Here is a 72,089-nt window from a genome sequence, read left to right on the forward strand (position 1 = left end):
CCACTTAACCATCTGGAAACTGTTGGTCACACAGACATCTGGCAAAAACAAAATAGCATTACATAAAATTATGTGGCATACACATAACATTTCTTTACTGAAAAAAAGCAATTCAAAGCCCGTTTCCTACTGGTGATAGGTCTTAGGGTCATTGTTGAATCCTAAGAGTAGTATTACTTTTACAATTGTGTGGTCTAGACTAGTATTCTCAACCTGAATTAGTAATAGAGGCCAGGTGAGCTAAGTTCAATATTTCAAAAAGCCTAATAAAAGGGTACCCCAGATAAGACTCCCAAGAATATAACCAAAAAAAATATTTTTTCTAAAATTGCTGTTATGATGTTGGGTTTATTGGTTACACATTTTATATATATATATATATATATATATATATATATATATAAAAGGTCCCTATCTTACATGGCACAAAAAAATAAATTCCATGAAAACTACAATATCTAAAGATAAAAAACAAAACTCTAACTGTAGAAAATGACAGAGGCAGATATATTTATAATCTTTGAGGACAGGAAGTTTTTCTAAATAAGAAACAAAATAAAGAACCCATGAAAGTTTAGTTCTGCCTAAGTAAAAATGTAGAACTCATCTAGTATGCTGAAAGATGCCTTCAGCACAGAAGAAAATGGCAGCCTTAGAAGAAAAGTATTTGTTAACATTCATAAAAAATAAAGTCTAGTATGGACTGAATTGTGTCCCCCCTCAAAATTCATGTGTTTAAGCCCTATTCTCAGTGTGATGGTATTTGAAGATGGGGCCTTTGGGAAGTAACTAGGTTTAATGATGTCATGAGGGCTGGGATCTTCATGATGGGATTTGTGCCTTTGGGACAAGGGTTTTCTCTCTCTTTCTCTTTCTCTCTCTCTCTCTCTCTCAGTCTCTCCTTTCCCTTCTATCTTCTCTCCCTCCCCTACACTCCCATCCCCTATCTCTCTCTCCACCATGTGAGGAAACAGCAAGAAGATGGCTACAAAGAGAGCTTTCACCAGGTGTCTAATTGGCTGGCACCTTGATCTTGGACTTCTGAACCTCTAGAACTTTGAAGCATTAATTCCTCTTGTTTAAGCACCCAGTCCATGGTATTTTGTGATAGCAGCTCAAGCTGACTAAGACAATATCCTTAATATACACAGTCTTCCTGAAAGTCAGTAAGAAAAAAATTAACATTAAAAATAGATAAAGGTCAGGAACAGAAAATTTACAGAGGAAGTGGAAATGACTAATAAAGGTATGAAAAGATGCTCAGCCTCATTAGCAATGGGAAATACAAGTAACATAACAAAGCTAATATTAAATATGATTTATTTTTGCCAATCACATGGGTGACAATAAAAAGATTGCTGAAATAAACAGTAGGTGGTATCAGGAATAGGGCCTTTTCTTGGGAAGAGAAGGAGAGTACACACGTCACAATGGGGCGGTTTCTATGGATATTGAAAATGTGCGTGCCCTTAACCCAGCAACCCCACAGAACACAAGAAAGGATAAGGATGTGCATATTGAAATAGTGTAATTGGAAAGAGGGAAATGACTGAAAACAAAAACAGCTCTCCTTCAATGGGAAAACTGTTATTTATAGTACACTTCTCTTATGTAAGAGTATTAAGTTGTTAAAAAGAATACTCTGCATGTACCAACATGGGTTATTGAAAAACAAAAGTTTTACAACACAACAGTATGTCTAGTAGAATCTCATTTTTTTAAACTAAAATTATTTAGGTGTATACTAGTATAGGATTGCCTTATTGAACATGGGAAAGTTAGCACTACAACAGAGGCATTTTGTTAATTTGAGGTTTTACCAATCAGATATTAAAAAAGAACTCAAATGTTATTAAATACAAAACTCTAAGAGTTTATATGCTTGTATAAGTGGAAATGTAAAGCACACTTTAAATCTAAAATACAGTTCCTCTAGATTTCAGTAATTCTGCCTCTACTTTGGTATGAATAAGGATATATATAAAATGGTATTTTCAGGGCACCTGGGTGGCACAGTCGGTTAAGCATCCAACTCTTAGTTTCGGCTCAGGTCATGATCTCAGGGTTGTGAGATCGAGTGCCCCCATGTCGGGCTCGGTGCCGGGCTCTGCTTGGGATTCCCTCCCTTTGCCCCTCCCCCTGCTCTTGTGTGCACATGCTCTCTCGCTCTCTCTCTCAAATTAAAAACAAACAAACAAAACCAAAAAAAGTGTTTTCACTTCTTATTCCATATTGATCTTTTAACTTCTAAAATTCCTATTAATTGCAAACAGCATATGTGGCATTCATTCTGCCTTATCTTTATATTTTACAAGCTACTTAGAAGAATGAATCCTATATGCTTTCATTCCATGACTTTCTTAAATAAATAAAAACTTTAAAATAAACAATTCTAGTTTGAATTATATTAGAAGGGCAAGAATGAAAATATTTGACCTAATATAGAAATCATTTGTGCTGTCCACCAATTATTTTCAGTTCGCCTCCAAGGCATATCATAGTATTGCACTAACCTGCTTCCTTGAAGGAGGTAGGCCATCAACTGCTTTGGCCAGAGATGTGTGAGCAAAAGGAATACGTCTTACCTCTAGGTGGAAGCTCTAGGAGCCAGTTCATGATTCACCATGCTTTTTTCCCTGCAGCACGGCAAACAGCAACCTAGAAGACTGTGGCTGCTTTGTCACCTAAGGTCTCTGAGTGATTACAATAGGCAGAGCTCCCGTTCTGAGGGGACAGGAGCCATGAGTGAGATATAAACCTTTGAAGGTTCATGGCACAAAGACTTGGGCGGCGGTTTGTTATCACAGACATTTCTCTGCTATCCTGACACATCTAGGCCAGTGTGTTTTGGAAATTATCAGATTCCGATCAAAATTTATGACCTGCCTAGGTGAACCCCAACAACAACAACAACAACAACAAAGGAGGCAGGAAACAGATACCAAAGGTAATAAAAGAAAACAAGTTGAGGGACGCCTGGGTGGCTCAGTTGGTTGGGCGACTGCCTTCGGCTCAGGTCATGATCCTGGAGTCTCGGGATCGAGTCCCGCATCGGGCTCCCTGCTCGGCGGGGAGTCTGCTTCTCCCTCTGACCCTCCTCCCTCTCATGCTCTCTGTCTCTCATTCTCTCTCTCTCAAATAAATAAATAAAATCTTTAAAAAAAAAAAAGAAAACAAGTTGAAATTCTTCTAACCAGTAGCAGAGCTTGCAAACCCAGGCCTCGGGTATTTAAAAGCCATGTTTCATTCTACCTCGGACACTGAGGGGTCTTCCAGCTGGGAGCGAAGGGGTTTGTTTTTGAAGCTGTTTTATTTATTTATTTATTTATTTTGAAGAGAGGACAGGGGGGCTGGGGATTCAGTTGTCCTCGTTGTTTGCATGGGCAGGGGGCTCTGTTGGTGCCAGCATCGGAAGAGGGGTTCAAGCAGCGAGAGGGTTAGGGTAGGGAGAAGGTTGACTAGGTGAAGATTCTGTTTGAGAATGGGGGTCTGTCGAAGAGGGGGCTCCCATGAGCAAAAGGATGATCAGCTCGGAGGAGGAGGGCTCAGGCGGCGGGAGGGTTTGGACTGGGAGTTTGAACTGCTGGTTGGAACAGGCGGCGTTCTTCCCACCAAATAGATAAAAATGGAAGTTTAGGTTCAAGAGTTCCAAGCTTTATATGACCTTCCGAAAAATAGCCACTCTTGATAAACACTAGTCCAAGTTTATTGTAAATCATTTGTTTGAAGTTTTAAACTAGTCAAAACACTAAAATTACATGAGTTGCACACTGATACAAGTCACAAAATATACATATCACTGTTTAATCTCATACAGTCCAGCAAGTATGAAGAACACAAAATATATTCACATAACACATTGTATCTACTGTTAAAATACCTCAGTAACAAGTTGAAGTCCAACATTATTTACCACGTGGTAAAATATCTGACACCCAGATGAAGAAGTAAGAAAATGTGCATTCTCATCTTTCATATTCTGACCTTCGTTTATTAATTTGGAGCAATGACGGTGATACAGGCAAAGCTAACAGGAAGTTTCACAAGAAGTTCATCTATGTGTTTAGCAAGTGCTCTTATCTGGGCTGTAAATTTAGATTAGATACAAAACTAAAGTGGGTTTTTCTTTTAAAGACTGAAAATGAGCAAACAAGACCATTTATTGCGTAAGACAGATACATCTGTGTCCGTGCGTGTGTGTGTGTGTATGAGTTGACTTTTAGGTATTTTGCACTTCAGCAATACAAATAATTAAAAGGAACTTTCAGCCTTTAGGAAAAAATGTAGAATATTTCTGTCACTTAGTTAAATCCTCAGTAGAAAGTGTGATACATTGGGATGCACTTACAACTAATTATGAGTCAGCATTATCTTTGTATTCATAATCATAAAAACCCATATGCTGTTGGCTTTTTTTGTCTCAGTTTTTAAATTCACTAACAAAAGAAAAAGCCTGGCATTTGCAAGTCATTTGCCCAGAATAATAAATTTTCCCAGAAGTAATATGATCAAATAGTAAGTGAAGTGGCTTTGATACTACTTTACCCAATGAGAAGGGCAATTCAGTTGCTCTGACAGTCTAATTATAAATTTTAAAACAGAGCTTAAAATTTCAAAATTGGTTAACCTGGTGAACACTATTTGTACTATTTGTTTCCAGTAATCAGAACAAGTGTATTTTCACTTTGAACATTTCTATGAAAGTGGTTGATGGATGCTACACTCTATTATTCAACACACAATAAGATGCTGAACTACACTGAAATATATATAATAACAGAAATAAAATTCTGAAGTCAGATATATGCATATTGTGTTCACTTTATTTCATTTTCCTTAGACAAAAGTCTTAACACAATGTAAATGCATATTCTTTTACTACTTTTTTTTTTTCAATTTTTGGTGTCTACTTCTTGGGTTTAACCTCATTATAAACCAACTTAGTTGCCCTAAGCCTGTGCTCAGATAATAAAGAGAATCCTTCCAGGATATGCAGAGAGTGACTGCCCTGTCATTCCCTAACACCTTACACGCCCATGCATTCCCACGTATGGTAAGGTCACAGTATCTCCTCACTATAGATACAGGTGGCCAGGGTGACATCATGGCAATAGAACAACCATGATGCCATTTACTTAGAAGCCTTGAGGAGAAGAGGCCGGGAGCCCTGAACAAGAGTTTCTCTGCATGTGTCTCCCGGGTCACAATACATGGAAATGTTTGCTACAGCATCCTATCCAGCATGAGGAGGAAGGATGAAGCTGTGGTTCCTTGTGACTCAGCTCCCAGGACACCAACACTCTCTTAAGGAGCTGTGAAATAAATGTCTCCTCTAAGCCATCTCAGTGTTCTAGGCTTTAAGTGCTCTTGAAACACATGAGAACATTCCTGTAATGTAATAGCAATCACAAATTGCAATGGCTTTTTTTTTTAAGTATATACACTGGATATTTAAATATACATATACACACATATATATATCAAAATAACCAATATGTAATTGTCATTTTAAGTAAAAATGCACAAAAACTTTGCAAGTCCATGCCCATTTTGCATCAAAAAAACTCTTGTCTGTAACTCAACTTGGCAAGTATTTTATGAGCAACTACTATGTATTCTATATATGAGAATAACCTAACTTTGTGTGATTCATCATTTACTGGTCTTAAATTAAGAATATCATGTGCCCCTGTGTGTGTGTGTGTGTGTGTGTGTGTGTATTTCCCCTCTTTAAATTCACTGGAAAAAAGTGGTTTCCTTTAAATCTTCAATGAGGTTATTTGCTTAATTTCTTTTCATTTGTTCATAAGAATTTACCAAAATTCACAAAAGTTGACAACAACTTCCAATGTATATTACCAGTCAAAAGCAAAAATTTGTGAATATAATAATTTAAGTCTAGCTGAAACACATAGATTTCCTGGAGAACGTGAAATCAGTCGCACAGAGAAGGTTAATTTTTTAAATGGACCACAAGTAATGAAAGCAATAATTCTTTTACAGAAATACATTCCCTTACTGTGAAGCAGAACTCCTTACCCTATGTTCTGCTAGCCCCAGGACATTTTCAATGATTACTAAAATTTGGGGGGTTGAATTACACAAAGAAGCAAAGAAGTCTGAAGTATTACTGGGAAATTTGAAGAGAGATCATTATCCCCTGATCTCTTGGTTACCCATAATAATGATCACCAAATGCCTGACTAATTGCCAATTTTCCCCTTGACATAGGTAACATAGGCTCTAGAAGATGCCATCTTACAGATTTAATGAACTAGCTTTCAACAGAAATTTTTGATATGCTGTGTGTGTGTGTGTAGAAAGCACAAACACGCTAGCTGCAGATAGCCTTTGAATATTATATATAGATTGTGTTTCTTTTGTTCTCTAATACAGAAATGGCAGTTCAAAGTAGAACTTCTTTGCCAATATGCTTTGTACCTATCCACGGGGTTTTAAGTTCTGTTTGTTTGCATTATCTGTGCCAGAGCTTCGTAGAAACTGCTATAAGGCAAATCACCCAGATAATGTGCTGAAATAGAGCCTTTGTTTCTCAAAAAATTATTTACTGTGCACTAGAACTTTCAGAGGAAAAGGAGATTATGTGAAAACTGGGCAAATCTATGACTCACACAAAAAAACCTTCAAGCAACAATTTACCTTCACAATAATACATGCAAGCAGTCATATTTGTCAACATGACAAGGATAGGCTCGTTCTAAGGAGCCTCACGAGGTCAGGCAACCTGATGGCCACACCTGGTGTCATGAAGGTCACTATAAAAAGCCACCGTGAATCCCATGAGACATGAGCGTACATACATTGATTGAAGCTACATAATGAGGGGTATAACAGACCAGACCCCACAATGAGCATGCTCCACTTCATGAGCCTCGTTTATCAGGAACAGCTGCAGAGCAATGACACCCAAACAGCTATTTCCCTGTGCAAGTCAATAGAAAGATGCTCTTTGACAAATAGGACATGCAAATGCTTTAGGCTTCAACAGAGTCATTCATTCCAAAAGCGTGAATAACACAAATAAGCCAAATTTTTCTTTCATTTTGACTCCCATGGCATCATCGCATCATGTTTACCTCCAGTTGACAAAAACAAGTGAAAAGATGCAATTGTACAGTGAATTTAACAAATTTCAACAGCCGAATCTGACAAAAGTACCCCCAAACTAACTGCTGAGGTCTGAATTTTCCAGTTAGGCTTTCTATCTCTATCCAATTAACTGAAATATTGACAAAACTTGCCTGAAAGTTGCCCTAGATCTACACTGCCTTACTGTCCTATTAAACCAGGCGTTTGCTGATTTATTTTCTCTGCAACTGGGGACTCAGAAATAGCAGCAACCTTTAAGGAATTTTTAATGGAGCTAAGCTCCCACACATGCAAGCTGATGACATGCACTCCACAGCAGCGTCTGGCCAGTTTGTAGAGGTTCTTAAGGACCGCCTTCCGCAGCAGAATGTACACCCAGGGATCTAAGATTTGATTCCATGTTGCCATTCGGAGAGCGAAAAGTGTTGTTTCACAGGTCTCCAGAGAATGATCTCCATTTATTCCAATGTTGGCCATTGTCACCTGCAAAACAAGCAAAATAAAATCCATTGATACAGATATTTTCTCAGTCCTATAGTTGTTTAACTTAACTAGCTAAGCTGCAAGGTATCCATTTCACATTCCACAAAGTGATGTTATTTTGCAAAACACTGACAAAAAGAAATGAACAGTAGCAGGAACATTGACGTAGACATCTGGATCCTTTGAGTTCAAACTGATATTAGAACTACAAAAATGATAACTTATATGGCAAGTCAAATGTGCACAAATAGAACGACCCAAGAGAGGACAAACACTGATATAAGTAACTGACTTTTTCTTACTTTTGCGAATAGTGAAGTTCAAAGCCAACACACACGTGTATGTTTCCATGAAAAAAAAAAACTGAAGTTTATTTATGTAAATAAATTAAAGTACAGATAAACTATAGATAAGAGGTTTTTAGAATGAATTCAGAGCATCTGATACGGGTAGATGGTGACATAAAATATCCATTCATTTGGGCCATGTAATACAATTATACCCATTGTTAAGGTCACCACAATTAATAAATCTGCCAGGCTACTTTACTCATAGATAACAGTTTTATTCTGCAAGTTATTCTATACGGCCTCTACCGCAAGTCTATGTGTATCTGTGGGCCACTTCAGGACTCCAGTGGCTGTTCACATTTAAAAGCAAAGGTAATTTTAAAAATTATGTTTTTGTTCCTCTGAGTAATCATAAAAGTAAATTAATCTAGATCTCACTCATATGTGGAATCTATAACAAACAAACAACAACAACAAGCTAAACTCACAGATACAGAGAACAGATTGGTGCTTGCCACAGGTGAAGGAACTTTGTGGTGACATTACTAGACTTATTGTGGTGATCATTTTGCAATATACACAAATATCAAATCATTATGTTGTGCACCTGAAAGTAACATGATGTTATAGGTCAATTTTATCTCATAAATCAATCTAGCAGTGAGTAGCTTTTGAGTGTTTACTATATCCAGGTATTGTGCTAGATATGAGTGATGCAGAGGTGAATATTTAGAGAAATCCCATCTAACATATGATATATGTTGCTTATTTATCTAGTTTTTATTTCTGTCTCTCATATTAAAATAGAATCTTCTTGAAAACCTATATTTTTCTCTGATTGGCTCTCTGTTGTATCCCCAGCACCTGGTATACAGTAGGGCAGTTAATATTTGTGGGGGAATGAATTAAATGAATGAAGTCCCTATGAGGAGAGCCCAACAAGAACACAAACAGTTAAATGTTGTAGCATAACACAGGCACGTAAAAGATGCCATAGGCAGGGCTATTTACTGACCCATGATCTCAGATGCGGTTATCGAAAATTTTAAGTTTTTGCAATTTTTCTAGTGTATCAAAACTTCAATTATTCAGACTTGACTAATTTTGAATTTATAGTGATTCTGCTGTAGTTTGTCTGAATTTCCCTTGGCACTATTTTTTAAGGAAATTTAAATAAATATATAATCAAAACTATTTCTGGTGGAATGTCCAACTTCTTAGACACCAAACCATTTTCTAGAATTTTATCAACATCTATTTGCACATGAACAATGTCTCTAATAATTATACACGGTTCTCCTCTAGTCACTGAAGTGGATGTTTTCACACATAGTTTCCTTATTCTAAGAAGCAGACTATTCCTTTTCTCCTTTCTGTCAACACAGAACACTAGTTCAGAGACGGTGACTTTGGGGAATGATAGGGTACACAGAAGTACAATCCACTGATCTGCAAGTTACTGTCCCTTATAATATTATCATCCAAACACTGATCTTTGGGTCTGACACTTAAATAACCACAAAGATAGGGACTAGTTGTGAATATGAAGTTACAATCCAAACTTACTGGATGGTGAAAAAGTCCCATCTGGAAGCTTTGCCAAGGGACCATTCCATTCCATCTCCATGTTTGAGAAGTTGAACTTCTGTGTTATTTAGATGACTGGTGACTAAAGAACTAGGTACAAATGATGGATTTTTAAATACCACAGCACCTATGAGTATTTGCAAATGAGAAATTTCTTTTTTTTTTTTTTTAGGATTTTATTTATTCATTTGAGAGAGAGAGCATGAGCAGGGGGTCGGGGGGAGGCAGAGGCAGAAGAAGCAGCCTCCCCGCTGATCAGGGAGCCCGACGCGGGGCTCGATCCCAGGGCCCTGAGATCATGACCTGAGCAAAAGGCAGACACTTCACCAACTGAGCCACCCAGGCGCCCTGAGAAATTTCTTTTTAATTGAATTGCAATGGCAGTTTTGGAAAAGGAACCTTACGTAAATTACTGAATCCATCTCAACTAAACAGGTGACTTTTAGAGTTAAATATATTTGTGGTGATTTAACCATATAGCATTCATGAAATAGAATATTTTATCTCTGCAATAGTGACTGCAAGAAACTTCGGGGGAAAAAATTACTCTTACGCAAATCCAGAAATACAGGTTTAAAAAAAACTGTAAAAAATTGAAATATAGAGGCTCTAAGAGGATACTTCTTTACAACTATGATTTTTTCCATACTTAAATTGTATAAATGTCTACTCCATTAAATATAAAAGGTAACAATATTTCAGTCATTTCCCATTTACTGACTACTCATTAAGAATTTTTAAAATAGTATTTTGAGCATGGTAGATGATTTAGAGATAAGTAAGACAAAAATACTACAATGGGGGGAGGACAAGAGCATATGGTATTTCTTATACCCCAGCATAGAATAGCTGCATAATGTTGCCCATCCCCAAAGTATAGATCAGTGCTGCAAAATACAAACACTTGTACAGAACAACTTTTTATTTTCTACTGGATGTATGTATTGATAGAAGATAAACCAATGACCCAGTTGACAGCACATTCCTGCCTCTGCTGAAAGACTCTCAAAGTTGCAAAGAAATGAGAAAACAGGGCATGCTGTATAGATACAGCCCCCTTTGGAATGGGACAATCCCAACCATCATACTGTATGTGCATATTTGCTCCTTCAGACCAGCTGAAGAAATGATGTATAAAATGAATAATGGGAAAAATTTTAAACCAAACAGTACACAGAGAAGAAAAAATATATACCTGAAAAATCAAAAAGTTCATCAAAATCAAGAAAGTTCATTTGTAGAATCCATGCATTTTCATTTGCTATTCCAGTCTCTTCTCCCAGGCCTGCTTTTTTTTTTTTTTTTTGAGTCTGTTTGGTGGAAAGATTTATGCCAGAATTCCTAGGAATAACTGTCCATATGGTCCTCAGCTACTAGTACCTACAAAATAATGTTTTAACTTCTTTTTCTGACACTTTTTAAAGGAATAAAATATAGTCATTTATCCCAGAATACCAAATATAACAAAATGTAAAATAAATAAAATGTATATATGTTATGTCATATGTGATCCCTTCTTTAAGAAAACCTCCAGAAAATGTAAAATAAGTACAATCAAAAGATATACACTAGAGACCAAATAGAGAATGTACTAAGTTACAATAAAAATAAATTATTCCTAACTGAATGAAAACAAACTATACAGTTAAGAGAACATCCTTATGACAAACGGCAGACCCCTCATAGAAACTGACCACTATGAAAACACAGGCCAGCACGAGTCCGGAAGAACTGGTCATTCTGGCAGTTATGGGATCCTGTATCATGGGAAAGGTGGAAAGTCTCCTGTAAACCAGAATGTGCCACGGAGGAGTGAGAGACATAGCCATGAATACTAACAACAGAAACTAGAGCTGAGTATTTCCCTGTGCTAGGAAGCCTCTTTTTTATATATAGGTCAAATAATCTTCCTAACAACCCTGTGACATTTGCATTATCTGCATCTTACAGATAAGGAAAGTATGGTTCAGCAAGATAAGGGCCAGTCCATGGGAAGCATCAGAGCCTGTCCAGGGCCTGTCCTTCTAATGACTCCACTAGACTGCCTACGGCCCCGGTGTACTTGCTCAATCTTCTTACCGAACGTCACCCAGAGAGAGAGTAGAGAAAGCCTTCTGAGGAGTGGGAGACACTATGGGAAGCACTTGCCTGAAGGAACAGAGACCTCACAGCAAGCACACCTAGGGAAGGACACGGTTAGAATCTGTTTCAGCATCAAGAAAAGGGCATTTGCTGGCCCTGTTCCTGCCACTTCTCCTGCTAACATCCCCACCCACCCTGAGGCTGTGTTGGGGAGGAAGGAGAAAACAGTGCAGAATTGAGGCCCTGTTCCCATCGTAAAAATGCCTGAAGAAGCCTTTCTCTTTCTCCCTTCAGATTAACACAGATACACACACCTTGCCCCTAAAATAGGCCAAGGATGACAAGACAGGGGCAACTAAACAAGATTTAGGATTGATGTCTCCTAGTCAGAGGGATCCAGGGAATTCTGTTCAAATTTCTTAGCGCAAAGCTAGAGATGATATAGAGTAAAAAATTATGTGTTCATGTGATCACTACCACCAAGGTACAAGTCCATACTTCAGAAAGTAAAGCAGGAATGTAACTGAACAGATTCTAAGAACAAAGGGAGACAGAATATGCTTCACTTATAAACACACAGAACTCTATATCGCCTCACATGAGAAGACAGAATCACAAAATCTTAGAGAAAGCAGGAAAGTTTCCTTCTTCCAGTCCCATCCTCTTTATAAAGCAGAAATTCCTTGCAGGTGTCTTTAAGTATCTGGTGGAAAAGACTCAGCACGACTCATGGGAGAATCCCTTCCATTTAAACTATGTGAGTTATTGGGGCACCTGGATGGCCCCATCAGTTAAGCACCCATCTCTTGATTTCGGCTCTGGTCACGATCTCAGGGTCATGATCTCAGGGTCATGAGATCGAGCCCCGAGTCAGGCTCCATGCTCAGCATGGAGCCTGCTTAAGATTCTTTCTCCCCCTCTCCTCTGCCCCTCCTACCATGCTTGTGCACGCTCTCTCTAAAAATAATTTAAAAAAAATAAACTGTGAGTTGTAGAACATTCTCTATCATCATGAGTTGAAATTTACATATTCTAGTTTTTGTCTCCAGAGCATCATGGAATAAATGCTGTCACCTTTTCACATACGTTAATAACATTAACTTCTATCTATTTCTCCATTTCTTCTACTGCTCCTCATACAACATGGCTTGCAAATGCCTGGCTGTCCCCCTCTTATACACTAGTTTCTTGATCTTCCTTTAAAAAAAAAATGCACTGGGCGCCTGGGTGCCTCAGTCGTTAAGCGTCTGCCTTCGGCTCAGGTCATGATCCCAGGGTCCTGGGATCGAGCCCCACATCGGGCTCCCTGCTCCGCAGGAAGCCTGCTTCTCCCTCTCCCACTCCCCCTGCTTGTGTTCCCTCTCTTGCTGTCTCTCTCTCTCTCTGTGTCAAATAAATAAATAAAATCTTTTTAAAAAATAAATAAATAAAAAATTAAAAAATGCACTGGTCAGAAATAAAATTTATGCTCTCTATATAGTTAAACAAGGACAGAGCTCAGTGAAACAATCATTGCTTAAAATCCAGACAAACCACTCCTATCTGTGCCTCCAGGATTATCTCAGCTAGTTTCTCCTTTGAATAGGTCCTAGCTCCCAGTGCATTACAGGAAATAAGCTTCTTACTTATTAGATGTACTCCGAGTGAATATGTGGAACAAGACAACCCTCACATTTCCCTGCTTATTTCCAAATTATTCAGACTTATATGTATGGATGTATAAATATTTAGACATAAATATGCACAGTTACAGTCCCGTACCTGTGACTCTGTCTTAATGGATTTGCTTTGCGGTATAAATATTGAATTCTGGAGCCTCAGATATCAAACCCAGGGCAGGAGCCCTGTACATGCTCTTTGATCCACTCACATGATGTCTCTCAAACCCTCTCAAGTTTGCTGTTTTATCACTTAAAAACCAGACCATTCTATTATGGGCTCCTAACTGGTCCTCCAGACACAATTTACTTATTCACTTATCTTATTTCAATTTGTTCATTGTATTTGTCAAATATTCCATAAGTGCCACAACACATCATTTTCTTGTCCTTCCCTCACCAGGAAGGACATGTCTAAATCCTCCGCCCTTCCCAATCCCATCTTCTCCAGGAAGCCTTCCCTAATCTCTCTGTATCTCATAAACTCTCATTCTGCACTCCCCTCACACTTGCCACCATTCCATTGGCATCAATAGACACCAGATCAGTACCATGTGTAAAATGTATTATATGAGGAAATGTCTGCATAATAGTCCTTCGATTATATCGTGCCTTATGTCTTTAACTTCTTCAAATCTTTCTCCTCTACTTCTGACAGGATAATTGGGAAAAGACTCCCACAGTTGAGATGAGAAAGACAAGAAGAAACAGGTAGTCTCAAATGCAGAATTTTGGAGGATTAAGCAGAAAGCAGGCTAGGCAGCCCCAGATTCAAGAAGTCAAGGATTTACGGTGAAAAACAAGAGAAGTAAATGAAAGCTTATGTAGACCCGTGTTTCAAAGACTGCCTCCGACTCGGAGACCATTCATCTCTAGCCTGTCCGGGTGCCTATGTACTTAAGATTAAAGGAACCTGCTACAATTAAAGTTAGTTTAAAATTTTTAATTTTTTTAAGGTGATAAATCAAACATTTATTTTACTGTTTAGGGAAGGGTCCCTAATCTCTGGTCAAAATCGAGAATCACTGTGGAGGGTAAAGAGCAGAGGCGCAGATGCAGAGATTCCTACCTGGCCAGATCCCAAAAGGGTTTTGAGGACCTAGAAAGGGCAGGGGGGTGGGGATATATTCAAAATGCTACAACAGAGACTTCTCTGTCTTAGAGGTCCTAATCTGGGCTAAAGGGCTTCTGCCATCCCTACACCTCCTGCATAAAATAAGTTGTTAGACTCAACAGCTAACACTGATTAGTGAGATTGATTTAACGCTAGAAAAGCTCTGGCCTACCTACAACTGGCCATTGACTGTTCCTCTCAGTGTGTGGCTGCTCCGGCCACAGGGGAGAGTCAGGAAGACCAGACCAGTCCACTAGGGTGACTTAGGCCCCGTAGGAACGATGGAATTCCTTTGCCCTAACATGTCTTCAAGAAAGGAAAGAAAGGGAAGGGAAAAGTCCTGTTGGCAATTTATATACTTTAACTATTTCATCCTCACAAAATTCTCAGGGATAGTTACTATTTTTCTGATACTGCAGGTAAGAAAACAAAATCACAGAGACATTAACTTGCCCAAGTTCCCACTGCTGGTAAGTGGCAGAGGCAGGATTTAAACCCATCTACCTGCTTCAAAGCTTCTGATCTTTTACTAAACCATTCCCAGTAATGAGACCAATAATTGTGTATTTATGAACAAGATGATAAACCGAAAATAATAACAAACATTTATGAGTACTTACTATGTTCCAGACGCTGTTTTATTTATTTTTTAGAGATTTTATTTATTTATTTGACAGACAGAGAGAGCACAAACAGGGGGAAAGGGAGAGGGAGAAACAGGTTCCCTGCTGAGCAGGGAGCCCCATGCAGGGCTCAATCCCAGGACCCCGAGATCATGACCTGAGCCAAAGGCAAACGCTTAACCAACTAAGCCATCCAGGTGCCCCCAGACACTGTTTTAATATTTTACAACTATTATCATATTTAATCCTGTTAACAACTCTTTGAGGAAAGCAGTATTATCCCTACGTCAAGATGAAGGAGAAAGAAGTTAAGTAATTTGCCCAAGGTCATAGAACTAAAAAGTGATGGGGTCAGGATTTGAAGAGCTGGAGATGGTGAGTGAGGATGCATGTATTTGTCTCCTTGGCATTAGTAGGTCTCATTTTTAACTCACTAGGTTTTTATTTCTTTCTGCCCATATCTGGTGTTCTTTCTAGCTGATTCTAGCACTTTTTCACCCAGTATTTCTATTAATGCACTTTCACTGCTATCTTTTGTTAAAATCAGGAATGTATGCTATTAAATATGTTGCTCCAAATCTCTCGTGCCCATAACAACAGATGTAAGTGACAGGTAGGTCAGTTGGGTCCAGTACCACTCAGCTGAGGTGTCCTTCAGAAGCATGGTTGTCAAAAAGACGCAAGGCCAAAGGAAACCTATCTGTCCTGGAAGGGAAGGATTTTTTTAATTTACTAATAGATATAAAGTGATGCAGACAATAAGACAAAACTCAGCATCCTTTTTTTTTCTTCATATCTACTCCACAATGAACAGCATAATTTTCATTTTAGTATCCTCTTTCATCATTTGACTGGTCTTCAGATGTCCTTTTGGATCCCGTTTATTTATTTTTTTTAATCCACACTTGTAATTGTTACCCTTATTCTATCATTTCTGTTCTTTGACACTGATGAAAATAAAAAATCAATAGGCAAATTTTTTAGATCTTACAAGAAAAACATGTGTATGAGAATATATGTGTTTGTTGTTTGTTTTTATGTCCTGCCTTGTTATAAAAGTAGTCTGAGGCATTTTACTTTGAACTATGCTTTTAACAGCACTGTAAACTCTGGTTCTTTCTAGCTGTAATTATCTACCTCAAACCCATAGTTAAGCTAACAAACATGGATTATGCTTTAAACATTGGCAATGATAGACACAGAAGACATTTTCATCCTAATCAAGAACTTTTTAACTAACATGTCATATCTAAAGTAATTATTAGCAACTCATCTGTGAGTTAGAACAGACCTAGTCGGAAATTAGTCATAATATGGGAGCCACCTGTTTCAGAAACAAAAGACTACTTTGACTGTCGGCAACACTGTTTCAACAGCAAAAGCAGACTGTAGAGAAAGGTGTTTCAGTAAACATCTGCTCTGAAACATACTATGTTTTTCCAAAGAGAAATTTCCAACTGGCAAAATTCCTTTATTATTACAGAAGTTCAGAATTTCTGAAGCATTCTCTAAGTTCTAGGACAATAATTCATTAGTTAATGAGAATTTTTAATGAAATGAGTGTCCCTTTAAAAATAAAAAGATAACCATGATCTATCTTTCAACTGTCTCAGCAGCAGATTCCACAGCTCCATCAACCCCATCAAGACAAAGACCTTGTCTGTCTTGTGGACTCCTTTATCCTCAGTGCCACGCTCCATACTTGGTACATAACAGGTACTCGATAAATACCAACTGAAGAAATAATTGAATAAGAAGAAATTTTAGGGTCCATGGAGGCCACAAACCATGACTATCGTTTTATACTGTGCTGGGCTAATAGTTGGTGCCTAACTATTAATTGGCATACAACCTTCTCTATAATGCACAAAACTATCCCAATTTACTTCAATGGCCACATGGCCATCATAAATGAAGAGCTTTCATCAAGTTTATGATACCATTATGTTCAACATCCAATAGAAGACAGATTTAATGGGTTGTGGGATCTTAAACAGGGTAAGGAGGGGATCTTTTTAAATTCATTTTATTTTACTCATTTACTTATTTATTTTTGGTAAGAGCCTAAGTTATTTAAAGTGGTAAACGTGGGCCTTGAAAGTTTAGTGTAACCATGTCACCGATGTATCTTTCTGGTATGATTTTAGGGATGCAATTATGATGGCATTTTTGCATTCCATTAATCGTTACTTCCCTCAGGCTTCAAAAAGTTAATCATGTACTGCTGTAATCAATGTAATAATAATCATGTAATCAGCATACTAATAATTTTTTAAAAATAATAAATTGCACTAAATTCTTTTGTTAGTTACAGTTAAGACTGAGACCAGCAATCACTGTCTAAAAATCAATTTTACTAAAATATGAAAACTTACTACCTTATGCCATCTAAATTTCTAAATAAAGATTCCCATAGCTTTTTTTTAAAAATCACAAAAATCCAACTTTTAAATAAAAAGAAAATTTTTACAATGCAGAATATATAGTTATTAAGTAGAGCTGATGTTCTTTCTGAAAAAAATTACTAATTGCCAGATTTCTTTTACCTAAGAATTCACAGTTGCTAATATGAATTGTATCTGCTACCACTGTAGCTGAAGTCTAGGGCTTATAGTAAAGCCTAAGAAAACTTTTGAGAATGTGTCAAAGAGGTCTACTAGAAAGGATACATCAGCCATAGTATCATTTACCCTTAACAAGGGGTTCACAGTCCTGCAATATCTGGCTTTTATGAAGCAGACTGAGTCCTCTATTTTATGGATAAGTCGTGGTTATTTTCTACAATGAACACAAGTTCATTCCATCCCTTTTAATGAGTTACTGTAACCCAACCATGAAATGTCCTCTGATTCACTACTGACCCCATACTTTTGCTTCACTGAAGGCACCTCATTCCCATTGCTCTCACAGATCACGATGTTGGTCAGGAGTACTTCCTTGTCATGCTCCTGAGTGAGATATTGCTCACTGCCTCACTCGTAGCTTGCTAAACAGTATGTGGTCATCCCGTTCTTTTCCTTTGTCCAATCTTGAGGATCTCTATTATAAAAAGCCAGTGGTCTGGCTTCATTCCAATAAAATCACTGGTGTTTTTGTCCTGCACCTTGATGTTCAGGAAGATCTGTAGGTGAAACTGTTTGGAACCCTGGATATCTGGGGCAAACGGGGTGTTAGGGCTATATAAGTTATACATGTCAACCAACACCACACATGTCAATCATTCCTGCTGACAAATGACACCAAATAAAGCAAAAGGCAAAAGCACCAGCACATGCCTAGTGGGCTTCAATCATCTCCGGCCAGACTATCTCTAGAAATGAGTCCTGCCTATAGAGGACGTTCAGGAATGCTCCTGCCTCCTGGGATCTCAGTATGGTGTTGAATTTGATGCCACGTTAACCCTATACTTCAGCAGCCTCTCAGAAAAAAGTATCAGTTGTCTTCAATTTTTTGTCACTGAGTAAGATACCACTTTGAAATAAAGGTCTAGCAATAATTTTTCAGTTCCAGTGAGTAAATTAAATTGTGTATAGTTCTTGTTAGTTCTTGCAGTACAGAGCAGGACCTGGGTGGGGTTTTTTTATTCATTTATTTTTGTTTTTTAAAGGCGTATTGTCCATCTGATATAAACAAGTCTTAGTAAGGGGGCACCTGGGTGGCTCAGTCGGTCAAGCGTTGTACTCTGGCTCAGGTCATGATCTCAGGGTTGTGAGATCAAGCCCCACATTAGGTTCCGTGCTACCCACCCCACCCCTCTCTCTCTCTATCCTTAAAAAAAAAAAAAATAGTCTCAGTAACAAACCAATGTCAACTACATTTCTCCTTGGTATAATCATTATGTGAAAAATTATTATATAAGCATAGTACCAATTCCAAAAGACTGCTCCCAATTTATAACTATTGAATTGGAAGAGTTTCTAAGATTTCAAAGCAACAAACAAAATTTTGTTATATGACTTTTAGTGTTGTGGTATAATAAAGAATTTGGCTGGCCGTTGTCCCTGATTCCTGGGAGGGAACGTCTAAAGCATTGGAATTTCCTAAATGATGGGTGTGTCTTTATTACTCATGGTGGGCCCCTGAAATCATGGGTGTTTGTGCTAATGAGGTGATTCCTGGTGAACCCCTAGGTAATTTCAGGATGGGGGCAGGCCATGGTGGAAAGACCACTCATGTAATTACAGATGGTCCCTAACTTATGATGGTTCAACTTAGGATTTTTCCAACTTTATGATAATACAAACCTGTACACATTCAGCAGAAACCATACTTCAAATTTCGAATGTTAATCTTTTCCCAGGCCAGCCATATGCAGTATGTTCCTCTCTTGTGATGCTGGGCAGCAAGTGGCAACAAGCCAAAGCTCCCAATCACCAAGGTAAACAAATGATACACTTATCACTACCCATACAACTGTTCTGCTTTTCACTTTCAGTACAGTATTCAATAAACTACATGAAATATTGAACGCTTTATTATAAAATAGGCTATGTGTTAGATGATTCTACCCAAATGTAGGCTAATGTAAGTGTTCTGAACACGTTTAAGACAGGTTAGACCAAGCTATGATGGTCAGTAAGTTAGATGCATAAAAAGCGTCTTTGACTTACAATATTCTCAACTTACAATGGGTTTATCAGGACATAATCCCATCATGAAGTCGAGGAAAATCTGTGATGGGTTGGGGCTTTGAGCCACAAGCTGTCAGCCTGACCTCCTGGAGATTGACATGGTCAATGGTTCCATCAATCCTGCGTAGGTAATGAAACCCAGTAAAAACTCTGGACATTCAAAGCTCAGGTGAGCTTTCCTGGTTGCTGCTACAGACTGATGTATTGGGAAGATGAGAACATTCTGAAGACATGGAAGCCTGGTGTTGGGGAATCCTCCCAGATCTCATCCCATGGGTCTCTTATTTTGGCTAGCCTGATGGGTATCTTTTACAATAAAGCTGTAATCATGAGTATAGTATTTTCCTGAGTTCTGTGAGTCATTCTAGAGAATTAATAAATCTGAAGAAGTAGTGGGAACTCTTGATTTTGTAGCCAGTTGGTCAGAAAAGCAAGGGGCCCGGGAATCTTCAGGCTTGCAGCTAGTGTCTGGAGTGAGGGCAGTCTTGAGGGAGACAGTGCCCCTAATCTGTGAAATCTGAAATAACTCCAGGCAGTTAGAATCGGAATTGCATTGCAGGTACCTTGTTACAACTTTGAGCATGTCAGAGTGACAAAGGTGAAGTAAGACTGGAAGTATTGCAATAGCCCTGGATTGCTCCAGTTTAGGCATCCTGATATTGATCTTGCATGTTGGGACTGGATACCATTTTCATACCATTAAGAAGATGTTGGGAGGATATACATGAACTTTTCAACTAAGCTGTGATGGTTATCCTAGGTATAACTAGCAGTAAAAAAATTCTCAGCATTTTGTTCAAAGAGCAGAATTTTGAATGGAGTTATAACACAGTCCCCCTCTGATTGACATTTAAGACAAATGTTCTATTATAGAAAAGATTAAAGGTTGGAACTGGAAAGGACCTTAAAAATCATGTGGCCTAATTTGTTCATTTCACAGGGAAGAAAACAACCAAGGCCAAGGAGATCAGTGATTTGCTCAATAGCTATTTAACATCCAAGCTGGGACAAGAGAAGATCTGTAATATCTAAAATCATACTGTGATTCTCATGCTCTTTGTGGTAAGACACTGTTCAGGAACTAAGGCAGATAAATCCTAGTCAGGTTGTCTTGCCACTGAGAGAGACAGAAAAAAATGGCGTGCAGAATATAATCAAATGTCTTCTATTGATCATTGAAGTAGCACTTTTAATGTCTTCTTTACATTTCTGCTGACAAAACATAACAAAAGGGGTAGCCTATGCAGATATTCATCATTCTAGAAGCATTTATAAAGCATCTATTATAAATCAGTACTAGGCATTTAGAGATGTCAAGATGAATTATTAGGCCCCTCTTTTCTAATGGGAAGACCTTCATCCTTCATAAAAACATAAATGCAACTGTGTAAGTCCTGCAATCAAGACCACAAGGGAGCACTGTGAAGAAAGCTGTGAGTATTGTGGAAGGGACTTCTTTGACTAACTAAGGGATTTGGCCCTTGTTCTGCAGACATGTCAGGTCATTAAAAGATTTTAGGCAATGAAAGGAAAACCAAACTTCCCTATTGCATACATGGGACATGACCTTGCCAACTTGCTTGAAGCTCTCGATAGGAAGGCTTATCTTGTTGCTTTCCTCTCTATATGGCTCAGTGCCAACAGTGGCTTTTCCAAAGCTGTAAAGAAGTTACACCTCTCAAAAAAAAAAAAAAAAAGAAAAGAAGTTACACCTCTCTAACTTTGTATTCTTCAGCCCCTATTACAGAAGTCTTGTGACAAAGAATGTAGAATTGATTCCTTGTCTGAACAATGAAAACCCCATTCTATAATTCCTGGCTCAAGTGAGGGGCATGAAGGAACCTGAACCACATAGAGAGAATCAGGCACCCACAGCTGAGATGTAAGCACGTTCGAGGACAACCCCTCACACCTCCAGCCCCTTGAGTGGCCAAGGCACTGTCTGAAGGGAAATGCAAGTAAGAGACTCTGGCTGCAGAAGTCCTTCCAACATGAAGCTCTCCAATTCTATAAGGAACAGCAGAGGGAATGTTGCTGCTTGTACAAATTTTTGCTTCTCAAGATTCCAAGGATTCAAAGTGATACAGTCCATCAAAACATACAAATGTAAACTAATCATACAAAAATAATATATTCATCTAGAAAATACAAGAAATCTTTGTTGAGAGGCCTGGCAGTTGAGAATATCAGTTTTATTATCAGAGAAAGCCAAACTGAGGGGTATCCTACAAAATAATGCAAGAACTTTTCAAAAGTGTCAAGGTCATGACAGACAAGGAAAGACCAAGGAAACATGACAATGAATGCTGTCATGACAATATAATGTTGGATCTTGAATTGGACACTGGAACAGAAAGAAGACATTAGTAGAAAAGCTGTTGATCCAAATAAAGTCTTTACTTAAGTTAATTACATTGTACTAATGTGATTTTCTTCATTTTGACAATTGTACTACGGTAAGGCAAAATGTCAATATGAGAGGAAACTGAGTAAAGGATATGCAGGAACTCTCCATAATAATTCTGCACACTCTTCAGTACATCTAAAACTATTTTTAAAAAATTTTAAAGCTTACACTTTTTTAAAAGAAATATAGATTTTAGAGTCAGAGTCCTGGGTTTAAAACATGGTTCTACCACTTTTTAGCAATGTGACCTTGAGCAAATTCCTTAATCTCGCTGTGCCTTAGTTTCCTCATCAGTAAAAGGGGAATTTAAAACAATTTTATAAGTGAATAAGATTAAGTAAAATAATGTATTTAAACCCTCAGTATTGTGTCAGGTACATAATAAGTTCCTAAAAAATTATATCAAGTATTTGCTTATGAACATGACCATAATTATTATACTTGTCATTACTATCGTTGTTATTATTAGGATTTCCTGGTTCTGGAGTCACTTCAAGAACTAATAAAAGTCCAATACTACTGTAGATAGTATGTATTTATCCTTTTCTTCATTTTGTTAGAGTGGAGTAACCCTGCTCCAATACGTTCTGGGACCAACTAAATCAACCAGTCTTGGGTGTGTGCAGTTGCTGAGTGTGGTGTGAGTCAGGTGGGAGTTGAAAGGGACAAGTACAGCGATAGAAAAATTCTTACTAGCCTCATCAAGCTATATCATTCTCTATTAATGAGCAGGTGATTTTATAGCAGCAGAAAGGCATCACCAACATTAAGCAATGCATATACTGCTTATATGCTGTCAGTTACAACTAGATCTCTGTGTGCCAGAAGTGTTGCTGAGATTTTCTCTTCAGAAATCTGGTGCTGATACTTTTGCTGGATTGCATGCCACTCTTAGATATCCTAGGTATACAGCTCCCAAGAGTTAGGAGTGTACCAGGACAATATGTGAACTAATGAATTACCATGAATGAAATAAATGAAATGAATGGGGCGCATGGGAGGCTCAGTCGTTAAGCATCTGCCTTCGACTCAGGTCATGATCGCAGGGTCCTGGGATTGAGTCCTGCATCAGGTTCCTTGCTCAGCAGGGAGTCGGCTTCTCCATCTACCCCTCCCCCCTGCTCATGATCTCTCTCTCTCTCTCTCAGATAAATAAATAAAATCTTTTAAAAAAATGAAATGAATGAATGAAAACCCTCTGGATCTCTTTTTTAAACAATGACATGCAGACAGTCCCCAACTCATAAACTTTAGAAATATCACTCATTTATAAGTTACCATTTAGAGCTAACAGATTATAGCTCACTGTAACAATGTAGAGTCTACTTATTGTGTAAGCTAATTTAAAATATTGTGCCACTGACACAAAAAAATTAACTGAAGTAAAATTCTGTTGCAATATTAATAATCAAAAGTTTTCTAAATTGAATTTTATGTCACATCTGAATGCTATACAGAGTTCCAACTTCTGGAACACCTATTTCCTTGTTAGTCCAAAGGTACTCACACTTGTCTTTCACGTTCTCCTTTTCCCCAAAACCTGTTCTCCAAATCAGACTTCTAATCACGACCGCTTCCACATGAGCTTTGAATCGAACTATTTCTCCTCCTTCCACTGCTCTAAGGGACTTACCCCTAAGACTCACCCTCTAACAGAATTATTGCATAATTTAAAAAGTAAGTGAAACTTCTGGGAGGGAGTTCAATCTTTTTGCAGGGCAATGTGGTAAAATATATCACAAGTCTTCATCAGGTAGTTCCCCTTGAAAATACCAATTCTATGTCTATGAATACCAATTCTAAGTCTATGAATCTATTCTCATCAAGTAAATAGAAATAGTGTGCAAAAATCCACAGGATGCTCATCTCAGTGCTGTTTATAAAGTAGGAAAATAGAATCAGCCCCTAATAAAATTGGTTACAGTATACCTACACAATGGAATAGCTTGCAGTTATTAAAATGAAGTTGCCTAAGAATGCTTACAGATAAAATATTTATGTTATAGTTTAGAAAATAAAGATGACAAAATAATAGCATTTCAGTTTGACTAATATAATAATTATCACAATAGCTAAAACTTACTATGTGCCTTCTGAGACAAGTACTACCAATATTCCCATTTCGATGATAAAGAAAAAGAGACAAAAGAAAGTTGATTAACTTGCCCAAGGTCAAATCATTAGTAAAGATAATCTGGTTCCCAAAGTCATACTCTTAATACAGTCTCTCTAATACATGTGTATATGCTTTGAGAAAAGCATGGAAGTATATAAACAAAAATGGAACAGTACTTAACAGAGGCTGGGTATGTACTTGTGTAAAAAAAAAAAAGAAAAATCTAAAATGGCTTCCTAAAGATGCCCCAACCCCAGCTGAACCCGCCCGGACTTCTGACCTACAAAACTATGATACTTTTTTTTTAAAGATTTTATTTATTTATTTATTTGACAGACAGAGACACAGCGAGAGAGGGAACACAAGCAGGGGGAGTGGGAGAGGGAGAAGCAGGCTTCCCACTGAGCAGGGAGCCCGATGTGGGGCTCGATCCCAGGACCCTGGGACCATGACCTGAGCCGAAGGCAGACGCTTAACGACTGAGCCACCCAGGCGCCCCAAAACTATGATATTTTAAAGCAGGCGCTGTTTCACACTGCTAAGTTTATTAGAATTTGTTATGTAGTAATAGAAAGTTAACACAGTACTTATGAAGGACTTAAAATTAGGAAATAGCAAAATCTGTATCCAAGAATCTACAACAGCCATTACATTTAATGGAGAAAATATAGATATATTTTAAGATCCGGAACAAGACACGGATACCCATTATTACCAACACTGCTGAACACAGTATAGCAATTCCCGGCTAATGCTTTGAGGAGAAAATGAGGTATATAAGAATTAGAAGAAAAGAAATAAACTTTTTTTATCTAGAAATGATTAGAATCAATAAATGATTAAAACTGATAAAAGAGGGGCGCCTGGGTGGCTCAGTCGGTTAAACGTCTGCCTTTGGCTCAGTTCATGATCCCGGGGTCCTAAGATCGAGTCCCACATCAGGCTCCCTGCTCAGTGGGAAGCCTGCTTCTCCCTCTCCCACTCCCCCTGTTTGTGTTCCCTCTCTCGCTGTGTCTCTCTCTGTCAAATAAATAAATAAAATCTTAAAAAAAAAAAACTGATAAAAGAGTTCAGCAAGTTGCTGAATATATGACCAACTTAGATAAATCAGACACTTCTCTAACTAACATTACCAACAGTAGAATATAATAAAAAATACCATTCTAAATACCATAGAAATTATAAAGGGTCTAGGAATTTACTTAAGAAATAAACAAGACCTTGGGGCGCCTGGGTGGCTCAGTCAGTTAAGCGTCTGCCTTCGGCTCAGGTCATGATCCCAGGGTCCTGAGATTGAGCCCCACATCGGGCTCCCTGCTCAGCCGGAGCCTACTTCTCCCTCTGCCTCTGCCCCCACCTCCCACCCCGCTTGTGATCTCTCTCTCTCTCTCTGTGTCAAATAAATAAATAAAATCTTAAAAAAAAAAAAAGAAATAAACAAGACCTTTAAAGGGGCTTACATTTTTAATTTGTCTTTTTCTGTATTTTTCCAATTTAATATAATAAACATCTACTACTTTGCTAATAAAAATATACCATATCAATGGTGATATTCAAAATATGTAGAACATTGGCACCAATCAATCAGAATGACACAGGCAATAAATAAGCAGTTTAGCCTTGTGCCCTATAATTGTTAAGTGATTATTATATTTCTCACTCTGAATTGGCTGGGAAGACAGACTTCAGGTTTCTACCTTCTCTGAGGTTTTTCTCTTAATTAATTATATTCCCTATAGTAGAAGAAAGGGAAGAGAACACAATTAGATCAAGAAGGCAAGATGGTTTACTGAAAAGATTGCAGGCAGCAAAAAACAGAGCTGGCATGGAAAGGAGAAGGACTTGTCTCTAAGGCTGGAGGATGGAAAAGAAAAGGGAATTAGCCCTCGTGGTCTGCACCTGACCATTCTATCCTGCCTGAGGAGACAGAACAAAAAAGTGAGTGTAGCTCAGATTGCATCTCTCTGCATGAACTCAGTTGTTTCAAGAATGAGAATGCTGGGGACCTTGCCATCACCTGCCTTCAAGTTATGAAATGAGGAGGTTAAATGTCAAAGTTATGACATGACAAGGTTAAAAATCCCTCATGGAGTTTGATTCTCAGACCCCAGGGGTAATCCAAAGATAATGATTAATGCACAACATACTTAATAACTACCTCTACAAAATCCACCAGAGCACTATGCAAATTTAATATAAAAAAACAGCTTAAGAGGTCAAATTAATTTCACTTTATAAACATGATCAAGGGAAGCACTGGAGACACCCTCTGTACACTTTAACCATGATCAACCCCACATTGAAGGCAAATCATCACAGACTGCACGGATGATTCACACACATCACTAAGAAACATCTAAGTAATCCTATGAGTTGGTCTGAAGATGACCACCAAAAGCACCAAGACTGTTCTCCTTCCCTTAGGAGACCATCAGCAAAAGCTCAGAAAACTTCTTCCTTGCATACTATAAAACTGTGGCTCCAATTCCACTCCCTTCTTTCCAGTATAAATTATTTTTTCCATCAAACTACCAAGTTCTGTGCTATTATTTGCAATACCAGAAAGCCAAGTCCTTCCTCCATGGTTGTATAGAAGACATCGTATTCTTATAAGGTTTTCCACATAATACCATGAAAATGACGTCACTTAAAAGAACATGACTTTTCCCAGAAATAAATGAGAAGTAACAAAATATGGAATCAACAAGAAATTAGGCTTTGCATTCAGGTAAGTGATTTGATAAAGAAAATGGGCTTAACTAGCCTTCAGATTTCCCTGGTTTGATTAACCAGTGAAAGACAGAAGGGCCAAGACTGCTCTAGCTCTGAGCATAACGGTCCAAAATCCCAAAAGCGGATCCCATCTTAGAGAAGAACTGACCTTATTAAACACATTCATATTAAGAAGCACATCAGGTAGAGGTATAAACCTAAAATGGCATTTACTACAAGTCTATGGAAAAGAAATCAGTGAGGAAAAGGGTGACGTCATTTAACCCAAGGAAGAAAAGAAAACAGAAAGTTTATAAATCAACAATTAAATCAAAAGACAAGAAATGCATTCCTGGGAGAGAACTCAGTCTCACGACTAGTGGTTAAGAGCCTACTTCACTAAACCCAAAGACTACCAGAGACCACAATGAACCTGAATTCAAGGGGCTTTGGTCAAGAACTCACTACTCTTCGTCTCTTGGTGGAGACTAAACACAGACAAAGCTTCTCAGCAAAGCTGCCCCTTGGGAGGCCATGGGCACCTGCTCACACTAGTTCTTTTATAAGAGAGCTGGTTCTGCTCATGCCTCCCCAAATAAACTACAAAATCCTTTGAAGTTAGGATCCCATTTTACTCATGTTTATACACCCATGTAGCACATGTGCAAATGCCCATGCTAGGCACTCAGTAAATGTTTTTCAAATTGCCACTGGGTTTTACTATGCAACCGAGTGGAATTATGGTCATAACAGTAATAATAACTATCACACAGAACCTTTTACTGGATGCTTACCAGGTATCATGTAGAAAATCATGTTACTTGATTAAATCAGTGATGTAGTCAGTATTATTATTCATATTTTACAGAAGTTAAAATTGAGGCACACAATGATTCTTAGTAATTTCCAAAGGACATGTGGTTAGTCTGTCCAAACTCAGGTAGTGAGAAATGTGTGCATACTACAATAGGCTACAGGAACTCACCTAATTAGAAGTAGAGATTCAAGGGTAGGCTAAAGAGATTCAGTAGAGTCATATGCTGTGGGGTCAATGCTGACGAAGATGCTCATTGGTATAAACAACACAAATTGAGATACCTTTGCATATAATAGGTACCTGCTAAATATCTGATGGGTGAATGTTGCACTGAAGTTGGAAACTGGCTTTCCAAGTTAGTGAATCCTACTGAGGTCCTAATTATGCCGTTCAACGGGGAACGAATACTGATCCTTCCTTCCCAATAACAGAAGGTAGAGAATAGTTAAGCACCTTGACTCAGAAAGCACAGCCTCTTCTCAAGTCAGAATTTGCTAAAGTTTGTTATTTTGGGGCAGCTGTCTTTCTCTTCCCGGAAAGATTCACTTCTGCAGGGTACTCAAGGTTTAAAATATTTTAGGACCCTACAGAAAAGCTCTGCAAAATAAAATTATATGCCTTGTTCATATTTGATATAGTTTAAATGGTGGGAACTGTGGTATTAAAATCAATAGCAAAAAAAAAATGACTTTTATTCCAAAGTCAAACCCTAAATAAACCCTAAACAAGGGATATATAAACTCCTGGTCCATCTGGCATGTAATACACATTTTCTTATAAATGCATGTACATGTGTGTCCTTCATATTATAATAACATATGCAGTGATGACTGAACATTTCTCTTTTGTATTAAAATAATTATTAGGGCATTTCAAAGCTGATTTCTCTAGAGTTAAGAAACAGAAAACCATTTGTAACTAAACATGAATTTACCTATTTTTGTGTGCATGTGTGTGTAATGCTATGCAAAACAAGAACCAAAAAATTAATAATAATAAAAAGAATTAAAAGTGGGCCAAATAACTTCATCTCAAGAGCAAAATGCAGATGGATAACTGCATATTCTCAGCCAAATTAATGCCCATCAAAGTGCCCTTTGCTAAACCAGCAGAGAAGATATATTGAAGTTATTAATCAAGCATAATAGATAAGGTATAATTAAATGTTTCCTTTATAACTATACTTCAAGCCTTAAGGAGAATTACTTTGAAAGTATTTCCTTTGTTATTCACAAGCTAATCTTTATTTAATAGCAATTTATTATTTTCTTTACTTCCCCATATAAATTCTAGAAAAGTAATTCATTCATTACTCATGTGTCAAATGAAATTTCAAACAAACAACTTTCTGCTATAGTTCTTCTCTACTGCAATCCAATCTTTTATATGGCAGCCAAAGTGATCTTTTTAAACCATGGATCAGATCATACCTTTCCCTTGTTAAGAAACTCTCCAAAGGTTTCCCACTGAATTTCAATCCAAAGCCACCATGGCCCATAAGACAATCTGACCCCTGCCTTCCTCTCCATCCTCAAGTCCTACCACCCTCACCGGCGCTCCCTTGCTCCAGGTAATGGCCTTTGTTTTGTCCCTCATTACAACAGTTCAACCCCACTATTGGGTTTTTGTGCTGGCTGTTTCCTCTGCCTGACCACCGTGCCCACATATCTCCCCATAGTTGGCTCCTTTTTGTCACCCAGGGCTAACCTCATAGTGAAGCCTTCCTTGACCATCCAATCTAAGAGTCCTCGCCCCACCTTCAGTGACAGCACTTACCACTATTTGAAATCATCCCATTAATTTATTTACTTATTATCTCTCTCTCTCGCTCTCTCTCTCTCTCTCTCCAAACAGCCCCTAGCCCTTGGCAACCACCACTACAAAAGAATGTAACCTTCATGAGAGAGGGGATATTGCCTGTCTCGTCCAGCACCATAGCTTAACACCCAGAACAGCGTCTGACACTTGGAAGGCACTAAGAAAAATATTTATTGAATAAATGACTGAGCATTTCTAAACATATTATATTTATAGATGTGTTTTAATTGCTTTTTTATAGCAAATTCTCACTAAGGCCATATCTTGGGCTCTCTAAAAATCAAGGACTATGGCATCCTCCAGCTACAAACACGCCTGGGTATGATTGCAAACAGTAGTGTCCTGATACCAAAACCATCAGATTTTGCAAGACATTTGGAATAAACAGGCTGTTCAGTGAAAGACGAACATATTTTCAACATAAAAGTTTGTTTTGTTGTAATCCTCATGGCACCCTCTGGTTTTAATCAAAGCCTCACTGGTCCCTCAAACATTCAGCAAAGACTTCTCTCTCCCGGAAGGGGCTTTACCCTTTCAATGACAGAAGAGAAGAAAAAGAACACTTCTCAAAGGGTAAAAAAATTCTGCCAAAATCTGGGTTATTTTTAATACTCAATATCAACTAACAAAGCTGCCATATTAGTTTTAATTGGAATTTTTAATTTACACAGATAAATTAGGACCCCTTTAGGTTGGGGACAGGGGAAAGTAGGAGACTAAGGACATTGTCAATGCTCTAGAAGAGAGAAAAGCAAAAAAAAAAATTTTTTTTAATTTATTGAAGGCAGCTGTTTTAGCAAATTTGTTCAAAGATTTATTTTAAAATGAGGCCTATGTCAGTACAACAATAAGAGTACAAAAATAATCCTCATTTTAATCATGTTTCTCTTTCTCCACAAATTATAATCAACTCAATGTCTTTGAACTGTCTTCCTATCAGAGCTCTTTCTCATGAATCCTGACTTAAATCTGAAGACATTTTGATTTTAACTAAAATTTCAGTTATAATGCATGACCAAGGTAGTTGTGTAACTGCTCTTGATGTTAAATGCAAGTAACATCAAGTCTTCTATGACTGCACCCTTTGGGTGAACCCACTGCACACACAGAGTCATGACTGAGAAAATATACAAGCGAAAATATAATAAGGATTCCATGAGTTAATATTAGTAGAATGCTGAGAGCATTGTGTCTCCATTGTGTCTGGAGTTATAGATGAAGTTTTTAAATTAATTAATCCTTACAATACAAAACAAAATTTCTAAGCAAGAATGAACTTTATATTTAAAATGATCGTCACAATTAGAGTTTTATAGTTATATTTCCAAAACTTTATTCTTTTTTTAAAAAATAACATTTAAAAAATAAAATCCTATGTGACATTGATATGTATTTAATAAACATAGCTATAAAGATGTTTCATCACTAATTTCATTTGTGATGAAAAAATTCTAAAGATGAGCTGCATTTTCCTTGAGCCTTTCCAAGACATATACCAGACATCACAGGAAACAAAGCAGAAACATGACATTGACTCTGTCACTGAAGAGCTCCCTTTCAGTTAAGAGATTAGACAATCACAAAACAGTGTGAATTTTTTTTTTTAGATTTTTATTTATTATTTATTTGAGAGAGAGAGAATGAGAGAGAGAGCACATGAGAGGGGGGAGGGTCAGAGGGAGAAGCAGACTCCCTGCCAAGCAAGGAGCCCGATGTGGGACTCGATCCCGGGACTCCAGGATCATGACCTGAGCCGAAGGCAGTCGCTTAACCAACTGAGCCACCCAGGCGCCCCAAACAGTGTGAATTTTAAGATTATATAGAATTAGATGCTATATTTTATCCATAGAGAGATAAATGTGGACTAAAATAATCAGAACAGGTTTCATGGAGAAAATTATTACAAATGTAAACAAAACACTGAATTTCAGAATTATAATTCCTCTAATAAAAGGAAAATCAGATTCGAATCAGCGTAATGTGCTATAGTAACATATTCTTACAGAAATGATTTTTAGCCATCAGGCATATACACACTTGACTACACTTCATGCTAAACTATGTAACTTTGGCATCTTATTTATGAAACAGCCTTTCTTCAAGCCAGTTTGAAAGGACAAATACTCAGTTACTCAATCAGCATTTATATATGAACATTCTTTTTTTAAAAGATTTTATTTATTTATTTGACAGAGACAGACACAGCGAGAGAGGGAACACAAGCAGGGGGAGTGGGAGAGGGAGAAGCAGGCTCCCCACCGAGCAGCGAGCCTGATGCGGGGCTCGATCCCAGGACCCTGGGATCATGACCTGAGCCGAAGGCAGACGCTTAACGACTGAGCCACCCAGGTGCCCCTGTATATGAGCATTCTGACTTTAATTATAAAACATTATTTAATGAACAGTATGTACATATTATTAAAGCCACAGCATATTCATCCCTCCCTGCCCCCTTCAGGCTGGGTGGGATAGTAGGTCTGTCACTGGGAAGGAAGGCCTAAGGCTGTGTTTCTCCCTCTACCCACCACTAAGAGTGGCCTTCGGTAGACAGGGAAAATGAAGTTATTTCCAAAATAGAGATCTCCATCTTTCAAGCTAAAACATTTTTTAGTGTTTTGGCCTCACTAGGGAAGAGGATAGGGAAGGGTAACAGAAATTCCTCAGGACTCTTTGGGTCCTGTTATTTTGCTCAGTACTTGAATATACAGGGCATCACTCAGAAATCACTGTGATGCATGATTTTTAATTGATTACTTGGTTGTCTCTTTATACTGTTTAGCAGATAAATAATATCTGGGTGAGTTGAATTGATTTGAACTTGAGATTTCGGCAACCATATAAAACAAACCGAGAAATTCAAAAGAAGGATAGCACCAACACTGTGGCTTACATCTTAATGTCAATTCATACACAAGGGGGGTATTAGAGGCAAGGGCGCCAATATAGGTAAAAGAGGTTATCCATTCATCTTCATGGCCAAATATAAATGGTGTGCTAAATCGACCATGTGGAAATCCACATCAATCTAAAACTATCTAAATAAGCAGAATGACTTTGTATTACTACCATTTAGCTTATACAGATAAACCTAAAGCATGCAATTAGGAGAAGGTCAATAGCACACAGCGGAAACTGTTCCTAGACAGGTTGCTGGATTTGCCACCATCCAGGAGAGCATTTAGCAAACTGGCTTCGGCACCCATATCCATAGATCAACCTGCTATAAGCTTCAAGGGATGAACTAAAAAAATAAAGATCTCTTCTAACTGCCATGCATTTAGAACTGCTTGGTATGTTTTTTTTTTTCTTTTCTTTTTTTTTTTTTTCAGCAATTCTTTATATTCCTTCAAAATAAGAAACAGTCTGCCTTAGTTGTCTTTGGACTTTCAGTAGAGAAAAGAATCACCACACATCCTATAATCATTTCAAAACCCCCTCATGCTATCAAAGTTTATTAAGACTCTGGAATTTTAAAAAAAATTCTTTAGTATGTCAGATAGTTTTTCGATTCAGAAATAATGTACAAGAGAAATACTGAAATTGTCAGTCGTAAAAATATGTAGTTATAGAAGCACATGAAGATTAAACTATATCAGAAACTGATTCTCCATGCACTGCAAGGAACACAAGCAAAATGATAAAGATATCTGTTGCTACTTTTGTGTTGCAATTTGGAAATAAGCTTTCAGGAAATGAGGAGTAAGAAGGCATTCACGCAGTTCTTTCTATATGCAGTTCTATTCCAGCTTTTCTCCAGAAAGCACATTTGTAATATCAACAGACCCAAAGAACGTGCTAGGCTGGAGGAATAGCCTCAGAAGTTTCTTCCTAGTGCACAGGTCTTGGGAAATTCTAAACGAAAACCTCAAGCAGAACTGGATGAAGGATAAGCCAATTACAAGTGCTGATATTCAGGGTTGTCAGGAGCAAATTTCTAGGACTAATCAGAACCAGTTTGCTTTCTAAACTGCAAATTTAACCATGTTCTTCCATTCATTGACTTCCTTTTGATTTAACTTTATACTTCCTAAATCAGCAAAACTAAAGCTGCTATCAGAATACAGGTAGCCAAATAAAAGAAGAAAATGTACTCTCCACATTATTTTTTTTTCAATGTCAGAATTCTGGAGTCCAACCAAGAGATATGGGGGCATGACAGAGAGGGGGAAAAATTTTTACTCGTTTTGTTTGAATGTTATGATGATGCTGTATTCTATTCATAAGAATGGCACTAAAAGTTCCTTAGACTGTATCAATAATAGTAAATGCACAATGAAATCCAGAATATTCAAAAAGTCTATTGCTATTATTGCAATAATAATTGCTTAAGAAAAATAAGAAAATAGGATTCTATAAATAATATTGATTTAGTACCTATATATTGAACTTTATCACTTAAAAAAAGAACACAGATTCTTTCCAAATGCCCAAGAAGCATTTATAAAATCTTATAGTAAGAAGTTAACTAATTTGAAAACAATAAGATTTACAAGTTGGTATAAGAAATTTTTAAACTATTAAACCAGACAACCCTCTGAAAAGCCTAATTTAAAAAGAAAAAATACAAATATTATACAAAATATTGGTAAAATAAACACATATAAATGTCTACATAATTTTATATGTATGATAAATATAAATTAATAGATAAGAATATCTTCAATTATAACAAGATTCTTAGTACAAAAATGTACTAGTAAATTCACACTCTCAATAAAATTGGTTAAATTATACTAAAATACCAGGCGCCTGGGTGGCTCAGTTGGTTAAGCGACTGCCTTCGGCTCAGGTCATGATCCTGGAGTCCCTGGATCGAGTCCCACATCGGGCTCCCTGCTCGGCAGGGAGTCTGCTTCTCCCTCTGACCCTCCCCCCTCTCATGTGCTCTCTCTCTCTCATTCTCTCTGTCTCAAATAAATAAATAAAATCTTTAAAAAAAAAACAACAACAACAAAAAAAAAATTATACTAAAATACCAATGTTGGCTCAAGACAAAATAGAAAACTCAAACCAAAAATCAGAAAAAAACCCTGAGGCACATACACTGTTCATAGCAGCACTATCCACAATAGCCAAAACATGGAAAGAGCCCAAATGCCCATCAACTTATGAATGGATAAAGAAGATGCGGTGTGCATATATATAATGGAATATATAATGGAATATTATTCAGCCATCAAAAAGAATGAAATCTTGCCATTTGCAATGACATGAATGGAACTAAAGTATATATTATGTTAAGCAAAGTAAGTCAGAGAAAGACAAACACCATACGATTTCACTCATTTGTGGAATTTAAGAAACAAAACAGATGAACATAGGGGAAGGAAAAATAAAAAAATAATTAAAAAAATAAAATAAGGGAAGGAAAAATAAAGACAGGGAGGGAGGCAAACCATAAGAGACTCTTAAATATAGGGAACAAACTGGGGGTTGCTGGAGGGGAGGTGGGTGGGGGGATGGGGTAATTGGGTGATGGGTATTAAGGAGGGCACTTGATGGAATGAACACTGGGTGTTATATGCAACTGATGAATCATAAAATTTTACCCCTGAAGCTAATACTACACTATATGTGAACTAACTTGAATTTAAATAAAAGCTTGAAAGAAAGAAAAAAAGAAAAACTCTGAAACTCTATCAAAAAACATTGAAATGATGCCAAGTCATCACAAAACACCTAACATCCAAGTTAGTTAAATTATTCCAGTACATAGAGATAGAATTTCCCCATTGTTTTTTAAACTAGTATAATTCTAGTATTAAAAGCAGAATACAGTAAAAGAAGGAAATTATAGACCCATATAACTTTTTTAAACACAAAAATATGCACAAAAGACTTTTCCCCAAAATACACAAATGCTCAACATCATTAGTCAGAAAGGAAATGCAAACCAAAACTATAATGAACTACCACTGGATATCCACTGAAACAGCCATAATAAAAAAAAATGTTCCAAAAGAAAGTAACAAGTGCTGGCAAAAATGTAGAGATATTGGAACCCTCATACATTGCTGATTGGAAGGTATAATGGTGCAGCTGTTGTGGAAATCAGTTTGGTGTTACCGCAAAAAGCTAAACATAATATTACCATATGACCTAGCAAACACCCTAGTAATATACCCACAAGAATTGAAAACAAGTGTTCAAACAAAACCTTGTATACAAATGTTCACAGCAGCACTATTCACAATAGCCAAAGGTGGAAACAACCCAAATGTCCATCAGCTAATGAATGGATAAACAAAATGTGGTGTATCCATACAAATGAACATTATTCGGCCACAAAAAAAAAGAGTGATGTACGGATACATGCCACTACATGCATGAACCTTGAAAACATTATGTTAAGTAAAAGAAGCCAAACACAAAAAGTCACATATTTTAAGATTCCATTTATATGAATATCCAACATAGGCAAATCCATAAAGACAGAGAGACTAGTGGTTGCCAGGGGCCTCAGGGAGTGGGAAACAGAGAATGGGGAATGATTGCTTAATGGGTGTGGGGCTTCCTTTTAGGATGATGAAAATGTTCTAGACAAGATAGTGGTGACGGTTACACAACATTTCGAATGTAAAAAGCGTCATGGAATTGTACCCTTTAAAATGGTTAAAATCGTGAATTTTATGTTGTGTGAATTTTGTCACAATAAAAATAAATTATTACTCAGAAAATGATTTCAATTACGGGAGATCATGGTCATGAAAGGGAACACTCTACATTGTAACAGCTAAACTGAATGCACATCTAAATAAAATGTGAAGAAGATGGTAGTTGTACTTAAAGACAGATCAGTAGGGTGAAATAAAATGTCCAGAAAGAGCCAAACACATTTAACAATTTCATAATTATAATAAGGGTAGAATTTTAAAGAGTTACAGAAAGATCATTCAATAAACTATTTTGGGCTAGCTAGTTAACCATTCAAAAGAAAATTTATATTATTAATTTGCAAACTAAACAAAATAAAGTATAAATGTATTAAAAACATAAATACAAAAAAATGAAAAAGCAAAAGTGCTAGGAAAAAAAGAAATGAATACCAACATCATTTCAGCCTGAGAAAAGTATTTCTGAACACGAAAGCAGTAACCACAAAAAAACTTATTGATTCATTCTCTACTTTTATAAATTAAAATACTAAATTAAAAGGCTAACAATGAACATGGAAAAACAACTGCTTTTACAAAAACTGATTTTATCATCATTTTTATATATTAGCATTATCTGTTCTTTGTTATCCAAAGAGTTCTTGAAAATCATTTACAGAAACCTACATATTCACAAAAAAGAAGATAATGACCAATTACATAAGAAAAAGAAAGTTTATTCTATTAATCAAAGAAATTAAACCAGTATCTTTTCCCTATCAGATGAGTAAAAGTATGCACTCAGAATGCTAATAGTGGTAATCTCTAGAGAGTGGGATTTGGGAGATTTTTTTCTTAATTTGAATGTGTAGTTTACTGTATCTTTTTTACAATAAAATTTTCTACTTAGAGAAAACATTGCATTTTTTAAAGTAGCTTGAGAGGATATGATACACAAAATTTAATGTTCCTTAATAAGGAAAAGATACCTGTGGAAATAAAGAGAGGCCTTTCCTTTCCAGTGGAGTTCCTAAGACACTGGAGTGCCTCTCTACTCACTTGTAACTCCTACACCTGGCTTTCTGGCTTTCTGCCTCCTTCCTTGCCTTGTCCCTGCTCGTCCCCCCCACCCCACCCCCACTCCTGCATCTGTCTCCCAGTCCTTCCTGGGCATTCCTGTGGGTTTTGTTTCCCTTGTTTACTGGTCCTCTGCCGTGAACATAAATGCAAGCAGCAAAATAAAGGAATGTGTAATCATAATAACAATATCAACTACTGTGGTCGCTGCTGCTACAGCAGTGTTCTTATTGAATGCTTATTAATGCACCTTTGGGCCCAGACGTTCCTCCACTCTTTACTAAAGCAATTAATACAGCAGTTGACCCTTTGCCCTGCTCCCACACAAGGCCAGAAAAATACAAACAGTTATATTTATCCCACATTAAAAGTGGAAAGAGAGGGGCGCCTGGGTGGCTCAGTCAGTTAAGCATCCACTCTTGATTTCGGCTCAGGTTATGATCTCAGGGTTGTGAGGTCGAGCCCACTTAAGATTCTCTCTCTGCCTCTCCCTCTGCCCCTCCTCTCCCTCTCTCCCTCTCTAAAAAAATTAAACATTTAAAAAAATTAAAATTTAAAAAATAAAAGTGGAAAGAGAAGGAAAAGTATGAATTAGAGGTTGGAGAGGGGTGCAAAGACCATGAATAAAATGAAGAAGCTCAAAGAGATAATTCCTAGAGGGTGCCTCAGGAATATTTTCTCAGGTCAAGTCTCTGTCTCTGCTTCACTGTCCACCTAGAGAGACAACCAACATTCCGCCAAGCAGAAGTCTGCCGAATGAGCAAATCAATGAGTAAATTAACAAGTACATTAAAGCATAAATGATTTTTTTATTTTCTTCATTTCTATTACTAATGTTCACAGCAATCTGTTTTTCTCTATTTTCAGTCCTTTCCAACACTTTCTTAACGTAAATTCTTAGAAAAACTTGGTGGTTTTTGTAATGCTTCATTTCACCCACATTTATTTCTCTTCTATATTCTGAGTCACTTTTCTTACCAAAAGACAGTACAAAATACTGATTTGAATTATTAAATTGTTATTATCTGATTTATTTTTTCTGTTACTCATGTGTCATTACTTGAAAATTCTCCTAGCTTTTAATATTAATTTATCACGACCTGCTGTGTTCTGATATGGTAAAAGTCTGTCCCAAACACTGTTTATTTGTACATTTTTTATATCTCAAGGAATTATATACGTTATTAACTCTTCACTCCTTGGTTTTTATAATTTACATTATTTCACCTAGGATCACATTTATTTCCAGTAATTTTTCCTCCTAAATGATGTACTATAGAAAATTTTCACTTTTATGTTATCAAAAATCATCTCATCCATATATATTCACAAAAGAATACCTGTTATTCTCTTATAACAGAAAATATAATCAAATATCTTCATATTTCAATTTCCTACACATGCCCTCTCTTCTCATCATCTACAAGTATTGTTGCTTACAGCATAGATATTGTGACAATTCAATCACCGAGATTGTTACTGTGGTATCTAAAACACTGCGTTGCACAATGGTAGGATGCTCAATAAATATTTGTCAAACCTATAAACAAATAATTACTTGTGGGCCACCAAATCAGAAAGCACAGCCACCGACTAGAGCATCCATTATTCATTTAATAACTAAAAAGTGCCTTCAATTGTCTCATTGACAAAGGCATTGTCTGGCAGCAGTAATATTTAATAGTAACAGCAACAATAACGATAATAGTATAATAACTGCAGCATACGATACTGTGTCAGGCACTATTTTAACTTACATATATGAATTTATTTAGTCCTCACAACAACCCAATGAAGCATTACAATACCTATCTTACATATGAGGAAACAGGCACAGAGTGGTTATGGTCACATAGAAAGTGGAAGAAAGAAGACTCTTCTTAGCTCTCAGGGTATGTCTTTTACTTCCACTAAGTTACAAGCTCTTTGAGGAAAGAGCTTTATCTCTTACTGCCTGGAACTACTCACAACCCAAGCATAGTGCCTTATACGTAACAGTCTCAATAATTTGGGGCTAATTTTAACTTGATCCCAGTAATTTATAAATTAATACCTTATAAATGATTATCATTATAAAATATTAGAGTATTTGAATTCGAATAATATGCAAAAGATTAGCAGGCAACATTTTTATTTCTGGTGAGACAGTGAAATAAGGAAGGGTTACCCGAAACTTAGGTGGAAAGGTCTAAGAAAAGTTTTCAGAAGCTGTGAGCCCCCTCCGCTCCTTTCCACTGCAACCAAACCTTCTTAATAGAGAACATGGAAAACACCTGAACGAAACACAGATGATTAATTTTCTAATTGAGATGGTGGGGGGCGGTAAAAGCAATAGACTTTTCAAGGATTTTTGGATTTTCGATTTACTACAGGCCACCCACTGTCTTATGAGATGTAGGGAGGTCAAATCATTTTTTCTGATAGTACTTTTAAGTAAGTCATAGTATTATAATCCGTTCACAGACGTACAAAATCAGCTTAGAGTAACTCCCTGTCACAGCCGAGAGGTGGTAGGGATGGGACCCTATCCTCCCTGCCTGTACTTGAATAATCACAGCACCTTAAAGAGAAGGCTTGATTTGGAACTGTGCACAAAAAGCTAAAATGAATCCTTTTCTGTCATCCAGTTGTCTCTGTCTCCCGCACCATCACACCACAACCACTCCATTTTGGCGTTCCACCATCAGCAGGAGTGAGAAAAACCACCTCCCTGTCTGCACAAAGCCACAATTGTATCCACTCTTCTATGGCATTACCATCCTTACACCCAGGACAGAGGGTGGACAGAATGACAGTTACACAAGCTTTGAAAAGTAATACTTGTAAATGTCAAAAGATAGTTTTCTCCTATTGGGTGAAGTCTTCTCTAAATATAGAAAAATGGCATTGATGTACCAAGTAAAATTTGGTGTGGCTAGAAATGCCTTCCCAAGCAAATATAAATGGAAGGTATTTTATACACCTCCTCTAAGGATAAGACTAAACAAAGTTGGGGCACCTGGGTGGCTCAGTCGGTTAAGTGTCTGCCTTCGGCTCCGGTCATGATCCCGGGGTCCTGGGATCAAGCCCCACATTGGGCTCCCTGCTCAGTGGGAAGCCTGCTTCTCCCTCTGCCTGCCACTCCCCCTGCTTGTGCTCTCTCTCTCTCTCTGTCAAATAAATAAATAAATAAATAAGAAAGACTAAACAAAGTTAAAACTGGCAACCTAGAGAGATTCTGGGCACATTAACATCTTGAATTGTTCTTTAAATGTTTTGGAGCTTAATAAAAACCCCAAGACACATTAAGCCAGAAGATTTTTATATCCAAGAGGGTGTAAATCTAATCCACATGTTTCTGATTCATTTACTCTTGAATCATTCAATCAATGTTTTTAAGTGCCCTCCCAATGTCTATGGTATCTTTGGGCATTTTTATAACTCTTTCTCCTTAAAAACAGGAAATCATGTTTTGCCAAGAGTAAATTAACTTAAAATACCAAAAGTATTCCACACCACTGTACACATCTAAAGCAACGGACTTTTATGAAAATTCTCAACTTAGCAATATCTTCTTTAATTGATTGACCTTTGCTGGACCAATCTTACACCATACACTTTCATGGAGTGAGATAATAAGCTTGAAGGAATTCAACTCCAAAGGTCTATACATAGCCCAATATGTTAATCAAATCACACTGTAAACCTATCTGTAATATACTTAATGTTTTGATAATGTATGAACAACTGGACTTCTGAGAGACTGTGCTAAGCCAGACTCTGCAGGAAAGAGACTTTGAGACAGAGATCTGCCTGCAGGGAGTGTTCTGGGGGAGTGTGAGGTCGTCAGGGAAGCAGGATTTGGCAAAGGGAAAAGCAGAGCTCAGTGCAGTTGCAAGAAAACCTCAGCAAGCTGTGAAGCATGGATGACCCTTCAGAAATGTCCTAAATGAGGCAAGGGGGCCAGGGCTTTATATCTCCGCATCCATCCGTCACTGTGCACAGAGTCACCAAAGAAGGGGGGCACCACGGTCAAGGCAGCTTCCTTTGGCTGAGGGTAATTTCCCCGTGAGAGCAAGGCTCACCCATCATTTGCTATAAGCCCTCTAAGATCTGTTCATTATGATGCCAATACCTATAGTAATTTCAGTCAAACTTCAATCAGCTACCCAACTTTTTAATTTATTGCTGACAAACGTCTTAGTGACTAAATGTTTAACTACACTGGCTAGAAACACTAGCATTAAGAGTAAATAATCTTTTAAAAAATCAAGTTCAAACTTTATATATACAAGAGAACATATTTCTTGGGTAAACTCATCTATATAAGAAATCTATTTACTTTTCATATGTTTTACTCTTCTTTTCCCAAATCAAAATTATCCTCTATCACTGAAGAGAAAGTAAACAAATGTACATCCTTCTAGTAAAAGATTGCTGAAGTTTAATAGTGTCTAGAGTTGCTGACTTAGGGAACAGATTAAAAATTACCATTTGGTTTCAGTATTTGCCTAATTAACTCTTACCTACAAAACTGAGAATCCACATTCTGGTCAATCATTTGCAATCTTTGGACATTCATATTACTTAAGTTACAGTCAACCAGTCAACAAGTATTTATTGCTCTGCCAAACTGATGAAATAAGCATAGCAATAATAATAAGTTCCTTTTAGGGTCATGTATTCTAGAACAGAACATTAAAAAGAATCATTACTTGTATAAAGACAAAAATAATATTAAGAAAATGTTACTTGAAGGGCTGGTAAATGTTTTTTTTTTTCCCCCTCACCCTAGAAACATCAAAAGAATGTCTTCAAGATTTATTTATTAAGGAACCATGATTCACCTAGGATACACAAAAGACAATGACTCTTAAAGATTTTTGTATTAATTTGTTGTTAAATGAAATGGTAAACTAATAAGTGCCCCTTATAGTTTCTTGCATTTTTCAGTTGGGATTATAATTAAATGAATTTATATGAGTTCACCATGTTTAAAACAATAAAATCCAGATATTGTCAAAGTTTAAATTTTAAAATTTTAATGAGCTATAGCTTAAACTAATACTATCTTTGTGCTACATTTCTAAATCTTAATTCCTGAAAACATTTTCTCTTTCGGAAAAATAACACATTAAATTTTAAAAATTAAAAAAAACCACCACAGGGGATTTTTAGGGCAATGAAATCATTCTGTAGGATACTACAATGGTGGACACACGTCAATCTTCATTTATCAAAGCTCACACAATGTACAACACTATGGCAAAACATTACAGACTTTAGTCAGTAAGAATGGGTCATGAATTGTGACAAATGTACCACACCAAAGCAATACTTAATAATAAGGATAACAAAGGGGTCAGTGGGAACATGAGAGGGTATAATGTGAACTCTGTGCTTGCCACTCCTTTCCCTGTAAACTTAAAACTACTCAAGAAAAAATAAAGTCTATTAAATAGAAGGAGGAAGAGAAAACTCAAACAACATGATCATCTTACCTTTGTATTTGTTGAACACCATCATCGAAATTAATAAAGTATTCTCTTTGTCATCAGCTACAAATTTAAATAGTTTTAGAAATTATGCCATTATTGACAAGGTCTGATACAATGAATCTTATCAAGCACAACCACTATTACCTGTATTACTCATCGGCTCCATTTAGTGTGTGCACCTGTACCTTTGTTCCAGTTTGAGGCTTAAAATGACAGTGATAACAGGTCAAAAAGTGGGTGCAGATGTTCATCCAGATTATAAATCCAACAATTCATACTCATCAATCATAGAAAGAAGGCACATGATGTAAAGTAGGGCACTGGGGGAAGCTGTCAGCATTATAGGACAACTATGGGAATCCAGAAGTTTGATTTCAAAGGCATTTTTAAAACTTCTTAGTTTTTATAAAAGGGTAGAGAGTGATGGCTCAGTCATTAACACCTATGCAATTTTTCCTAAGCATTGAAGGAAAAAAAGAGAAATGTTTCAAAAGAGATGCTAGTGCTGGGTGTTACTTGGCATTCCCAAACCTGAGATTTTTGACTCGGGTCCCATTTAGAGCTGTCTGATGGCCTTAACCTAATGCCAAAGGCACAAGTGTCCAGACCACAGAAGTTATAAATCTTTTACTCAGAATTTGCTATGAAAACCCAAGTCTCCACAAGAGAAACCTGGAATGCAAAGAATGCTTCAAATAAAATATCAATCCATCAAGACGTATCTGTGGTATATCCACTATGCATCTAACACAGAAATAATTCTCACACTAAAAAGCATTTTAGAAGTATTGATCCACTGGTGTCATAGGTGTGTTGATAATTCGTAAATAGAACATAGACCTGGGAAAATGTTTCACAAAAATAAAATTATGTTCCCAGTAGAAATATGTTCAAAATATGAACTAAATTGTAATAGCTACTTCAACAGTGAAGGAAACCAAAAATTCAGGAAGAGAAATTAGAGAAAAACATAAATTCAAAATACCCATGATGAGCATGAAATCTTGCGACCTCCCACAGTCTCATAGCAGTCAACCTATAAATCACTCCTATTTCTCAGTCAAAAGCCAGAACTAAGGGGACTGAGAACAAACAAAAACCAAAGCACAAGTGATTACCTCGGTTGTCCAGACCACCTGTCTCTCCCTGAGCTCCCTCTTCCATTGTTTGCAGGTTCTCTCTGGGGCGATGACCTTCATTTAAAATGTTTTTTAAATATTTTAAGGTACCTCTTTTCTCACCTTCTTCACATTCTCTTTCCAATCCCCAATTCATTTCAGTGCTACTCACACTCACTTTTTCTTTTGAAAAGCTACTCTATTTCAAAGTTTAGGGGAAAAAAAGAAGTATCCTTCCAAGGGAATTCCCCTTGTCGAGTGGCATAAATTAAATTTCAAGAATGAACGCTGAAGTGATTCCAAGTACTGATAGAACTGTTCTCTGCTATTCAGATTCAAATAACTAGACTATGAGCACAGATCAAATCCCTGCTTGGTTTCACCTCAGGCCTCCTGAAACGACAACAGGCAAGCCTCAAAACGTTGACTTGCCACCCACAGACCCAACCCGGTCTCCCTGGACTTGGGTTCCCAGGACCAACTCAAGAACATCATGAAAAAGATTTAAAATGATTTCACAATTCAAGCAGCTAAATTCAAATTGTGAGGACATAATATGAATAAAGAAATCTTCAAAGAGCAGAAATCCTTTTGTAAAATAAAATCAGCTGGCATGGGATCTGTCTGCAACAGCAGCTCTCACAAACTTCCTCGTGCTTCAGGATCATCAAGACTGTTTATTAAAACTCCACTGGCAACAACGTTTGGACAGTGGCCCTGCTAGGGGCCGAGGAAAACTGCATCAGTAACAAGCACCTTCATACCACCAGGCAAGGGATGATCACAACCTTTGCGGTCCATCTACCTTCGTCTCCCCATCTGTGGATCCCCTGTATTACTGTCTCTAGCCTATTGCTTCACCGATACTGAAAAAGGAATGAAAATCATCTTTACTGCCATCACTAGCTGCATACAGGGGATTCTTTTTCTCTTTCAATGGCATGCTGTCACTCTTTTCATCATAAAGTAAAATGATGAAGGGAGTTAAGGCCATACTTAAAAATCATAAGTATTTTTTTCTTCTATCTACAAGATACTATAAATGACTTATGTTTGTTGTTAATTCCTTAACCTTAGATTTCCAAATAAAAATATCGAGCTGTCAAACATAGAGACTGGCTACACTAAAAAAAAAAAATTTTTTTTTAAAGGAATGGAATGATAAGGGAAGGGTCCCTAGTCTTCCTGCCAATCATACCTCTCCCTGAACCATGGGCATTTGTTCTTGGGTTGGTGAACTAGTGATTTCTGCACCTAACCTATCCATAGAGTTCACCTCAACTGTCCAACTATCTCATCACCTCCCTTTGGAAGCCAAGACCTAGTCTTGTGTGTTTAGAAAAACCCAGGAGCTAATATGACTTTTAGATAAAAGTCTGTCTCACTTTCTACCAAGACTTAGTTGAGTCCATTGCAGTACTGTTCTCTGCTATTCAGATTCAAATAACTAGACTATGAGCACAGATCAAATCCCTGCTTGGTTTCACCTCAGGCCTCCTGAAATGACAATAGGCAAGCCTCAAAATGTTGACTTGCCACCCACAGACCCAACCCAGCCTCCCTGGGCTTGGGTTCCTAGGACCAACTCAAGAACATCATGAAAAAAAATTTAAATGACCAATATAGTTGGTCATTTTTTTCACATTTTAGAAACTAATCCTATTAAGTATATTAAAACTATGTTGCTCTGTTAAAATTATTTTATCCTCTTCTGCAAGCAGTTTACAGTATAGTTAGAATTGTTTAGCAAGACATTTCTTTCAACTCAGGACTTGTGGGAAAATAACCATGTGTACCATAATCAGCTTAATCCTGAGCCAGAGCTGGGTGCTGAAATAAGTTTTGAGTAGGAGTAAACTCCAGCATTTAAAAGATTGATGCCCATCAAGACCAACAACTCTGGAAAAAGACAACAAACCTTGTATTAAACAGGGAAAAATGGAAGAAAGCAGAAATTGTCAAAATGTTAGGCTCTTACCAGAAATGGACTCCAGCAAATGCAGGAGACACACATTATAGCCAGGAGCTGGATGACCATTTCAAAATGATGAGACCTGCCTTGTCTGTGCTGCTGACTTTTAAATTTAACTCTTAAAAGTGTAATTCCTGTGATGGCATTGCACAAGAACGAAACGCCAAGGGCTAAGAGCCCCAGAAAAGAAAAGAGAAGAAGATAAAACCTATCTTCCCAGTCTTTGATGTGCTCTGTTTTGTAGAAACACCAGGTCCTCGATGCTTGAATTTTATAGTTTCGATGCCCAAGGATGGGTAGCAAAGCTATGAAAACAGCAAACAAGCACACTCCACTCAACATCATTTTCACATGTTTGGATGTAATTTTCGTAGAATGAAATATTGGCTTGGTGACTCCAATACATCGCTCAATGGCCATCACACTGCCTAGAAAAAGTGGGCACAGACCAGAGAATACCATGCAGATACCAAAAATACTGCAAAGGATGTTCGACTGGTCAAAGCGGATCCAGTCTTTATCAGAAGCGTATACAAAGACCGCTATAGCTCCATTGATGAGGTGGCCAAAGAAGTCTGTGATGACCAGGGCACTGGCCAAAAGCAGAAACGATGCCTTGGACTTCTGTCTAAATCTCTGATAGGCCTTCATGAGAATAGCAATGGCAAGGCTGTTTGATAAGATCCCCACTGTCATGAAGATGATTGAAAAAAATACCGAAAACCGGTTTTCCGTCTGGCAAGTTGTATTTGAAAGGAGCCCAGCTGCAGGAGACACTGGCTGTTTGGAATTGTTCATAGACATTGTTGTGGAGATAAAAAAAAAAAAAAAAAAGCTGGCCACTCAAGTCATCTCCCTCTCAGCACAGTGCAGGCTTGCAGTCCGGACATCTGCAGCATAAAGACAGAGGAATGGTGAGCACTGGATAACTGCTCATCTGACATTTAAGACTGACCGGCCCAGCACCCTGCGGTGGGACTCGGATGTATCTGGCCTATCATAAGCAAGGCTGCATCATACCACAGCAGCACATATCTGCCCCCCCTTCCACATTGCATCTTCAAGGTAAACAAGCTGCCAAGATTGAGACTCCCTTCGGTGCACTCTGTGGCCCCTCTGCAAATGGGTACCTCCTAAATCTCCTCCTGACCTTCACAGGCACCTTAAAACTTGTAAAGTTTACAGAGTCACCAACAAGATTAGATTTAAACCCAACAAAGTTTTTAAAAGCATGCTCGTCTATTTAAATAACGAGGTGACATTTAAAGTTTCTGCTTTTTTCTTGGATGGGCTTTGTCCCCAAACTGCAGATTATTCTTTAAGTGTTTGTCAGGCAGACAAAACAGTCTTCTTCAAACTTTGGCAGGGGGCAGAGTGGACCTGCAAACTCACTGATGTTAAATGGGGCTTCTCTCAATACGTTCTAAAACTGTTAGCTTTAGATCAAATTACAGCAAACCACACACATGTGGGACCCGCGGAAGGTCGAGTGGTGAGTCTCTAAGAAGCTTTTCTGGTCCAGCTAACACCTGTGCAGAAATCCTGGCTCGCGACAGGAAAGGAGGCAGTTCGTCGTCGTGCTCCCCGTGAGAACGTCTGCCTACATGCTGTTGATCAAGTTACAGCTTCAGGGTAGCAACGTCTCATACGAAGTATTCATTTGTATTCATTTATCGTTCTTTCCGTAGTGTGTTGAGGCCTGAGTCATAGACCCTCCATACCCATGACCACAACCATACGCCTCGAGCTAATTCGATTGAGGTTTCCGCCGAGCAGCTTTCCGGGAGGCTGGGAATTACCGAGCCAGCCTTCCTGGGCCGGACGAGAGTGGAGCCGCCCGGGCTGCCCGAGGACTGCCGCCTGCTCCGGGTCTTACAGCTCAACTTTCGCCGTGACTACCCCACCGCCCCTAAGCCTCTGCTTGAAACATCCTTCCCAAACCTAACTTGCTGACACTTTCTGCTATTGCTCAAACGCCACAGGGCCGGTTTCCCTCCCTCCCTGGGGGGCGCCAAAGGCCTGCGCTGGCCCGGGTGCGGGACTCCAAGGGTCGCCGGCCAGGAACCACCGGACGGGAAGGAGATCTCTCCGTTGCTCCGATTCCCTCCCCTGAGACCCTCTGCACCCGCAGTTCAGAATCAGTTCGGGGCAGCCGGAATACCCCTCTCTCTGAAGGTCTCCCCAGCTCGGGGCATCCGGTCCAAACTTGTTGCCAAGCTCAGACTAAGGTGCCCTCCAGTGCGGCCGGGTGAGGGTTCCACCTCGGTGGGGTGGAGCATCCGGAGGCCGACCCGTGGGAATGCAGCCGCTGGAGGGGTGGTTACCTTGGCATCCCGGGCCGCCGGTAGGGCTCTCGGCGGAGAAGGGCGCCCCGCTCCGAGTGCCATGGCGCGCCGGGCTCCGCTCCGCCGCCAAGGAGGGTTCCTCCCGCGCAGCGCCGCGCTCCCGCTCCGGCGCCGGCTCCGGCTCCGGCTCCGGCTCCGTCTCCGGTTCCGCTCGGCCCCGCCGCGCGTCGCTCCGCGCGCTCCCCCAGCGCGGAACCTGCGGGCGCACAGGGCTCCTCCGGTCACTCAGCACCCGGCGGCGCTCGCAGCCTGGGCGGGATGGAGAGCGCGGGTGACCTCCGCCGCCCCCACCCCTCCTCTCCTCTCTCCTCTCCGCCCCCTGTGCCGGGAGCCGGACCGGGGGAGACCAGGGCTCCGCGCTCAGACGCTACGGCCCATGCACCAGCATCAGAGCCCCAGCCCCACCACTTAGGGAAAAGTTTTGTTTCAAACTCCTGTTCAATCTAAAGGCGCCATCTCTAAAGCTGCAAAATAGGAATCGGGAGAGTCGAGGAAAGCCTACAGGCAGCTGTCGTGGCAGCGTGTTGGACTGTCACATTGTAGTTTGCTGACTGAATCCGTCCCAAATCCAGCTCGAAAAAGATCAAGAAATCAGGCAGAAAGAAAGAGACGGTGTATTTGAGGAAAGGGCTTGGTGGCCGATACCCCAGGGAGTTAAAAACAAGTATTTAAGCCACGTGTTGTAAAGGAAAACAGTCACTGCCTTGGGGTTCACTATCAGAGGACTGGACTATGTTTCTAACTTTCTAAGGAATGTGAGAAGGGAAAGGGATGAGAAGTATTCTTGAAGGACACCTGCAGATAAGGTATTAGTAACATTTTAATGATTTTTTTTAAAAGCCCAATGTTGACAGTATTTCTAATGGTATGTTTACCCAGAGAGTTGTGAATCTAAATTTTGTGGAGATCATTTTATTATCAAGTGAAGAAATACCCACTACTTCACTAGGAATTATGATTTGGGTCATTTTAATACTGGAACTGCTTTTTGCCAATATTGTTCTGATCCATACCTACTGTGTCTCATTTTTCCAGCTAAATACTTATAGGAATCTATTAGTGGCCTCTGTTCTTTTTATTTTAGTAAAGTGTTCCACCACTTATGTGAAAAATTAGTGCCACATGGAAATAAACCCTCTTTACTCTGTTCTAAAGTCAGAAGGGGCCTCTAAATTCCTGGAAATCGAAAAGGATCATAAAATGCTAAAGTGAGATAAAATAAATTAGCCATTAACTATAGAAAAGAACGATTGCACAGTTTTCCCCTGTGGTAGATATTGAGGGTTTTGTTAATAATATGATCATAACTTGTAAAATAAACTGTTACTCAGGTATGGTCAGGGAACTGAACAATTTGACTAATCAAAGGTTAGTAAAGGAATATTATATCTAGATGGCCAGTATCCAAAGAACAACTCTGTGATAAACTACACAGAAAACGTGAATGCCATAAAGCACTAGTCTTTCCCTCAATGATTAAGAACACTTAATCACATTACACTGCGATTATGTCTCTCCCACTGAAATGAATTCCTGCAGAGGTCTTATTCATCTCTCCACCCTCACCTAGGACTGTGCCTGGACACTTACCAAATGCTGTTTGAATTCATCAATGGTACAATCAGCATTTTCAGTATTATAGTTTGAGATCTTGAAAACTCTTCATCTCTCACTGGAGCACCTCACTAACATCAGCTGCTCTGTCTACTGGGGAAAAAAAAGTAAAGAAAGAAATCTCATTAATGTCAAATCATAACATGCATTATGTAATATATTTAAAACAATAGAAATTTGTTTTTCAAAATACTACATAAATCCTTTCTTTTTTCTTTTTTTTAGAGAGAGAGTGAGAGCACAAGCAGGGGAGGGGGCAGAGGGAGAGGAACAAGCAGAATCCCTGCTGAGCAGGGATCCCAATGCAGGGCTCGATCCCAGAACCCGAGATCATTACCTGAACTGAAGGCAGAGGCTTAACCAACTGAGCCACCCAGGTGCCCCATAAATTCCATTTTTTAAAAAAAAATTATCTACTTTGCATGTATTCTTGGAGTTTCTTTTTTAGAATCCACTCCTTAATCCAGACGCATTTCACTTGAAGATCAATAAAAGATTCTAAAGCACTGACATCGCTTCTCCTCAAGATAGAAAGAATATGTTACTAGTAGCAGAGCAAGTACTAATTGGTATGGAAGATTAGACACCTATTGGTAAAAGAAAAAATATATACACGTGTGTGGGTGGGGGGTCTGGCCTTATGGGACCCAAATCTGATCCTCTATTCAAAGTTCCCAAAGGCAGCCTTTGGCTGCTTATATAAGGAAGAAGAGCTGGTGATTCTACAGATAAGAGAAATAAACAGATAAAAAAAAAAAAATTAGTGGGGCCTGGGGGATGGCTCATAAACTCTTCTGAAATGTGGTAGTTGCTATTGGTACTTCTCCTGAGAAGTGGACACTCTCACAAAACTATTCATTGATAAAGTCATTCAACGAATTTTTGAGCACCTACTTCGTGTCAGGCACTGTTTCTCGGTGGCCGCGATACAGCTGTGTGAACAAAGCTTACAAAGCCCCTCCTCTGGTGTGACTTCTACGTTAAGGGAAGGCACTTACTTTGGGGGCACATGTGCTGGAGACCTTGCAGTGATTTTAGATGTTCAGGATTCCCTTTGTGTTCAATGGAGGCAAAGCTGACGTCAGCCAGTCTGCACAGAGCTAACATACCATGACAGGTGTGTGCTTGGCAATCACCTTCACTCAGAATTAGATGCAGGACACTTTGCTCAGAAGACGTGCACACTGTAATTAAAGTCAGAGAAACAGGGACTCAGTGACACTGAGGTTGCAATAAAAATTCCATAAAAGTTAAAGGGAATGTTGGAAGTTGAATTTTATGGTTTTAATAAAACTGTCTAGAAAAGCTTTTCTGGAATTTGCCATTGAGATTAATAGTAGAAACATGCCCTGATTTGGTAGTGATGAAAATAATAACATCTTTTGTCTTTTTATTTTTATTATATAACTATTTGATACATGAAAAGTAGCATATGTCACACATTTGAAAATTGTGAATTATAAAAAAATAAACACCTGTGCACCTACTACCTAATATAAGGACTGCATTAGTTTCCTAGGGCCGCTGTAACAAAGTACCACAAGGTGAGTGGCTTAAACAACAGAAATGTATCATCTTACAGTCTGGAGGCTAGAAGTCCAAAATCAAGGTGTTGGCAGTTTTGGTTCCTTCTAAGGGCTGTAAGGGAGAATCTACTCCATGTCCCGTGCCTTCCTTCTGGGGATTTGCTGGTATTCTTTAGTGCTTCTTGGCTTGTGGATGCATCACTCCAATTTCTGCCTTCATCATTATATTCCATCATCCCTGTGTCTCTGATCTCACATGAGGTCTTTTAAGGATCCCAGTCATATTGAGTTAGGGGTCCACCCTACTCCAGTATGACATGGTCTTAATTAATTACATCTGCAACAACCCTATTTCCAAATAAAATCACAGTCTGAGATACTGGGGGTTAGGACATCAATATATCTTTTTTCTGGGGAGGAGCAATTCAATCCATAACAAGAACTATATTAGAACATTAATAATATTGCTACATCTATCTGTATATTTCTGCCTCCATTCCAATCCTCTGTATCCCTCCGTCAGAAATAAGAGAGATAACCACTATCCTGAATTGTGTGTTTGTCATCATTCTCTTGAATTTCATTGTTTTATCACATAAATATGCAGATGAACAAACATATTATTTAATTTTCCTTATCTTATGATTTAACATTCCTTAACTTTTTCATACAAGATTTATAAGATTTGTGCATATCATTGTATGCAGTAGTCATTCATTCTTTAACAAACTTCTATAATACCTCAATGTTTGGCTATCCAAATTTTTAAATTATTCTGTCAATAACCTCGGGGTTATTTCCAATGTTTTATTCTCAGGAAATATTCTGCTATGAGTATGGTCTCATGCCCTTCACCTTATATAGGAGTTTCTCTAGAATATGTACCTTGAATAAAATTACTGGGTCATAGGGTGTGAGAATGTTCAACTCGACTTTACAAGATAATGCTGAAATCTTGTATCAATTCACACTCCTTAAATGGTGCATAAGAATTCCTCATCAGCCACATTCATGATAATGGCTTGGAATCGTCTAGCTTTTTAATTATTACCAGCAGATGATAGTAAAATGATATTACATTGTGGACCTAAATTACGATTCCCTTTTCATTTATATTTATTCTTCTATGAAATACCTGTTTGTCTCTTTTATTGGGTTATTTGTCTTCTTCTCATTAATACTTTTGTGTTCTAGATACTAACCTCTATCAGTTAATGTTTTGAAAACATCTTTTTTTTCTCCAAATCACATCTTGCCTTTTCATTTTCTTATGCTATCATTTTTTATGAGCAGATCAGTTTTTGCATATTTTTTATTTTCTATTTCATACTTTTAATTGAAGTATAGGTGACATATAATATTACAGTAGTTTCAGGCATACAATATAGAATTACCATACAATTCAGGAATTTCACCTCTGTGTATTTACCTAAAGAAAATAAAAACACTAATTCAAAGATATATGCACTCCTACATTTATTGCAGCATTATTTACAATAGCTAAGATATGGAAGCAACCTAAATGTCCATCACTAGATGAATGGATAAAAAAGATGTGGTATATATACACAATGGACTATTACTCCACCATAAATAAAGAATAAAATCTGCCATTCACAACAACATGGATGGACCTAGAGGGTATTATGCTAAGTGAAATAAGTCAGACAAAGAAAGACAAAAACATATGATTTTATTTATACATGGACTCTAAGAAATAAAACAAAAAACAGCAACAACAAAAAAGAGAAACAGACTGAAATACAGATAACAATCGAGTGGTTGCCAGAGGGGAGGGGCAAAATAGGTGAAGGGGATTAGGAGCTACAAACTTCCAGTTATAAAATAGATAAGTCATGGGGATGAGAAGTACAGCATAGGGAATATCATGAATAATACTGTAATAATGTTATATAATGACAGATGGTAACTATACTTATCCTGGTGAGCATTTTGTAAACTATATAACTGTCAAATCTGTTTTTAATTTTAATGTTACCAAATTTAAATATTTTAAGTTTTATCTCTTGTGTTGTATTTTAGCATTTTTGTGTCAATTTTTTAAAAATTTTAATCCCAGTATAGTTAACATACGGTGTCATATTATTGTCAGGTGATTCAATAATTCTATACATGATTCAGTGCTCAAGGTGAGTTTACTCTTAATCTTCATCACCTCTTTCATCCATCCCCCCACTCACCTCCCCACTGATAACCTTCTGTTTGTTTATAGTTAAGAGTCTGATTTTTGGTTTGTCTCTTTTTTTGCCTTTGTTTTTTTCTTAAATTCCACATACGAGTGAAATCATATAGTATTTTTCTTTCTCTGACTGATTTCTCTTAACATTATGCTCTCTAGCTCCATCTATGTTGTTACAAATGGCAAGATTTCATTCTTTTTTATGGCTGAATAATATACCACCTCTTCTTTATCCATTCATCTATTGATGGACACTTGGGCTGCTTCCATTGTAAATAATGCTGCAGCAAACATAGGGGTACATATATCCTTTCAAATTAGTGTTTTCGTATTCTTTGGGAAAATACCCAGTACCGTGATTACTGGATCACAGAGTATTTCTCTTTTTTTTTTTTTTTTTGAGAAATCTCCATCCTGTTTCCACAGGCTGCACCAGTTTGCATTCCGACCAAAAGCGCAAGAGGGTTCCTTTTTCTCCATGTCCTCACCAACACTAATTCATTTATTAGTTCTAGTAGTTTTTTGGTCGAGTCTTTAGGGTTTTCTCTGTGTAGTCTCATGTCATCAGCAAACAGTGAAACTTTTACTTCTTCCTTACAAATTTGGATGCTTTTTATTCCTTTTTCATGTCTGATTGCTACAGCTAGGATTTCCAGTACTATGCTGAATAACAGTAGTGAGAGTGGACACATTTGTCTTGTTCCTGACCTTAAGGGAAAAGCTCTCAGTTTTTCCCCATTGAGTATGATGCTAGCTGTGGTTTTTCATGTAAAGGCCTTTATTATGTCAAGGTATGTTCCCTCTAAACCTACTTTGTTGAGGGTTTTTATCATGAATGGATATTGTACTTTGTCAAATGCTTTGTCTACATATATTGAAATGATCTTATGGTTTTTACCCTTTCTCTTATTGATATGATGTATCCCATTGATTGATTTGTGAATACTGAACCACCCATGCATCCTAGGAATAAATTCCACTTGATGGTGGTGAATGATTTTTTTACTGTACTGTTGGATTCAATTTGCTAGTATTTTGTTGGGGATTTTTGTATCTATGTTCATCAGAGATATTAGCCTGTAGTTTTCTCTTTTTTGTGGTGTCTTTATCTGGTTTTGGTATCAGGGTAATACAGGCCTCATAGAATGAATATGGAAGTTTTTATTCCTTTTTTATTTTTTGGAATAGTTTGAGAAGAATAGGTATTAACTCTTCTTTAAATGTTTGGTTGAATTCACCTGTGAAGCCATCTGGCCCCGGACTTTTGTTTGTTGGGAGTTTTTTTGATTACTGATTCAATTTCATTGCCGGTAATTGGTCTGTTCAAATTTTCTATTTCTTCCTAATTCAGTTTTGGGAGGTTATATGTTTCTAGGAATTTACCCATTTCTTCTAGGTCATCCAATTTGTTGGCATGTAATTTTTCCTAACATTCTCTTATAATCCTTTGTATTTCTGTGGTATCAATTGTTATTTCTCCTCTTCATTTATGATTTTGTTGGAGTCTTCTCTTTTTTTTTTCCTTGATGAGTCTGGCTAAAGATTTATTAATTTTGTTGGTCTTTTCAAAGAATCAGCTCCTGGTCTCATCAATCTGTTCTATTGTTTTTTAGTTACTATTTCATTTATTTCTGCTCTAATCTTTATTATTTCCTTCCTTTTTTTGGTTTTGGGGGGTTTTTTATGTTATTTTTCTAGCTCCTTTAGGTGTAAGGTTAAGTTGTTTATTTGAGGTTTTTCTTGCTTCTTGAGGTAGGCCTGTAATGCTATAAACTTCTTGGAACCACTTTTACTGCATCCAAAGATTTTGGACCATTCTGTTTTGATTTTCATTTGTATTTTTTTATTTCCTCTTGATTTCTTGGTTGACCTACTCATTGTTTTGTAGCATGTTATTTAACCTCCATTTATTTGTGCTCTTTCCAGATTTTTCCTTGTGGTTGATTTCTAGTTTTATAGTATTATAGTCAGAAAAGATGCATGGTATGATTTCAATCTTTTAAATTTGTTGAGATTTGTTTGTGGCCTAATATGTGATCTATTCTGGAAAACGTTCCATGTGCACTTCAAAAGAATGTGTATTCTGCTGTTTTAGGATGGAATGTTCTGAATATATCTATTAAATCCATGTGGTCCAATGTGTCATTCAAAGCCTCTGTTTCCTTGTTGATTTTCTGTTTGAATGATCTACTCATTGATGTAACTGGGGTGTTAAAGTTCCCTACTATTATTGTACTATTCTCAATTACTTCTTTTATATTTATTATTAACTGTTTAAGTATGGGTGCATAAATATTTGCAATTGTTATATCTTCTTGTTAGATTGTCTCCTGTATGATTTTATGGTGTCCATCTTTGTTTTAAAGTCTATTTTTCCCAGCACAAGTATTGCTATCCCAGCTTTCTTTCCACATCCATTTGCATGATAAATGTTTCTCCATCCCATCACTTTCAATCTACATGTGTCTTTAGGTCTGAAGGGATCTCTTGTAGGCAGTATATAGATGGGCCTTGTTTTCTTATCCATTTCATCACCCTAAGGCTTTTGATTAGAGTATTTAGTCCATTTACATTCAAAGTAATTATTGATAGGTATGTACTTATTGGCATTTTCTTACTTGTTTTTGTAGTTCTTCTCTGTTCCTTTCTTCTCTTTATCTCTTCTCTTATGATAAGCTGGCTTTCTTTAGTGATGTACTTGGATTCATTTATCTGTTTTTTGCATATCTATTACTGGTTTTTGATTTGTGGTTACCATTAGGTTTGTATGTAACATCTTATGCATATAGCAGTCTATATGAAGTAGATGATCACATAAGTCTGAACCCATTCTTTACTCCTCTCCTCCCACCCCCTTCCCCATGTTTTAAGCATATGATGTCATACTTTACATCCTTTTGTGAGACCCTTGACTGATTTTTATAGATATCTTTATTTTTACTACTTTTGTACTTCCTACTTTTCTTACTCTTACTATCATCTTTCTTTTCCACTCAAAGAATTTCCTTTAACATTTGTTGTAGGCCTGGCTTAGTGGTCATGAATTCCTTTAACTTTTGTTTGTCTGGGAAACTCTTTATCTGTCCTTTTATCCTGAATGATAGTCTTGCTGGACAGAGTATTCTTGACTGCAGATTTTTTTTCCTTTCAGCACTGAATATATCATGGTACTCCCTCTGGCCTGCAAAGTTTCTGCTGCAAAGTCTGCTGATAGCCTGATGGGGTTTCCTTTGTATGTAACTGTTTTCTTTTCTCTTGCTGCTTTTAAAATTCTCTCTTTGTCATGATTTTGTGCCATTTTTATTACTATGTATCTTGGTGTGGACCTCCTTGGGTTGATCTTGTTGAGGGCTCTCTGTGCCTCCTGGATCTGAATATTTGTTTCCTTCCCTAGATCGGGGAAGTTTTCAGCTATTATTTCTTCAAATAAATTTTCTGCCCTCTTTTCTCTCTCTTCTCCTTCTGGGGATTCCTATAATGTGAATGTTATTACACTTGATGATGTCTATTCTCATTTCGCATAATTTTTTTTTTCTCTAACCTGCTCAGTGTGATTGCTATCCATTACTCTGTCCTCCAGGCCACTGATTTGTTCTTCTGCTTCCTCTCTCTGCTATTTACTCCATATATATTCCATCTGTATGTTTAATTTCATTTATTGTGTTCTTTATCTCTGATTGGTCCTTTTTCATCTCTTTGTTAAGGGTCTCACTGATGTCCTCCACTCTCTTCTCAAGTCCAGTGAGTATCTTTATGATCATTACTTTAAATTTTCTATCAGGCATATTATATATCTCTATTTTGCTTAGGTCTCTTGTTGTGATTTTATCCTGTTCTTTCATTTGGGACGTATTCCTTTGTGTCCTCATTTTGTATAACTCTCTGTGTTTCTGTGTGTTAGGAAAGTCAGCTATGACTCCTGCTCTTGAAAGTAATGACCTTATGAAAAAGATGTCCTGTAGTGCCCTGCAGTACAAAGTCCCCTGTTGACCAGAACATGGCACTTTAGAGGTATCTTCTGTGTGTGTTGCATGTGCCCTGCTGTTGTGGCTGAGCTAATTTTTCCTTCAAGTCCATTCATCTCAGTGGCTCTCTTTGCCTCTTGTGGGCAGTGTTTTGTCCTTGTGGTGTTAATGGACCAGTCTGGGCTGCCTTGGGCTTAAGTTGAGTCAGACCAGGCATTTGCTAGAGACGTAGTTGCACCAAACAACAGAGTGCTTTCCCTGTGTTGTCCCCTAAGAAGTATTCATTGGTGGGTGGGACCTGCCATCAGACCAGCTGTCTTCCGCCAGTCCACTGCTGGGGCCTCAGTCTGACTGGTGTGTGTGGTTATCCTTTCTTCTCTCTGGGGCAGGAGTCACTTTGGAGTGGCACTGACCTCTGTCAGGGCTGCTTGCACACTACTGGGCTTGTGGCCCTGGTTTGGATGGGCTCCAGCCAAGAGCATATTAAAGGGGGTGGATCCAAAAGATGCATGGGGACAGGGCACACAGTTTTAGAAAGGTTTGCATGCTGGTTCTCTGTAAGAGGGGACCTGCCACTGCCACTGCCAAGACTGAGGTCAGCCAGGTTGGAAGAGGCAGATCCATAAAGTGAACGTGTCAGAAGATGTGTTAGAAAGGTTTGCACTGGTCTTCTGAGAGAAGGGATCCACAGCACTGGGACCAAGGCAGGCCTGGCTGGAGGGGACAGACCCGTTGAAGCACAGCAGGCGGTGGGGGGCATGGTGTCAGCAAGTTGGGTAGGGAATGTCAGTGCCACACTGGTTCCCTTATGTGGCTGTAGGTTTATGCTGGGCAAGGGGAGGGAAATGTTACCTGCCAGCTCCTTTGATCCTGAAGGAGTCTTCCAATGATCTCTGTCCTTCTAGGACATGCTCTGAGATTAGTAAATAACTCTGCTTCCCATATGCCCTAGGCATTTTTCAAACTGCTGCTTCTATGTTTTATCTCCAGGGACTATTGTACTGTCTCTTTAAGGGCAGGGCCTCAGTTCTCTCTTGCCTTCCCCCCTCTTCCAAAGCCAAGTCCACTGATTTTTAAAATTCCAGGTTTTAAGTCCTGCTGGTTGTAAGAGTTCATGAAATTCAGCCCCTCTGGTTTTTAATACCAAATGTTACAGGGATTCATCTTCCCTATGCAAGCTTCCCAGTGTGATAGTCTCTTTCTCTCCCCTCTCTGTGCCCACAAGTCCCTTCCCACCTCACCTTCCCCTTCCTACCATCTCTGATGTGGCCTTTTCTCCACATTTAGTTGTAAGGTTTGTTCTGCCAGTCTTCATGTTGTTTTCTGGGTTATTTACAGTGATATGGGTGTTATCTAGTTGTATCCATGGGACAAGGTGAGCTTAGGGTCCTCCAATTCTGCCATCTTCCCAGCAATTCACCCCTGTATCACATTTTAAAAGTTTTTCCAGATTATAAAGATATTCTACTATATATTTTCTAAACATTTTAACATTCTTGCCTTCCATATTTAAGTCTTCGATCTTTCAGATAATGATTTTTGAGTATTATGTGACGTAGGAATCCAGGGGGTTTCTCCATATAGATACCTGATTTTCATGATGTTATTACTAAATAATCCCTCTATTATGGATTGAATTGTGAAGTCCTAATCCCCAGTACTTCAGAATGTGACCTTCTTTGGAGATAAGGTCAGAGGTAGTAAAGTTAAAATGAGGACATTGGGGTGGGCCCTAATCCAATATGACTGGTGTCCTAATAAAAAAAGGAAATTTGGAGATAGACACACATACAGGGAGAACACAAGGTGAACATGAAGGTGGTCAACTACAAGCCAAGGAAAGAGAACAGAATCTTTCCTCACAACCCTCAGAAAGAACCAACCTTGCTAACACCTTGATTTTAGACTTCTAGCCTCCAGAACTGTAAGACAATAAATTTTTGTATTTAATCCACCCAGTTTGTGGTATTTTGTTGTGGCAACCCTAGCAAACTTGTATGCCCCCTTTCATCACTATTCTGGAATTTATATCTTTCATATATCAAGTTTCCATATATTCATGGGAAAACTATTATTTGTTGACTGCCTACCATATAGTAAAAACTAGTGTAGATACTTTAATTATGTTATAATACTTAATCTTCTAAGCAAATGTAGGAAGTCCAAGTAGCCATCATTTCTCATCTGCATTATGGCAGCAACCTCCTCCTAATTGTCTCCAATCTTGTTTGACTCTAATCCATTACCCTGTGCAGTCAGATTCATCTGTTGAGTAGGGGTTCCAAGACCAGACTGGCCAAGTTCATGTTCAAGGCCCTCTGTTTATAACTAGCTCCATAACCTTAGGAAATTACCTAATTCTTTTATGCCTTGATTTTCTCATCTTAACAATGTAAAAAATAACAATACCTACCTCATGGACTTGTTATAAGAATTAAATTAAGTTAAATTAGGTAAGTGCTTTGAAGAGTAGCTCGTGCTCCATATGTGGTAGGTATTACTATACATTTATAAACTGCAAATATGGTTATGTTGGGCCCCAACTTACAACCTTGAAATGGCTTTCCATTTATCATCATTTCCCCTCAAGCAGGTTCTCTGGGGCCTCAGTTCGTAAGAGGTTAATTTCTTAAAAACATTAATTAGGTTTGGGAAAGCTATTAAACAAATGTGAAATGGAATTGTTTATTGAAGAACATTAACAGATACTAATGTGCATTGTGAATCTTCTGGAAGGGACAATGCTCAGCAGTTCCTCTGGACTCTGGTCCCAGTGGGAAGTACTGTTTGGGAAGTCCTATTGTCACTCTTAAGATACTCTGAATGCTTTAACATGGTTTTCAAGGCCCTTCCTAATCTATTCAGCTACTTCTCCCCAATGTTTAACTCTCATTCTTCAGCCCTAGAACTCAATGCCTCAGCACCACTGACATTCTCAGGTCCCGAACCCTGTCTCTTGGCCTTCATTCCCCCCCTATATTTAAGAATCTTCCTCCAACCCCTCATGCGTTGCCTGTCTCCTATTCAGGCTTCAGGGTTCAGCATAAAAAAATAACTTGCCTGATTAGAATGGCAAGCGCATGTGACAAAACCAAGGCTATCTGATCACAAAACCCATACTCTAACCAACTCTTCATATTGCCTCTAGGTTTAATAAAACATAAAGTGCTGTCCTTTATGTACAAGGTTTGTTTCTACTAATCCTACCACCCGAAGGACAGATGCCTGTATTGTTTTTCTTTCAGTGCAAAAAGTTTTTCAATAATCCATCTACATTCTTTCACAATATCCAAGACCCAACGGTGGCACATTTTTAGCACTAATGTTTGTGTTAACTCTTTATGTTAACAAGAGTTCTTCATATGTCAGAATAGAAAGTCTGTGAGGTAAAAAGAAGGGAATGATTGGAAGGAGGCAAAATAAAACAATAATATTTGATTTCCCACCCAGCACTATGACAGGCTCTTCTCATGTACACATTAACACCAGCAGGTAGTTATTTTTACCTTTGTTATTCAGAGAAGAGATGGAGAAACCAAAGCCCAGAGAGCATTAATTATTTGCCCAAGATCACACAGCTATGCTGAAAGTGAGATACAATCCAAACCCTGAAGTGCCCAGTTCCCTCTGCTTCATTCAGGGAGCAGGGGGCAGTGCAGACCCTCTTAAACTTCCTGTCTGTTCCCACACCTCCCTTCAGCCTGGACTCTGCTCCCGGCTCCTCCCCTCAGAGCCCTGGGTGCTTATCACTATTTGCTATTTATTCTAAGAATTAGGTGGATCTTAAAGTGAGCAAGGCATTTGTGCTAAGGACATTTAAGAGGCAGAGACCAGGTAGCTCCAGTTTCTGCCCTCAAGAAACTTAAAATCTAGAGTGGCATGCTAGTTCTTGTTAACACCTCTTCTCTTTTTATTTTATTTTTTTTTAACTTTTCTTTCCATTTCACCTTCATCTTTTTCCAGGCTCCTATTTGCTCTTTGGAACTTTTCCTCCTGACTTATCTGACTTCAATATTTGATATAGGTATCTAGGATCCAACTAAGAAACAAATTTACCTAGTAAACTTTTTTTTTTAATGACCCTGAGTACGTGGGCTACTGGGTGGTGCAGTCAGTAAAGCATCCAACTCTTGGTTTCAGCTCAGGTCATGATCTGAGTATTGAGATCAAGCCCCTGCCAGGCTCTGTGCTCAGTGCAGAGTCTGCTTGGGACTGTCTCTCCCCCGCTCTCTCTCAAATAAATAAATCTTTAAAAAAAAAAAAATGGACCTGAGCAGGGGAGACACAAGACATATAGTGTATGACAAGAGTAAAGGTAACAAGCAAGAGTTTGTTGCATGGAAGGGAGTGGACCAGATGCAGCATCATGGAAACGCCTGAAGGCAATGGGGACCCCAGCACAAAGCACCAAAAAGGAGCATGGTGTTGTTCACGTTTTTTGTTCATGCTTGTATATGAAAAGATATAGAATTTACATCTATTGAGAACTGACTATGTCTCAAGTACCATGCTAAATGCTTTACTTGCAGATTCAACTAACTTTCACAAGAACTCTATACGATCTTCATTTTGCACACGAGGCAACAGAGGCACAGAAAAATTAAGGGGTGAAATCATGTAACGGTAGAGGAGAAACTCAGTGTCAGATCTGTTCAGTGCCTCCCTTGACCTTAATCCATGGCCATACTGCCTCACTGAAAATGATAAGCAGCAGCCATAACCCCCCTGCACACTGCAGTTGGACACACAGGGTTGTCCACGTATTGGCAGTTGTCATGAAACTTCCTTTTGTGGTCAAGTGGTTATCAGGGTCATCTTGATTTCTTGACTGCATTCAATACTTGCCCACCACTTTTACATGAAACCTCACTTTAATGAAGCTTCAAAACACCAGTATCCAAATCCAAAGCAAATCTACAACTACCATGAAGGATGATGAGACCATCCTTGGAAAAGTAAAGAAAATCATACCTTAAAAAATTGAAAATTCATCTCTTGAACTGCAATTCAAGTAAAGAGAGCTTGAAGGGAAGAATATTGATAGCTTGCTATTCCTCTAAGTCAGCACAAAGAGGGAACCGCTTTCCATAAAAGATGGAGCTATCATAGCTGTGGAAACAGTATCAAAAAGCCGAACTCCAGAGTAGGGACTAGCTTCTTGGGTATGTAGCCAGTGCCACCTTGAAATTCTGAATCATTTTTTGTTTGAATTTGTGTTTTTAAGTGAAGTTCAATGGTACAAAGGAGCATGCACAAGGGGCTTAGAACCTCTGGCTCCTGCACAGTCACATCTTCCTGGGATGGGCCTCCCTAGGACCAGTCCACCATGACCTAGTCCCCTGTCCCACACCCCAGCCAGCCTCCCCCACTCTATCACTATCTGTAACTGCTGTCACTCTTCACCTACAAAGGGGCCTTGCCATGAGCTTCGGTAGGGTTGGGGTCAGGCACACACCCTGCGGCATCTTAGGCCTAGCTGCTGCCATTCCCATTCCAGGTGAGATCTGTCTTGGCCAGGAGAGGGGCAAGCCTCTGTACCTCATCCAGGCGCTGAACCATATCCTGGCACAGAGGTTTAAGATCTTTAGGGGCTGTCCATCTACCAGGGGTTGGGGTCGTAGGCCTATGGAAATAAGGGACCCCTGGCTTGACTCCCATGGCCTCAGCCCCCTGCTGGGATGCTGTTTATAGGTTCTTTGGCTGATGGGAAGAGGAACTCAGTAGTAGCCATGAGGCCCAAGCAAATGCACACACACCCCAAATCATGGAGCAGGACCCTTGAGTGCCAGTGATGGTCTGTCCAGCCCCATGAGTATCCTTGTGCCCTGAGCGCCCCCTCAGTCAGCTCCATGCCTGAGGAATCCTCTCTTCTTCCTTCCTACCTTCTTCATTCTGTCTTAAGTTTATCTCTGACCAGCTAGAGGCACCTTCCAAGGACAAGCCACAAAATACAAATTGTGTAATTTTGGTGACTCCACACAAAAGAAATGTTCTGATATTTGTTTTTGAGTTGGCATTGCACAATATAGAGATGAACAATAAAATTCATGCTAATAATTTAACATTTTGAGCTTTATTTACTTAGAACATCAAATAGCAAATAAACACCACCATGAGAAGTTGAGAGAGACACAAAAGAAATGAAAAAGCTTTATATTCTCGTACTTTTTCCCTGTTTTTGGCATTTCTTTCTCAGCTTCCACACTGAACACTGGATCTTAATCGTCTAAACAGCCCCTGTCATAGTGCCTAATGCAAAGAGTAAATATTTGGTAAGTGAGTGAATAAATTCCTATAACAATTTCTCCCTTATGGAACTAAGACCTTTCTACCTGCTACACTGACAAAAGAGGCTGGGTTCTCTGTATTCTTGTATCTTCCATAAAACTTAGCACAATTCCTTTGGTGGTGTCCATTGAAGTGTATTGAATAATTATATATACATTTGTGTTTTTCCCTTGTCTCAATGACTATATCTCTCTAGACAATATGAAGAGGACAAAAATTATAGGCTGCGTAAATTAAAAAATACTCTCAAATTATCCAACACACAAGGCAGAAAAAGAAATGAAGAGGAAAAGTCATTCTCAGCTGAATCATGCAACTAATTACCCATATTTTCCCCACTATGTTCCATGTCCGGGCAGAGCTGAAGATTCACGTCTCGTTTTCTAAGAGCCCATTATAACGTACTCGCACATGGTTGACATTGTTTCATCTATTGTAAAATTTTTAAATATCAAATTGAAATCCCTGCATGGTCATGAATTTCTTTTTTAAAGTTCAAAAAAGTGCTGGCTTTCAGAGTTTGACTTGTCTGACTGTAAGAGGAGCTCACTCATGAATGTCAGTCAGAGCCAGTCCTCACTAAGCAGAAGGAACAAAACTGCTGTCAGAACACTGTGTCCTTGACAAATAGAAACTTTGCTGTTTTCACACATGTTGGAAGTTTGTTCTTTCACATAATTGAGTCTTTATTCTTAATAGGATAATCATCGGACAGAAATGTCTCCCTTTCCAGAGCGCCTCTTCTGCACACTGAACACTTCTGCATGTCTCTGCCAGAGCTGGCGGTTTAAACACAACTGAATGAGGGTAAAACTTTGTCTCAAAATACATACATTCTCCTGGCATCTCTATTCCTTCAAACAATCCCAGGTATCCAGAGAGTCAATGTCTTAGTCATCACTGAGGCCACCCCTCTCCCCACTCCAACAGTAGTTCAACATGCCAGCTCAGTCACCAATCAGCTGATCATCTCGGACAAGTCACTGGATCCCTCTAAGCTTCGGATGCCCCATCTACACTCTGGAGAGCAACAGGTAAAGGAAAGAAAAAGAGGAGAAAAGGCTAGGTTAGAATGGTCTTTAGGATTCTGTATTGGTCAAAGTTCTTCAGAAAAACCATTAAGGTGTATATGTGTGTGTGTACATAAATATATATAAAGAGAGAGATACATACAGAGAAAGGGATTACATATATACATACATTATACATACATTACATTATATACATCATATCCTTGGAGAAGGCTGTGTTTTTGTTCTATTCAGGTGTTCCTATATATATCCTAACAGCTCTGTTTCTCTGGAGAACCTGGATACAAACCCCTGATCATACTTTGGCCCATTAAATGAAACTGGCCCTCCATATACCTGCAGGTGGTCTGGTCAACAGCCAGTTGGAGTAGCATTCTACACAGAGAACCAATCACACAAGGAACTAGAGCATAAAATAAGAAACCAAGAGAGAAGCCTGTTTATAAAGATTAAATGTAGTGGGATTAGTGGAAGATTCACCTCACTGGGCATACGAGTGCCTGGGACTCATCCCAGGTACCCCATGAGCAGGGTCTGCTCCAGTTCCCCTTGGCTGATGGTCTGAGTCTGATGATGCAACTCCATCTAATATCAGAACAGGCCCAGGAATCTGCAAAAACTTAGAAGTTAAAAGTAGCCAGGGAAAGCAAGGACAGGCACTCCCTGCTAATTCAAACATTGGTTTATTCATTTTTTTCTACAAATACTTTCTTGCTTAGCTTGAACAAAATTCTGATGCAATGATTCTAGATTGTTTCAGGAGTGCGTTTGCCATGAAGTTATATAGCCAAGATTTAAGTGGGCAAGAGGCCTTTGATAGAACTGGCATGGTAGACATAATCCAAATATAACATGTGAAGAAGAAAGAGAAATTGAGCTCATAACCACACCACATCTGAAGGTGATTTTAGAATTTAACCACATCAGGGTGTGGAATGGAAAACACATTGGGTGAACCTTGCTCCCATTGAAAGGCCAAAGGTGCCTGGAATAGTAAATGAACCACTGGGCCAGGACTAGGCTGGCAATCATCATGTCATGGTGCCTTCAACTTGCCAAGACATCTGCTCAAAGCAATCAGTCCAGGCGTTCTGCCATGCGGCTGACCCATGCAACTAAACGTTAGCCACTAGTCTTTGACACCCCTGCTTCACACATAGAATCTGCCATGGTTTCAAATATTTTGAATCCAGATACAGATTGTACCAAAAGTGGATGCTGTCTTTCCAAAACCATTTCTTTTACTAAGAAATATTTCATCAAAATTATGAGAGTTGGACCTTAGAATAATCAAAAATTTCTAAAAAGCAGACAGTGACACCAGCTAAAATGCAGTTGGCTTCAAGGAGAGTCCTTGTATATTTACACTCAAAAGCAATGGAAAACTTCTGTCTCGCACACATAATCGGTTGATTGATTTCATTCTTCCGATCCAGTTTGGTGTTTTGAGACTAATGGAGGAGATGCTTCTGTGTCTGTGGTCCTCGTCTAGCTTATCCTATCAGTAATTGTTTTTCAATCAAAAACGATTTCACTGAATTGACCAGCTATGTGTTATCTTCTAGAAAAGAATTCTAATAAATCTGTAGAATGGCTTCCTCTTCCTAACATTACGCTCTACACGGGCTACCAGAGCTCAGCTAACCAGCCCGCACCTGTACATCTCTGCTCTCCCTGCTCCTCTTCCTCCCACTTTCAGCACCCCACCTGTTTCCTTAAACACACCAGGCAGACTCCTGTCTTAGGGCACTTGTACTGTTGCTCTCTCTACCTGGAATATTTCTCACACATGTCCACTTAGCTAACTCCTTTACCAGCTCATGTCTTTCCTCACATTTCACCTTCTCAATGAGGTCTGTTCTGCCGACTCCTCTTATACTGTAAATCTCGCCCCATGGCTCACCAGCACCGCTGCGTGGATCAGGCCCTCTCCATCCCTCTTACCCTGCCCCACCATCCCTCCTTTCCATATTACTTATTACCTTCTAACATACTATATGATTTGTTTACTGTCATTATTATTTACCATCTCCTCCTCTAGAATGAAACTTCCACGAACGCATTAGTTTCCCATGGCTGCTATAAGAAATTACAACAGACTTGGTGGCTAAAACAACATAAATTTGTTCTCTTAGGGCACCTGGGTGGCTCAGTCGTTAAGTGTCTGCCTTGGGCTCAGGTCATGATCCCAGGGTCCTGGGATCGAGCCCTGCATCAGGCTCCCTGCTCGGCGGGAAGCCTGATTCTCCCTCTCCCACTCCCCCTGCTTGTGTTCCCTCTCTCACTGTGTCTCTCTCTGTCAAATAAATAAATAAAATCTTTTAAAAAAAAATTGTTCTCTTAGAGTTCTGGAAGTCAGAAGCCCAAAATCAGTTTCACTGGGTCAAAGTCAAGGTGTCAGCAGAAGGCCCTGAGGGGAGAATCTGTTTCCTTCCCTTTTTCAACTTCTAGCATTCACCCACTCTTCTTGGCTTGTGGCCCTTCCTACATCTTCAAATCACATTACCCCAGTCTTTGTTTACATAATCACATTGCCTTTTCCTCTTATGAAGGAAATCCCTCATGCCTCCTTCTCGTAAAGACATTTGTAATTGCAATTCAGGCTCACTGAGATAATCCTGGATAATCTCTCATCCCAAGATTCTTAATTATACCAGCGAAGTCCCTTTAGCCACATAAAGTAACATATTCACAGTTTCCAGGGATTCAGATGTAGACATCTCCGGTGGGCACTGTTCAGCCTATCAGTAAGAATAGGATATTTGTCCATTTTGTTCCCCCAGGTATCTCAAGCCCAAATCTGGAACACAGTAGGGAATCAATAAATATCTGTTGGATTAGTAAAGTTAAACTGCTGTGTAAGTTAGAACCATACAAGTAGTTTAAAACATAGTTCAGAATGTGAATGCATCATATCTGGGGATGCCTGGGTGGCTCAGTCAGTTAAGGGTCTGACTCTTGATTTCAGCTCAGGTCATGATGTCAGGGTGGTGAGACTGAGCCCCTCATCAGGCTCCACACTGGGTGGAGAGCCTGTTTAAGATTCTCTCTCCCCCTCTCCTTCTGCCCCTCCCCCACACTCTCTCTCTCCCGCTCTCTAAAAAATAAATAAAATCTTTTTGAATGTATCATATCTGATCTTAAGAACCATTCACAGGGAATTTTACAATCTGGTAAAGGCATTCAAAGAACCCATACTGCCTAGTGTTACGCACATAATTACCTCTGCCACATCTTAGCATATTTCTTTCTCTGGAAGAAATGAATTTGCTATTGAAGTGAATTTCCTCTGAATGATTAGACTGAAATATGACTCCTCCCCCTTGTTTACTGTTTTTTAAGTTATTATCCACCTTTCTGGGGCTTTGGGGGAGCCTGGGGGTGTTTTTATATTTATTTATTTGAGAAAGAGAGAGAGAGCATGTGTGCCCACACAGTGGGGGTAAGGGCAGAGGAAGAGGGAGAGAGAGAATCTCAAGCAGAATCTCCACTGAGTGCAGAGATCTCAGGACTCTGAGATCATGACCTGAGCCAAAGTCAAGAGCCAGTCACTTAACCGACTGAGTCACCCAGGTGCCCCTCCACCTTTCTGTTTTGTCTATATGCTATAAAATACCTGTGAAGGACTGCTTCACCGGATACATACATTGAAAGTTATTAATTCAGAATATTTAGCTAGCCAGTCAACAGTTATTGAATGGCATACTAGACTTGGCCATTCTTAAAGATGTTTATTACCTCACAGAGGTAATCCACAATATTGACTCTCAAAAATATATATTTTATCACTTGAATTATTTGGGACTTACAACACTTGAGGAAACAACCAGAAGCAATGGCTGCTCTCAAATAATACCTGTTAGGTCCTTAATCCATCTTATCGAGCAATTTATCAAGCTATGAAAATAGGCTTTTTTTATTTATTCATTCACTTGTCTTGTTCCACAAAAGACCTGACTATGGCTTAAAGGGAGCTATTTTAATAAACAGATGGTTGAATAAAAATTCAAGTTTAAAAATAACAATGAAGACTGGGCAAAATATAAATAAGAGAGCAAGATATCATTATCATAATTATCCGCATTATAGAATCACTATATTTGAGCCACCAATTTGGACCTAATCTTCCTTGTAAAACAACATATGAAGGAAGAAACAGTGCTATAGTTGTTGTAGACAAAGAAGGGAGGGGACAATACCAATTCTTTGTGGGGGCAACAGTGGGGGGTGTACTGTTCCTAGCATGAGTGAGAGATACCATATTGGAATATGCATAACATGACATGACATGTAATATGCAATGGTGACTAAGAACATTGGAGTCATAAACATCTGGGTTTGAAAACCAGCCCCACTACTTAACCTCTGAAAGCCTCCATTTTCTCATCTGTTAATAGGGATAAAAAATACCTACCTAATATTATTATAAAGAGTAAATTATGTGGTATATATAAAGCAATTGAACATGGATAGCAACATCTACCTTAAAGGGTTGCTGTACAGAGTAAGTGCTGCATGGGATGCAAAGCAACGCACCGTTGTCAGGCCCAGCAACAGGCATGGCATCAAGAGAGTCAAGCTGTGTTGGCTATTATTAATGTTCACTAGCATTTCATGTCTAAAATAAATGTTCTACATGGGAACCTAACTGGAAGCTTGAAGTTAAATGCATAGCTCTAGTGTACTGTTTTGTATAAATAACAATGGGATGGAATTAATGTGATGATTTCCAAAATACACTACCAACTTTATCATAAATCACAATAATATCTAATATTTATTGAATGCCTACCACTGAGCCATTGTTCCCTGTAACTCTCCTCACTACAACCCTAGAAGGTAAATAGTATTCTGTTCTTCAACATATAGATTAAAAAACTGAAGTTTCTAGAGTCTAAGTAGCTTGCCTAACTAAGCCCAGCAAGTAAGTCCCTGATAACTCTAGTTCCCTCCAAATTTGATTGAAGTAATGTCACAAGCTCATAATAATTACAGCTTGGGAAAGTTCAAATCGAGAACATCTAATGGAACTCCTCATTTTGAAGATAGGGAAACAAGGCTCAGAAGAGGCTGGGATTTGCCATGGTCCTCAGGTTATTATGGCAAAACTAAGATGGAAAGCTCTCCTCTCTGAGGGGGAGAGTGGTAAGATGACACCAATAACTCTCCATGGCTGAAAGAGCTGTGGCTGATGGGTACACTCACATTTATGATTAGAATGGTTCCAATACTGCTCTGCTAGAGCATACACTTGCATTCAGAACAATTCCATGAGAAGAATTCATTAAAACTAATGTTTGACTGAATCTGACAGTTCTGTTGTAGTAGCTCATTTGATCACCTCATGCAGAGCCAATGTCCTATTCTCCCCAGGAACTCAGTAATGAAGCACAGCCCTTGATCACCAGAAGCACAGTAAGATGGGCCTCTGTTTTGCTACTTTGTCTTGATTTCCTATTTTGTAATTAACAAGATGACAAGATCGCATTAAATGAGAACAGCCTATTTCTTTCTCTCAACCATTCCCAGACACCTAATGATGGTTCTTGTGGAATATTGCACACTTTGAAAATTCTTGACATTTCCTATTTTCATAAATAAACTTTAGTTCATCACCAGCATACTTGAACTTTCCAAAGTAATCAACATTTTTAAACACATTCAATGGACCCAAGAACTTTCTTAAATACTTTACATATATTAATTCACTAACACATTTTATTCTCAGGACAGTACTATAGACAGGTACTCATATTATCCCAAGTTTGCAGATGAGAAAACTGAGGCACAGAAAGGGTAAGTAACATGTCCATGGTTTCAAAGTTAGTAAGTGGTGGGTTGAGAGTCAAACTCAGGCAGTAATGATCCAGATCCCATATTCTTAATCAAATTCTATTGACTGACCCCACAGCAAAGATGTCAAAAGAAAATAGAATGTATTATTACTGTCATTCTGTTCTAACAAAACTGAAATGCTCAAAAGAGAAAGGCAATATTTAAGTGTGGAACTCTTCTCACTAGAGAACTTGTACATTCCCTGTGCCCCAAACGGTTAGCTCATGTTCCTCTCTCTTCATCTCAAATCTTCAAACATTTGTACTTGGAACAAATATTTATAGAGCAACCATCAGCTAGATGGTCTTGTTCTCTCACAACTGAGGACACTGCTGGGCCCTCACTCAGTTCTTAACCCCACACACAGCAGCCATTCTCTTATTCTCTCTAATAAAACCAACAGGAGATCAAGGTTGATGTAATATACAGTAGGAATAGTAAGAATCAAAGGATCTGGCAAAACTTAGGACACAATTACTGCATGTTGTTAACCATTCTATGATATACAACACTTTCTGAATTTGTAACATTTTCTCACATTATAATTTTTATGCATTTCTTACATAAAAGTATGTACTTATACATATTCATATTTACATTTTATATACTTTCATATTCATAACATTTCTCACATTACAATTTCATTAAACGCTTTTTTTAAAGATATTATTTATTTATTTGAGAGAAAGAGAGCAACAGAGAGAAGACAAGCAGGCAGAGGGGCAGAGGGAGAGGGAGAAGCAGACTCCCCACTGAGCAGGGAGCCTGATGTGGGACTCGATCCCAGGACTCTGAGATCATGACCTGAGGCAAAGGCAGATGCTTAACCGACTGAACCACCCAGGTGCCCTCATTAAACACTTTTCTAATCTTTTCTCATTTCTTTTTAAATCAACCTGCTTCCATACAAAATATGTAATTATATAAACAGTTATCCATACTTTTGCAAATTAAAGAAATTATATTCCAGACACATTCTATTGCAATTTTCTTCTTCATGGTTTCTGAAGGTCATTTCACAACTGAATTTTTTAAGATGTGTCATCAGGGATGAAGAAACAAGCAGCCCAGATGTTCACTTCAGAGCCTGCTGGTCTCCCACTCAATCCCTAGACCATTCATTGTAGCAGATAAGCAGGCACATCTCTATGAAGCTATATTACACAATGATTAAGAGCACAGGTCCTTGCACCAACGTTCCAGGTTCAACTCCAGCTTCATCACATACTAATTGTGACCTTAAGCAAGTTACTTGATCTCTCTGTACGTTGATTTTTCTCAACTGCAAATTGAGATAATAACACCACCACCACTAGTGCTAATATTCTAGCATGCACCAATATGGGAGATTTTGTTCTTAAAATACTAAAATACTTTCATGTCAGTAGCTAACTAGCTGGCAAATCAAGCACCCCAATGCCCATACACACACAGCCTCCACCCAGGCCCCACCCCTTGTTTGCCTTCTCTATACCCTTAACACTGAATTTAAAAACTGAAAACTAACACCTAGAATAGCAGAAGCTGGCCACCCTGCTCTAGCTCCATGTCCTAAATCCATTCCAATGGGCCAGAACCCATGCCTTACACATTGCTAAAT

General features: G+C 38.5%; 1 protein-coding gene across 1 annotated transcript; it reads right to left on the minus strand.

The window, feature by feature from the left end:
* Window positions 1-3,688: 3,688 nt before the first annotated feature.
* On the minus strand, window positions 3,689-48,265 carry PTGFR (prostaglandin F receptor). The gene is made up of 3 exons (XM_036113406.2): window positions 48,010-48,265; window positions 45,692-46,575; window positions 3,689-7,593 (listed from the first exon to the last, which is right to left on the minus strand). The coding sequence occupies exons 2-3, from the start codon at window positions 46,487-46,489 to the stop codon at window positions 7,291-7,293; spliced, it is 1,101 nt and encodes a 366-aa protein (XP_035969299.1). The 5' UTR covers window positions 46,490-46,575; window positions 48,010-48,265; the 3' UTR covers window positions 3,689-7,290.
* Window positions 48,266-72,089: the final 23,824 nt, after the last annotated feature.

Source organism: Halichoerus grypus, chromosome 5, assembly GCF_964656455.1.
Source record: "Halichoerus grypus chromosome 5, mHalGry1.hap1.1, whole genome shotgun sequence".
Taxonomy (NCBI): Eukaryota; Metazoa; Chordata; class Mammalia; order Carnivora; family Phocidae; genus Halichoerus; species Halichoerus grypus.

Excerpts from the sequence above, each read along its gene's own strand:
- PTGFR (XM_036113406.2), bottom strand. The coding sequence starts at position 46,489 with ATGTCTATGAACAATTCCAAACAGCCAGTGTCTCCTGCAGCTGGGCTC. Across the intron at positions 7,594-45,691 it reads TTTGCTGGAGTCCATTTCTG|GTGACAATGGCCAACATTGG; the intron begins GTAAGAGCCTAA and ends CTTGTTTTGCAG.